This window comes from Chenopodium quinoa, unplaced genomic scaffold, assembly GCF_001683475.1.
Source record: "Chenopodium quinoa cultivar QQ74 unplaced genomic scaffold, ASM168347v1, whole genome shotgun sequence".
In the NCBI taxonomy this organism is placed as follows: Eukaryota; Viridiplantae; Streptophyta; class Magnoliopsida; order Caryophyllales; family Amaranthaceae; genus Chenopodium; species Chenopodium quinoa.
The window spans coordinates 3,743,199-3,813,683 of record NW_018743919.1 but is presented as its reverse complement, the minus strand read 5'-3'; the positions used below and the strand labels follow the sequence as shown (position 1 = coordinate 3,813,683).

Sequence of the window (70,485 nt, the reverse complement as noted above, 5' to 3'; positions counted from 1 at the left end):
GAATAATAACATGTTCTAGGTTAAAGATGACTCGGACATAGCCTCAAGGATTCAAGGGTATCCAGGTATCATGCACATGAAACAAAAGCCATATGGTATTCAGGTATTGGAGTTTAAATGAGTTTTAGTGTATAACAACTTTGGAGGGAAGAAAGATAGGAGAGAAGAAAAAAAATACTCTCTTGTAGGAATAAAACAAAGGAAACGACAAATGAAGATGGTACTCGTATCTTTTTTGCTTTTTCCTACCAAAAGTTACGAAATTGGAAACATTTGAACTTATAACCAATAATAGGGGGCATAAAATGGATTACTCTACCCTATTATCTCACTCTCCCCTAATCAAACCTGATTTTTATTCAAACAAGCAAAACAGAATACTTTGCTCACACAGTCACACCTCCCTTCTCATAAAATCCCCTTACTAATCATACAATAAGATAACCAACCCTCTAATGTAGTTCATGAATGTTGAGGTCTTTCAGCAAAAGGCGGACAAAAAACCTGTGTAGTACACCTATTGGGCCAACTTAAGAGAAGGAGCTACCCAACCACCACAGAGCCAATAATTTCTTGTTCTCAAGAATTTGCCATACATAGACCCTTACTATCTTCATCAGAAAAGGCATACCTTTGATGGGTCAAAGCCAAATCCACCCATTTGCATCATGCGTTGCGTATCATCCATAGCTAAATATAAATATAAAAAATGTATAAATATTAGTAGATACAAATTATTAAAAGGGCAAAAGTCTCGTTTATACAAATAGGTTGCTTTAAATATTTAATGATCCAATCAAGCTGAACAAAATTGTGACAGTAATAAAAATTTACCATTTTCCTCTCCTAGAATCAAGCTGAAAAAACCACGTAGTCCAAACAAGTTGAGGAAATACCTGAAAGAAAAGAAAATTTAAAATCAATTAACATGGGAAATGAACAACTCAAAAATCAAACATGAAAGCATGCACATTCTCCTAAAAATCCAGCTTCCACAAGAAAAAATCAGCTAGTATATTCCAAATGAACAAATTACCATGATCGGCTGCTGACATAGCTCACATCAACAGTGCTCAAGTCTATACCATTCTGGAGCATTGACCTGAACCTCTGGGTCAGAGGGAATGGGATTTTGGCTGAAAAATCAGCAAAAAGGTGTTAATAGTAAAAAAAAAAAAAAAAAAAAAAAAAAAAAAACTAAATTAAATTAAATAAATAAAAACTCTTATGATGAAATTACAGATGAAATGGACCATAGATATGTTATTCAAAAAAAAAAAAAAAATCTATTTCAGAGTGCATAAAGTGACACTTCCAAGTCAAGGAAAACCTTCAGAATTTCATGTAATCTCTAGAACTAGGGTCAAAAATTGAGAGAAAAGATAACAACAGATGAAAGTTAGAACTCATCATGAGATGAAAGAGCTAAGAAATTAAACATGCACAGGAAACAACAAGAAAGACACCAGGTAACTTTAAACATCAAACACAGAGAAGAGAGATTTCTTTAGAATAAACAGAAGAAAAAGAGCAGACCTGCCACAAATCCAGAGAAGAAAAAGTTCACGAAAGCAAAAGTGAGAGTCTGGAAATAGAAATAGAAGGATTAATATAATAAGTACACAAAAGTAAAGAATCAATTCAATGAGCAAACTAAAGAAACTCCTTTACTTGAGGAATGATCATAGATAAATTTTTCTTCATCATATCCATGGCCATGTTTGGGTCAGAGAACATTTGGGCTTGAGCTTGTGGAGCTTGACCTTTGGGTACATGTAGAAGTCCATTCTCCTGCATTTTTGAAGTGAACTCAGTCAACTTCCTATTTGGCAAATAGTTATGCATAATAGACATGTCAGCTTCATTGTATGGGGTTTCCCTTGAAAAGAGGAGGAAGCGGAACATAAAGTGGAAAACAAATGGGAGAAATCAAAAGGAAAAAAACACACATTCGAAATTTTGCTAAATCAAACTGCTAAAATGCACTCTAGAATAGACAAAAACCATTGGAACTAAACACAATCAGAGTTCTGAAGAACATAAACAGGGCATGGAAAGGGGTGCCTAGCTCAATATATCAATGAAGATGACGTACCTAAATGGCTGCAATATATACCTCCAATAAACCCAAAGAACAAGGATATTGAGGAAATTAAAATTTAAGGAAAGGAAATATGTGAGCAGTCCCCCAGTCTCTTAATAGACTAAATTCATTGTTGGAGACACTGCAATCTATAGTGTTGAAAAGCAACCACTGAACTATAAACAAAGAAAATAAGATATTATTAAAGTTTTCAGCATAAAAGATAAACAACCTATGCCGCACCCTCTTCTTGGACACCCTTTAACCAGAATCCTCATATTGTGCGTGGTGTATAAAACTGAAATTTTGGCACATTTCTCAACCTCACATCTCATTTTGTCAAAAACTGACAAACCATTACCTCACAAATCAAAGAAAATTAGTAGATTGAAGTAGCCACTATGGAGCAGTCCCTTAAAGGACTGAATATATTGCCACTTAGCCAGAGACACTGCAATCTATGCTATTGAAAACAATGGCAGAACTAGAAACAAAGAAAACAATCTTTCATGAAAGCTTACATCATCAAAGATATACAGCCTCTCCCACCCCTTCTCATTGGAAAACCTTCAGCCAGATCCTAAGATCATGTGTACTTGTGTTGCGTATAAAAATGATGATTCAGTTTTTCCAAAAAATGGACAAACCCTTATCAAGCATATCAAAGCAAATGTGTAGATATATAATATTTAAGGAAAGGAACTACTATGTGCCCTTAAAAGACTGAATTCATTGCGAGAGACACTGTAACTTATAATATTGAAAGGCAAAAGCAGAACTAGAAACAAAGAAAATAAGCTTTCATGAAAGCTTGCATCATCGAAGATAACCAACTTTCCTGCCCCACCAAACCTACTCTCTCTCTCTCTCTCTCTCTCTCTCTCTCTCTCTCTCGTGACACTCTTTAGATGGAATCGTTATATTAGATCAAACAAAGTTAACTTAATACTTTGGATAAAAGGATATAGAGAGACGGGACAGAAGGGGAAAGGAAAGAGAGGGGAACTTTAGATAGAATCGTTATATTAAATCATACAAAGTTAACTTAATACTTTGGAAAAAAGGATATGGAAAGAAAGGGAGAGTAGGGGAAAGGAGAGAGAGGGGAAAAACTTCGTTTATTTGGTAAGGGCTTAGGGAAAGAAGAAAGAAAGGGAGGGGAACAAGTTCTCTTATTTGGACAAAAAGGGTTACTAATTAGGGAAGGAAAGAAAGGGAGGGAAAGGGAGGGAAACAAGTTCCCTTGTTTGAGTAAGGGGTTAAGGGAAGGAAGAGGATGAAGAGGGAGAGCCCAAGAGGTCCTTCTTCCTTGATAAACAACATCCTTCAAAATTTGGGAGATTGCATTATGTTTGGATAAGAATATTTGAAGGGAAAGGGAGGGAAGAGAAAATGAAGGATATAATTTCCCTTATTTGGATAAGACATAGGGCGAGTAAAAGGAAAGGAATGGGAGGGACCCATTTTCCCTTCCCTTTTGATAAACCAAATTCCTACATTGTTGGAGAGATTTTGGAAAGAAAATGGAAGTACAATCTCTCCCTCCTCTCCATTTCCTTTTACTGTTATCCAAACATAGTGTTGAAGAGAAAGTAGAGCTCCATTTTATCCATCGTTCTTTTTCCCTCCCCTTCCTCCTTTTTGCCTCCTCTTCCTCCCCTTCAATCATGTTTCCAAGCAAAGTATAGGTACTCCCTCTATTTCGTAATAATCGCAATAGTAGATGTGGCACATAGTTTTAGGAAAAATATAGGGTGTGGGCCAAGAGGAGTTTAATAATATAAAGTATAGTTGGTAGGGATATATTTAATCGTTAATAGGAGAGAGAATCAATAAAAAAGTAGTGTAAGTAGGGTAAACAGGAGAGAAAAATAATAAAATAATAGTTGGTCCTTACCAAATAAGAAAGTGTTGCAATTATGATGAAACAGATGTAAAAGAAAAGTGTTGCAATTATTATGAAACGGAGAGAATACTTGAAAGATAATGATGCAGCCCATGCAGATAGCTAGCAAGAATATATAGACCATTCAAATTTAGTATGAGATCATTGATGAGAAAAATAAACAAGGAGCCACAATTTGCATACAAAGATGTTGATTTTTCAACACATTCCTAAACCTCACATCTCATTCTAAAATGGACAAAACCCTTGTCACACATATCAAAGCATATGTGAGAAATTCTCAAAGTGCAACCTCTTAGTTCACTACATTGTACTTCCTCCGTTTCAAATTAGTTGACACATATTCCTTTAAGGGAAGTTTCTTTATAATTGACATGTTTCTAATTTAGGCAACTTTTATGCGGAAAAATGTTTGTTTTACTCTCATATCACTTCTTTTCTCTTTCCCTCCTCCATAACGAACCCACTTCACTTCTCTCTCCTCCCTTACCCACTATACTCTATCTCCTCTCTCATAGTAGGACCACCCCATTTTCTCTCTCCTCCCTAGCTGCCAGCTTCCTCTCCCCTTTCCACCCTGTCATTCCCAACACCTGTATGAGTACTCAAAACTATTTTCTCATATATCACGAAGGAAACGCATTTGAAGTTTTCCTAAATGACCAGTCACCACACTTCAGTTCCCACTCCATCATCCCACTAAGTAATGACATAAAACCTAATAAAATCCCTAAAATCAAGAATATGCTTCAGATGTTGATACCAGATATATATATACTTGGAAACCTCAAGTGCAAATGAAATCCCGAATATGGCTGAATCCATCCTCTTAGTCTTAAATGCTCCTTAAGTTTGTCCAACTATCCCGTCCACATGGCTATAATCCTTTAAAGTTTCAACAGAATTCATTTTCTTTATTTTCTATTTACATAATTCATCGCCATTACTGTGCAAGTGTGCATCGGATTCCTAAATGCGTTTATATGGTGACTAAATCCTCAATTCACCTATGGCGAGTATTAATAGAACAAGAACTTCAAGGGATGAATTAAGCTTCAACACTCTTCACTTAAAGGTCATTAAGAAAAACAATCAACCAAGATTCACAAGTAAAAAAAAAAAAAAAAAAAAAAAAAAAAACAGCCCTAGAAGGCCAAAATCATAATAGCTCGTATCTCTACTATTGCTAATGCAGCATAATCCTTCTCTCAAATTTAAAATCAATCGCCTTAAGATCTCATATTTTGTTCAACTAATCAACAACAAGCTTAAACTACTGCACATAGCAAGCTACCTATCAAAGTGAGCCACACCCACAACACCATAGTTTAACAAGTGAAAATCAAGCTATCAAAAATGCCGAAACCCCCAGAAAAAAAAGGGGGCGAAATAACAAATTCACCGGTTTACAGCTGAAAGGTAAACAAGTTTCCTCCAAATTCCAATTCAAAAGCTAAATTTTACAAAAATCAAGAGAGAGAAAGAGAGACCTCATTGCTGTAATAGGTACGACGTGCACGAAACGATTTAAGAGGGATAAAATCAGCAGATGACCTCAAATTCCTTGCCCTAATTATCACTTGCCTGCAAATTCAACTCCGAATCAAATTACAACCCAGAAAAATTAACCCAATAAAACGCAATTAAATTCATCCCCAAAATCAAATTAGTAACAAAATCGTAATAGATAGAAAGAGAATTACCCTTCTTTGACGATCTTGCCATCAGGGATTTGGAAGGTGCGCATAAGCTTAGAGACGAAGTAACGAAGAACACCAATGAGAACCATCACAACTGATAAGGGTATTAAAACCCAGTCTCTAATTGCTGTGTCCAATACTAGATCTTCCGCCATGATTCTGCTTTCTCTCTCCTCTTTTCTGCAAAATTTGTAGTTTTCTCAGGAAGAAGAAGACTGAGATGTTGTTCTGGGGTTTTTTAGATTGATTTCAGCAATTAGAAGACTTCTTGATCGAGTGATAGATTTTTGATACGGAGTCGTTTACCCAAGTGAGATTTGAGAGGCCTGTTTTTTTCTTCAACCAAACCGGACCCAATAATTGATTGTTAACTTATATCGAGTATTCGGGTCGGGTTAAACTATCATAAACGGCATGTTTGATGATCATCACTAGTATAAATAGCATAATGAAAATATATATGATTTGGGTAAAACCATGTGGACCAATCAGGACGTGACACGTGTCACTACAAACTTGCCCAAAGCGGGCCAATCAGGATAAGACACGTGGCACGCTGATATTAATATTGAAGGAAAATGACAGCCCTTAAGGGCCCAATTCCCGAAGCATCGTAAAACGGCGCAGCCCACCAAATCTAGGTCTAAGTGACCTACGTAAGGGCACTATTCTCAATGCCCTATAAATAGGGACATTTATCCCATTTTGGGGACACGTTCATTTATTATATCATAAACTATTCTCTTACAACAGAGAAACCTGATCTCGGGATCCGAGAAGATTCACTTTACTTTCCGCATTTCACTCAACTTCGACTCTTACTAACTTGATTGTCGAAGGCAGAACTCTGTACAACCAGAGCTTCCGTTTGCTTTTAGGTACAGGCAAAGAGGATCCAGTCTTCGTAACGTAACTCTCCCGCAGGACACATAAAAACCCTCGAAACATTTGGCGCCGTCTGTGGGGAGAGTACCTCTAAGATGGCTTCTCAAGAACCTGTACCGCCTTCTAAGGACAAACGTCCAGATGCAGAGGTCCATTCGGACCATGATACTGAGTCGGATCTAGAGGTCGAAGTATATACGACCAAAGATGGTTCCCTCATCTCAAAGCGCATCCGCCAGAAAGAAAGAAAGGAAGGAAGGAGCGGAATGCCAACCAAGCCGATGCGAGCACGTCAGCCGGCCAGCCTCAGGCTGAAGGGCTGACTGCTCACATCACCCGTTCAGAGTTCTTGAAGTTTATGACAAACTTCAAGGGCCAACTTTAGAGTCAGATCATGCCCTTAGTGTCGTTCTTCGAAATGCAGAACTCTGGTACTCAACGGTTGAGAAATTTAGCCTCGCCCTGTTCATGGCAGTCAAGAAGTTGAAACCATACTTCTTAGCACATCCAATGGTAGTCTATACAGATCAACCACTCAAGCGGCCAATGACAACCTTAGAGTCATCTGGATGAATGCTCAAATGGGCTGTCGAAATGTAGGGCCTTGAAATCACTTTCGAACCAAGGAAGTCAGTGAAAGGTCAGGCGTCCGCCGACTTCATTGTTGAAATGACACGTTCGGTAGAGCCGAAAAATTTGGATCAGGTTTGGAAAGTGTATGTAGACGGGAGCTCTATTATGAACGGTTGTGGTGCAGGGATTATATGTCAGTCTCCTGAAGGGGACAAATATGAATATGCACTACGGTTCAAGTTTCAAGCTTCAAACAACGAGGCTGAGTATGAAGCCTTGTTAGCCGGCATCCGCATGTGTAAGGCGGCAGGGACAAAGAAAATTGGCTTGGACTCACAGGTGGTCGTTAGCCAATATAACGGTGACTATTATTTTCAAGCCACCCATCCGGCTATGATCAAATATTTGCAGGCGGTCAAGACAGAGGTTGGGACGCTTGATGAATTTCACCTAAGTCAAGTTCCCCAGTCAGAGAACAATCAGGCGGATGCTATGTCAAAACTGGCATCATCCGCCTCCTGTGATACACCTTGGTCTGCCTTTTGGGAAGTGATGGAAAAACGAAGTATCGAAGAAGATCCCATTAGCGTTCTAGACCAAAGTTCGACCTGGATGGACGGCATCCAGGCTTACCTGCTAGATGGCACTCTGCCGAATCATAACCAGAAATGGTTGCAATGAAAAAGCGTGCGGCCAATTTTGAAATTCGCAATGGAGAACTATTCAAGAAGGGTTTTCTATTGCCACTTTTGAAATGCATCACCCCAGAAAGGGGGCATGAGATTCTGGAGGATTTACACTCGGGCTATTGCGCCTCACACATAGGCAGTAGAGCTCTAGCAGGTAGGGCCAGGCGGCAGGGCTATTTTTGGCCGACTTTAGAGGCAGACGCCATGAAAATGGTGAAGAAGTATGACAAATGCCAAAAGTTTGGCAAGCTCGTACACTGTCCGGCAACTGATCTGACGGCAATTCATAGCCCAATACCATCCGCCAAATGGGGCATGGATATCTTGGGTCCGTATACACCTGCGTTAGGCCAGAGGCGGTATATTCTAGTGGTTGTTGACTACTTCACCAAATGGGTTGAGGCAGAGGCGGTCAGAGGCATAAAGACAAAGGATGTCATCTATTTCATCTGGAAGAACATCATCACCCGGTATGGGGTTCCTATGTCTATGGTCTTTGACAATGACCCTCAATTTGAGATGCCTACCCTCAAGAATTGCCTGGGAGACCAAGGGATCTTTCATTGTTTTGCATCAATCGGCCGACCCCAAGCAAACGGCCAGGTTGAAGCCTTCAACAAACTAATCTCAGACAGCATTAAGAAGAAAATAGAAAGAGCTGGCGGTCTGTGGGCTGAAGAGCTAATTCATGTGCTCTGGTCCATCAGAACAACAGCAAAAGGGGCAACCGGCGAAACCCCATTCTTCATGGTATATGGTGCTCAGGTCGTCTTACCCATCGAGTACTATGAGCCGACTTTTCGAGTTATGTTGTACGATGAAGAGGCTAACTGGGAAGCCATGCAACTAGCATTAGACTCCCTGCCAGAACGTCGGGGCAATGCCGCCCTACGCCATGAAATCTACCGTCTGATAATGACAAGAGCCTACAACAAAATAGTACACAAATGGCCCTTGAAAGTGGGAGACTTTGTGTTGCGCAAAATAGAGGCAACCGGTAGGGCCAATGAGCAAGGAAAATTGACACCCAATTGGGAAGGTCCCTATCGGATTCACGAAGAAGTCAGAGGCGGCACCTACCGCCTGGAAACACCAGACGGCAAGAAGCTAGCCAGAACTTGGAATGTAGACAACTGAAAAAGTATTACTTCTAAGACTTGTAAATTTTTGTAAACAAAAGGCTTAGTAATGAGAATTGCCTTTTGTTTTAACATGATTTTTATATTTTATATTCAACTGAACCGTCTATGCTATGTACAAACGGCCAACAAATTAGAAACGACTCCGAACGGGAGAAGTACCATCTGTGCTATGTACAAACGACCAACAAATTAGATACGACTCCGAACGGGAGAAGTATTGTCTGTGCTATGTACAGACGACAAATCTAATCCATCTGTCCACTCTGATAAAGTGAGACATTCGGCTACATCCATCCGGGTGACTTCGCTTACAGAGAGCATCTCCCATTTGGATGGCACATTGCTCTATAAACTAATTTCGCAAATGACTGCCATAAAATGGAACAGTAGATGAACGTTTGTAAATACCAACACCAGTCGACAAGGTAAAGTGAGTCGTCAGCCCTATGGGATATCAGGCGGCCTCTTACCATTAGTACGACAGAATTTACGATTAATTTGACTTAGTTGATTTCACAATTAATTGAACCAACTTAGCCAAGCATCCTTCTCGATGAGAAGACTCACTTCAAAAGAACCTATAAGCACAGACAAACGGGATCATACCGCCTGCCTTTTGTGGAAGAAGTGGCCTAAATCGTTTGTACCTATAGGCATCCTGATCAATTGATCTTACACTCCTAAAGACTAAGTTTAAACTTAGCAATAATTATTAATCGTACAATGTTAACTAAGACAACGATTGTTTGAATCTATCAGAAGCACGCCCGTCCTATCGAATGGATGCGGCCGATGACTGTCTGATATCTAAAAATGTACCGTTTGCTCGATGGGAGACTGACCACTTGGTTTGGGGCAATCACCATAGTGATTGATTGACTTTGAAATTAGTCATACTCCTTCAAGTATAAAAAATTTCTAAGTCAATCAACCCATCTTTTAAACCAAGTGTAATACAGTCGTCCAGGGGTAAGAACAACTGGTATATATATATGTAACATAAAGATTGCATGCATAGAATTAGGCAAGTTAAATACTTAGTCAAATTCATGCATAGAAAACAAATCCAAGAACTTGAAAATTTTGAAAGAATGCAAAGTAGTGAAATAAAACCGACCACACAGTCGGCTGATTCATAAATATTAACACCGACCCCACGGTCGATCAAAGTTGAAATTGTTAACCGGTATACCAACCGGAAGAAAGAGAAACATCATTGTTTAACCCGTCTCCACAGTCGTTAAAAGAGACATAATTACTCGGCACGCGGGCCGGAAAAGCACAATACTAGGCCATCCGGCCAGAGGAAAGACATAAAAGCTTAACTATCAGGGGGGAACTCCTCATCATTGGCAGCCGCCATATCAACATCCTTGGCCGGCTGCAGCTCTTGCTCCTCCTCAAGCTCAAGCTCCTCCTCATGCGTTGAATCGGCCTCCTCCTCTAACCCTTGCCTGCATCTGGCAAAATCATTCTATTAATAACAGTCGACATATAAGTTAGAGAAAATCTACCAACTCAAATCAGTCTACCTCAGCAAGAAGAGTGAGGATGACATCGAAATTAAGGGTTCCAACCCCCTCCACAGACTCCCTTTCAGTTGGGGAGACGACCGTCAACATATTTTTTGCCATCTACAGCACATCCGGCCCTTGGCTGCCATCTGCACATTCAACACTTCGTAAGTACTTGATATAAGCTTAACTTCTAGACGGGAACTCTTCAGAGCTGCTGGGCAACTATTGATAGGACTATACCCTACAAGGGTAGGGCAAAGGATTAGTGATTGTAATACCTTTGGGGAGGTCTACCTCTCTTTACTTCAAGCGCCTATCCCTGAGCCCGCTTGCAGCTGCTGAGCCGGTAGCAGCGGTGAGTGGCAGAAAATTAGATTGATCTTAAAAATCTCAATATTCATACCGAAATTAGATTGATCTTAAAAATCTCAGTATTCATATATATTACATTATTTACTATTCTCTTACAATAGAGAAATCACCTTATATCGGGATCCGAGAAAATTCACTTTACTTTCCGCATTTCACTCAACTTCGACTCTTACTAACTTGTTCGTCGGAGGCGGAACTCTGTACAACCAGAGCTTTCGTTTGCTTGTAGGTACAGGCGAAGAGGATCCAATCTTGGTGACGTAACTCTCCCGCAGGACACATAAAAACCCCCCGAAACAATATACATTATATCAAATCTTCACACTAATGTCCATTACAACCCAACATCAAACCAAACTATTAGGTGGTATTCGATAGTAATGAAAATTTGTGTAGAAAAAGAGATATTTTGAGTGACCTATTATTACTAATTTACCATGGTAATGGACATTGATTTATCTCATAGTTATAAACCAAATTAAAATCCACACTATTATTTATAACCACTTGTCAAATGGATAATCTAATTGGGTTTTGCAATTGGAGTAGTTGTTAAATGCCACAATAGTTGTATCTGCATACAAAATTACAAAATGCTCCACTTTTCATTTTACAGTATTAGATTATCTATTTAAAATTACTTTATTTTCCGTATTAGTAACATAAAGTAAAGAGAAGTTCAAAGCTCATTACATTCTTTAGAGAAATCTAACTATACATACTAAGTGTATAAAGATTTTATTAGACAAAATACATGTGAAGAGGGATGAGTATATATGATATCCTTTGTAACAACACTTTATAATTATTGAAAACTAACTAATTAATACCTATATTTAAGAACTCGTTAAAGTTTCACACATTGATTCAAGGCATCAATTTCTTTGTAATTTTTTTTTTTTTTGCAACATTTACTTATTAAACACGTCTTTCATAAAGTGAATTATGATCTTTGCTTGATGTGTTATGTGTTTTGTGCCTTGGACTTGACTAGATTCGGTCTATGTGCCCACTAACTATCATCCCATAATATTCAAAAGGGCGACTTAGATCTGACCTAAGTCCACGTATCGACGTATCGCAATGCTATTTATGCATGCACTATAATTAATATATTAGCACGCTTTGTCGTGTCGTGTTATGTCTTGTAATACTTTTTCAAAAAGTGTGACCCACAACTGACCCACAATTCGACAAACACAATAACACACATACCATGCCATGAGCCAACCCGATCAAGTGTCACCTTTACATGGTTACATTCACAATCGAATTGGATCACTCGCTCACTCAACACCAAGATAGACCTAAAGTATAGCACAACTGCACAAGAACCAGATCCAGAAGCCCCATGAAGCTAGGACTCACCCACCCACTTGAACCAGAAATCCTACAAAGTCAGTATTGTCCAAAGTGGGAGAAATGAAAGGAAAGCCAAAATGACCCAACTTCTAAACCTTAGCCTTCTTCCCAGCAAAACCCCAGCTTTATCTTCTCTAATTTCCTCATCTCGCCATCAAAATTTTGCTGCTTTGAGTCTCCAATTGCGCTGTAATGGCAGATTTTCTTGCCTTTTCTCAGATAATCGAAAGCAGGTTAACTATATTTTCTTCCCCCTTTTTTTGCTGTTGATTTTGAGTTGTTATGAGATATTATTGTCTGGGCATATTGTTGAATCTATATGTTATGTTGAAAATAATTGTTATACCTTGATATTCTCAATATAGTGGTTGTAACTTGAAATGGGATATTGCTATACCTTGATATGATGATAGAATTTGGCTGATTTTCTTGCACTTGGATTTCCGGGGTCAATAATTTTTCTGAATTTTCTGGGAGATAATTACGAAGTACAATATGTGTTTTCCTTCGATATTTAAGAGTTTAAGTTATTCACTTATTTATATGATTTTGCTCTATGATGCTTAATTGATAATATTATGATATTGAACTGACTTGCAGTAGCATATAGTGAATTTGCAAGCTCCACTAATCAATGTCTATAGAAACCCTACTTAATAGATTGATGTAAATACATAATTACTACCTGGTTGAAATGATGTGGCCGAAAGGTGAAAACTTGTTTTCGTCTAAGGTTGTAACTGCCTTTGTCCTATGTACTAAAATTGTGATAGCTACTTTAACTGTGTAAGTGAAGGGATGCTGTGAGCCTGTACTAGCGCGCTATCCATTTGCACAGATGATTTGTTTGAGGGAGGTAGTTTGATTGAAATCTCCCTCATGAATACCCGTGGTTCACTCGAGTATGCATTTTTCATGATCAAATTTCAATTTGGCTTATTAACCAACTTAGGTGTGTGTATGAGTGAAAATTAATTAACAAAATGATAGATATATTTGATAGTGGAAGTGGGAGAGTTTGGATGAAAGTACACACCAACTCTTTATCGGTACCTTAATATATAACCTATCCAACTAGCTGGCGGTGATGACCATCACAGAAGTGTAGCCTTTATTCATTACCTATATGTACTTCGGATACCAAAGAACTGGATTTGGTGGCTGAATTCCTCCTAGCTAATGATTTTTTTTTTAATAGTATCTGTAATGCTTGGCTACTTCTTTGACTTAATATTTCACACAAATTGTAAGAGAATATAAATCAGAAAGAACAATTAGAAAATTGAGAGAGGTTCGGCTGCTTCTTGATTGATAAAGTTGAGAACTTTCTTACAAACGGAGGCTTGAGGTCACCACTCTCCTAGGTGGCTTCAGGCCACTACCCTCCAGAATAAGATTGCCACAAAATACCTAACTAAGCCAATCCCTACTCCCCCTTTAAGCATACGTACACAGCTCATTACAATCAGCAAAAAAGGCCAGCTAGGCTAGCACAAAAGGCCAAGGACTGGCACAGGCATATCCCATATCTGACCCCTGCAGCAGTCATTTGTTGTTGAGTGACTGCCCACTGAAATTGGTGTGCTGCTGCTGATCCAAACCTCTTGCCCCAACGGTCTGCAGTCCTTTCTTGTGCTTCCTTTCATAGGTGATGATACCTTGGGGCTGCACCATATGGGTCGTTACAGTATCCTTTTCCCCTTCTTCCCCTCCTGTCAAACGGAATTGGATCAGTACTTAGAAGCTCTTAAACTGCTGATTTCTAGAGCCTAGTCTGTAGATGTGCAGCATACTGTGAAAACTTCCATTGATGTGGTCCCATGTGGAATAAGAAAAGCATGGAGAAAATCCCTCAATAAGCTTTAGCGATGATAGTTAATTTTCTTACTATTTATACTAAATTTAAGGCAGTGTCGAAGTGCATTTCACACGGAAACATTGCCCCACATTTCCTCCAGGGCTCCAACCTACATTAGGTGTTGCCCATATTGGGTTGAATCGCAATTGCAACAAGGGCTATCTGTTGGTAATTTCTAAGGAACATACACCTTTTTAGAATGAATTATAGTACATATATGAGAGGCTTTCTAAAAGTGACCTGTTTCAGCATTCTCAGGCATGCATCTCATAATTGATTCATCATTATTACATCTTTATATGTTCAGATTGTTCATATTCTTTTTACTTGTTGGTTGTTTGACACTCCGCTCTGGGCTGTCTACTACTACGTATTACTCGTATATATATATATATATATATATATATATATATATATATATATATATATATATATATATATATATATATATATATATATATATATATATATATATGTACAAAGTAGCCGTTAGTTGATCTCATTGTTGTTGCTTAAGCTCATTTTCTCTACATATGAGAAGTATACTAATAAATTTAACCAAAATCACCATGGGCTAAGGTTTTGAGCTGTCTGATTGGAAAGGTTACAAAAAAAAAGACATAATTTGTAATGTAGTTTCCTGATTAGAAGTCAGCTTCCCTCCTTTATGTGTACTTGGTTTTTTTCCACTGATAATGTATTCTATTTTCTTATAAAAGCTACATAAAGAAAACTTCTAGTTATCTGTAGTATGGAACTTTATAGGGTGGTCTTACAGTAGAGTACTGTCCTTTCATGGCAAAACATCTTTCGGCATATGCTCTTGGAGGATCCAATCTCTCCCTGCAGTATATATGGCATCTATCAAATTTTACATTTTTATGCCTATCAAGATTCTAGTGCCATTCCCTGCATCTTTTGAATATTTGTGATTGTGTATGCTGGCAATCTAGTAGCATTGACTTGGCTTTTTGCAGGAGCAAGCTAGGAAAGCCTTAGAAAGTGCACTTGGTGGAAACAAGGAAAAATTTGAAAAATGGGACCAAGAAATTAAGAAGAGAGAAGAAGTTGGCGGAGGAGGAGGTAATGCTGGTGGTGGAGGGTGGTTTGGTTGGGGTGGGCGATTTGGCTGGTCTAATGATGATAACTTTTGGCAAGAAGCACAACAAGCTTGTCTTGCTATATTGGGTCTTCTTGTTTTGGTATGAAATTTATTTTTCCTTGAGTACAGTTCAATCATCTCTCCTCGTGTTCTTCCTTTCTTATGTTTTTCCACCTTTGTGGATTGCATTGTACAGTACCTTGTAGCTGCCAAAGGAGACCTGCTGCTGGCTGTAATCATCAATCCCCTTCTGTTTGCCTTGCGAAGTACAAAAAACGGCTTCACTTACGTTACATCAATGATAACTGGAAAATCATTTACGGGCAATGATGCACAGTTTGAAGAAATGAAACTGGAGGCAGCCCAAAGTAGTGCTAAAGAGAGAATTATGAAGAAATGGGGATCTGATTAACAATTCTAATATTCAATTGGAGAGCAAGTAGATGTGTAGAGCCATTTCGGTGCGTAATCTTGCTTGACATGAAGTGTCTGTATTGCATATATGCATGACATTTTTGGTTATAGCCCTTATAGGATATTTTGGACCCTTCATTTTATTGAAACAATTCTAATACAGGGATAATGCCAAATTGTTTGAGATATACTCTATTCATTATGCTCGAGTCGTAAGAACTGATTTTCCTACTCTAAGAACTGATTTAATTTTGGCACGCTCTTGTGAGAATGTTAATCTAACTAGTGCGTTGACCAAGTTTTTTTCCGATCAGGTTAGAGAATCGTGATTGATATAAGATTATATTTCCTTTTAGGTACAACAGGAGAAATAAATAAGTATGAAGTTATACTTCTATTTTCCTTTCACAAATCATCATAATGATCTGTATGTTGTTAGTTGTGCATTGATTAGGTCTGTGGGGTTCTCTTAATTGTTCATGGGGGAATAAAGGCTTGTTTGCCGTACATACCGCTCACTTGAGGGGATATGCCACCAACCTCCGGTTATCTTGTTATTAATCATTGCAAATTATTAAGTCAACCATTAAGCTTAATGAGCTGCAACGATAGAGGTACAAATTCTTGTATAAGACGAGTGTATACAAATAATGACTGTCAAAGTGTTTAGTCATCTAACACGAAGCACCAAAATAAAACTGTTACGGAGTCAAATCAATTTTTGCTATTATAGGTATTCCTTCTCTAAACCTTTATTCTCGGCAATTTTTTTAACAGTTTTGTTACTGTTGGTTATAAGGAGCAATGATAAGTTCATCTCCGATATTAGTAAAAAACTTACCTTTAATTCTCGACATATCTCACTATCTCACTGGCGTTTTAGATTTTTCGAATTAGGAAAAGATTACACAGTACATTAAAATTGGAAACCTTGAAGATTTGATCATAATTTTTTTTTGGAAGACTTGAAGATTGGACTTTAGGAGCAACATGTAAAGTGAATAGAGTTGTTAAGATAAAAAAAAAAAGAATTGTCCTGCTTTAAAAGTGCACTGCATGATCTTCTCCTGCACTATCTTCTCTCATATTTATTCCTGATTTTCGGATCACCACATGACTAATTCCAACCTTTTTTGCACTTTCTAACTTTCTCTCTCCTCTGTTTTTCATTCCTTTCTTGGTGTCTCTACTTTCCCCTAGGCTTATCCTTCTTGGGTTTTTCTCCATTTTTGTTATTTTGCAATTTGCTGCATCTTTTTCTAGGATTCTTTGACCTTGGTCACACTCTTTCTGTGTTTATTTAATATTACCATTAAAAACCCAAGTAAAATATGTTTAAAAAATATTTACTTTGATTTAGATTTGGTGATTTTTCGGCTCCCTTATTTGTCACACATACCCTCCATTTTATTGGGTTCCTTTCAATTGTAGGGGTTGGTAGGGGGAGCCTTAAAATTCAAAAAAAGTTTGTTTTTTTTTTTTTCCAAGGTTTTCTCTTGTATTTAAATTTGGTTTTCTGAGAATTTTGGTTGTTTTGAAACTCTAAAAACCATGGGTTTTGATGAAAATAAGCAAGAAATTTCTGGTGATTCAACTGATGTTCTGAATGTCAAAGAAAAGGAAGAGGGTGTTAGTGTTAATGAGCCTAACAAGGAAAAACTAACTAGGAAATTAAGTGAAGATTCTGTTCTTAGTATTGAGGATGATGAAGATGATGATGATGCTGAGAGTAAGATTGATTTGGGTCCACAATGCTCATTGAAAGATCAGTTGGAGAAAGACAAGGTTTTTCCTGTTTTCAGTTTAGTCTTTCCTAAGGCCCGTCGGAATTAGTTGTCACGTTGACAGTGTAATCTAAACTAGTATCGCGACAATAAATTATGACCAAGGTAGTAGCAACAAAGTTTTATTGTTTGTGTGCTTATTTTGTATCTGTCTTGTGCTCATGGCTTTAGGATGATGAAAGTTTGAGGAAATGGAAGGAGCAACTTCTTGGCAGTGTGGACATTAATGCAATTGGAGGTAATGAATTTGAAATCATTTTTACCTTTTATATATGTGTTTCATATGAGTCTCTAGATTGTTATGTTAAGAGTTAAACCTTAGTTAATTCTATACAAAAAAAACTTTAGTTTGGGATCTAAGTATGTAATTCTTTGATTCAACTTTTTCACATTTTGCCACTCGCAATCATGTTCTTCCACTACGTTACTCAACTTCTACATAATTTCCTTGTATGTCTCGTTACTAGGGTAATTGCACATGCTCATGAGTCATGATCTTTGGAACCTTCAAAATCCTAAGGAGTTCTTTTTGTCTCTGTAGAACATGGGCCTATCTAAATCATGAACACCTACTAGAGTTCATCTATGTTGAACATATACATTGATACATTTTCGATGTGAGAATAGTTCCATAATATTGATTTAATGTAAATTTTGTTGGTGAAATACATAGATACAACTCTGTTGAAATAAGCTGTTTAATTTGTATTTTGGTTGCAAGCTCTGCCTGTAGTTATAATCATCATTTTTATATTGCTGATTTTGTAGCTGTAGCCTTTATAGGAGTACGATGTACTATATTCCTGCGTAGTTTGAGCCTAGTAATCTGTTTTTTCAGTATAATCCATATAACGAGTTAGGTTTTCTTTCCATGTCAAAAGAAAAGGGAGTATGATGTAGTTTAAAGTTTACTATTTTCCTTGGTAGAAACTGGCTGTTTTTCTTACATGTTGCTCCATCTGATTTCTTGACGATCACTTAATATTGCAGAAACTCTTAACCCAGATGTAAAAATTTTGAGCCTCGCGATTAAATCTCCTGGTAGAGATGATATTTTGCTTCAGATTCCAGAAAATGGAAAGGTGAAAGGAAACTGGTTTACACTGAAAGAAGGTAGCCGCTACAGCCTCCAGTTTGCTTTTCAGGTCAACCATAACATAGTTTCAGGCCTCAAGTACACCAATACTGTTTGGAAAACTGGAGTTAAAGGTAGATACATTAACTTTTTGGTGTTAACATAGTGGATGAAATCCTAGATTCTTTGGTCCTTTTTCCTGAAACTGTGCTTTTTTTTCAACAGTTGATAGCACGAAAGAAATGCTCGGAACATTTAGCCCTCAAGCAGAGCCATATAAGCATGAAATGCCAGAGGAGACCACCCCATCAGGAATTTTTGCTAGAGGATCATATACAGCTAGGACAAGGGTGAGTATCAAACATCCCCCTCTTAGGCTGTTATTTAACTACACAACTTAATGCGAGTATATCCTTATCTCATTTAATAGTAGAATCATCTGTAGGCTGAGTTGGTTAGAGATTAGGGGATGGCCAACGTGACAGAGATCGTACTTGGTTAAATACACTATTTAAACTTGGTTATTAGATTCATTTTAAGCCAAAATCTTTACCATGAATCCATGGTTCATAGCATAGAAGTCAATGAAGTAGACAGGATTCCCAATGTCTTGACTCTCTTGAGTGACCATTAGAAACCATTCCAGCTAATCAGCAAACAATTTCTACTTCATCCATCCACCAACTTTTTCTTTGAATCTTTTTACTAGCCTTGACCTAAGTGCCCTCAAGCAATGTTAACATAGCTTTGGAACGGAGGGTATACATGATTCGGCCAATTTGATGTTGCCTCGTTCATGGAAACTCCTTGATAATTCATTTCCAGGCATCAATCTAAATGGAAGTTTTCTCCGTCTTTTGTTTGAGGGTGATAGGTTATAACGGTCATTTTTTGTTACTACCAAGTTATGGGTACATCATACTTAATTGCATATCTTATATTAGGCCAAAAATAATGTTGTGAAACCATTGAACTCGTGTGTTAATTCAGATATGCAGTTGCTATTCTTTTCTGTCGGACCACATCTGCAACCTGGACCCTGTGTATTAAACTGACGGATCATGGAATTTAGTTTTGGCTGACATTTTCTTCAAAAGCATGCAAAAGTGTCATAGTTGTCAATTACTGCAGCTTGTTACTCTTATGTTTTTCATTTCAAATTTCAAAAATGCCATACCATACTGATCTTGCACTTGTTCAAAAAATCTTGAGCATGAGTGTATGATTATTAAAATATTTTATTTCATTTTCTTGACAGTTTGTTGATGATGACAACAAATGCTATTTGGAGATCAACTACACATTTGACATCCGAAAGGATTGGTAAAACCCTTGATACTGCCCATTGGTTCTCGATGGTTGGTGATCTTGAAGGTTATCGAGTATGTTACTCAAGCAGTTGGAAAGAAGAGATCAACTAAAAGGCAGCTTTAAATCAACAACCTTTCCTGATCACTTGACCTAGACTTTGCTCCACTTTTAATTTCTTTTTTCTTCAGCAATGTCTCCATGTGTGGAACTTACAGTGTAAAGGTTCACATTGTGTTGACATTGTTAGCTAAACTGTCAATTGACATTTCTGTTGTTTTCGGAGCATTTTTAATAACTATATGTTGAGAGGTTTGAAAAGTTCCGTCTTTACATATTTTAACTCGAAACTACCCTTCTATGCAGTCTGAACAATCCCAGATTCCTGTAATTCCGATCTATGTACGATCTTTTTAGTCTACTTAAAGTTATCAGCCTCAGAATTGTTTGAGCATTGCTTTACTATGTTTGTACCAAGGGCTGTTATAAGCTACTTAAAGCAATTCAGCAAATGTGCACTTATGTTAACTTTTGTTTTTAGAAGCATTCTTTTCTTATGATTGTCTATTTCTTGCTGCTTATTATTGGTGCCTCTTTTTGTTGTTGGTCGTTATAACTACCATGTCTTCCAAACATTTTTCAAAAGGGTGCCCTATTCTAATAATGTCATGGAATCCTATGCATTATTCTACTAAGTTCAGTATAAAGCTAAGCTTTGGCATGTAGGAATTACTCTCCATATTCCACATGTAGAAGTCACTTTCTATAATGGCATATTGTCTTGGAAGGGACCAAGAGTAATAGGTGTAAAGACCTGGCAAATGGGTCATTCGGGTCAGCTAACATTTGGGTCGGGTCAGGTCGATTTTCGGGTCAACTTTGGGTCAGGTATCGGGTCAAGTTCGGGTTGGGTATGTTTGGGTCAGGTATCGGGTTGGGTATGTTTGGGTCAGGTATCGGGTCAAGTTCGGGTTGGGTATGTTTGGGTCAGGTATCGGGTCAAGTTCGGGTTGGGTATGTTCGGGTCATATTCGGGTCAGGTCAAAATCTGGTCGGGTCATGTTCGGGTTGTTTCATTTGTGAAGCAAGCTCAAATGAATAATTTTATACGGAGTATATATTTTGTTATTGTTATAATAAAAACTATCAATTCAGTTTATGAGCTTAGCTATGGTTGAAAATGAACAATTTGAGTTACTTTTGGTACAAGACATTTTAAGTTCAATTATAAGGTAATTTTAGTTCGGGACATTTCGGGTATCGGGTCTGTTCGGGTCAATTTTGGGTATCGAGTATGTTCGGGTCAAACACTTCGGGCCAATTTTGGGTCGGGTCAGTACGGGTGTCGGGTCAACTCCATTTTCAGGTCGGGTATGGATTGGGTCGAGTCAATTTCGGGTTTCGGATCATTTTCGGATCCATGTTTTTGAGTTAATTTCGGGTCATGGGTCGGGTCATTCGGATCGGATCATCGGGTCTGGGTTAGGATTGCCAAATCTAGGTGTAATACGGTGTGTGGATCAAAAGTCCATTTTCTGAAGTATGAAGTATATTATTATGGTCGTTAAAAAAAAGTATGTTATTATGGGATGTGATGAGGTTTTCTGTAATCACATATAATCTGATTGAGGAATCACAACACTTCATTCGTATAGTGTATATTTGAATTTAAATATTAATTGGATGATTTTTTTTTTTTTTGAAAAGGTAAGATACACGGAAAAAATTAAGAATGTCTTCTCAAAAGACCGTATACTAATTTTTCTTGGAAAAGGAAATAAAATTTTTTACTATCAATGTAAGGGTCGATATCTTGAAGATAATTGTAAGAATATATGAAACATGATGGAACTATGGTTAAAAAATGAATGTTATATTCTTAGTAAAAAATGATATACACAAAGTTTAAATAGTTAATCACAAATCTCAATTACATCAAATATTGAATGTTTTTAATTCATAAATCAAACTCGCACAATTAAACAATTGAAAACCTTTCAACCACAAACATTTTTAATTTTACGATTGACCGTCTTTTCCGATAAATCTTTTATGGACTATGGACGATCGTTTCGGGGCTTAAGAATACTATGAACCCTTGGGTTATGACCCTATGATTGGACCATAGCCAAAAACTTAATTTGGGTTAAAGGAGATTGGATTACTATAATTAGCAATCCAAATTTCGTTATTTTTTGGGCTATTATCTTCTAATTCGTATTTGGGTGACCTTCAAGTTTTATTCGGTCAGTCTAAATTCTTGTTGTACTAACTTAGCTCTGGAAATTGGAATCCAAATCAAAGTACAACCGAAAACTTCCTATCAATTTCACAGGTATTTTCCAGAATTTCAAGCTCTTGTAAAATTATTATTATTATATTTTTTTAATTTTGCCCTCATTGAAGTATTTTCTGTAATTTCCAATAATTTTTGTATTTTTATGTAAAGATCCTGTTGATTAACTGTTAAATGCTTTTCTTTCTGGAACTTTAATTTATCAATTTGTTTATCTTTAGCTGAAATTTTCTGGGTTTATTCTATATTTTTGCTTTGTTTTCTTCTATTGTGGAAAATTAGGGTTCTAAGAAGCTAATTTTGGGTGTATAAATTGCACATATAGGTTTGAAGATTACCCAAATTATCGTTGATTTGAGAACCCAGTATTGAGAATTGACAATGGGAAGTAAGAGAGAGAGAGAAGAGGTGAAGGATAGTGAGGTAAAGAGGCAGAAGATGGAAGAAGAAGAAGATGAAGAAGAGGGAGGTTCGCCGAAAACTCATGCTTTCGAGAACCCGCTACTTCCATTAGCTTCATACAATGATGATGATGAGGAAGAGGACGAGAGGAGGAGGGATGCGATTCGGAGGCGTGTTAGTGAGGGGAATGGCAAGCAGGAAGCAGAGGTTAATGGCAGTGTGAATGGGGTTGTTGCTGATGATGTTGAGGATGATGAAGATGAGGAGGATTTAGGTTTTCATCAAGCCAAGCGCAATCGGGCCGTTGAGGTTAGGAGGGATTGCCCTTACCTTGATACTGTTAACAGACAGGTACTCTATTACTTGAATTTGATACAAATTTTTGTTTATTGGTTGTTTGCTATGTTATTTGAAGCTTTTGTTATTTGATACTGTTGCTGTTTATTGGAATCTGTAGTAAGGAGTTATAATGTGGTTAGCATGATTCTCGATTGAGGTATTGGTAATTGATTACTTGTAAAGTTGTAATTGCATGCTGAATTAGAAGGCGGAGTGAATTTGGAAAGATGGCCTCTTTTCGGATTTAGATGCTTCTGTACGATAATAATGAGCATACGTAAGTTCGGGTAGGGTGGGGTTGATCCACCCTGGGTAATGGGATAGATGGTTGGTCTTGGGAGACACTGGGTGTTCTGCTTTGTTAAATCTCAAGTGTTATTTAAACTTCTCCAACAATTGTGCTATAAGTGGGTCACAATATGTGTAGATTACTAGATTCTGTAGAATTTTGATGTAAGGATGGCTGTGTGATATATAAACTTGTACTCCCTCCATCTATAAATAATTCTCCGTATTGACATGACTCACGTTTACTAATTTGGGATGTCGATCAAAAGTTTTCTGAAACTTACTGTTGGATACACTTACTTAACCTTGCTTAAGTAGAGAGATGTTCAGAGTGTGAGAATGGCCAATTATTATAAAGGAGCGTTATAGTGAAATTGTGTCATATTCTTAATCATGAGGGTTTCAAACAATGTGACATATTGTGCTGCTGAAATATTGGTAGTGGAAGAGGGAGCTAGCCCTTTGGTGTGAACCTTGTAAAGAACTGTATTTACTTTTATATCTTCGTCTGTTGGGGTTGTTCTCTGGATGATTTAAAAACATCTGTTCATTAAACAGTTTGTGTTGAGTTATTGTGACCATTTGTAGATATGTAGTCTGTAAACCTTGATATTAGCACCAAGAAAAAATTGGAAATTACTTATTGATATTTTAAAGTACTTTTCATTTGTATTTTATGGAGACCTGATTTAGTACATTGCTTCCTTGCAGGCTTTAGATTTTGATTTTGAAAAATTCTGCTCAATCTCTTTAACAAACTTGAATGTATATGCATGTCTGGTGTGCGGTAAGTATTACCAAGGAAGAGGCCCCAAGTCTCATGCATATACTCATAGCCTGGAGGCAGGACATCATATCTTCATAAATTTAAAGACTGAGAAGGTCTTTTGCCTACCTGATGGATATGAGATCAATGACCCATCTTTAGATGACATCCGTCATGTTCTAAACCCCAGGTTTGTTTCATTTTTATCTTCTACGTACATCTTTACATCAATATATGCTGTATGCCTAAACCGTTATGCTGTTACGGACTTACGGTGTTACCTGTAATGGTTTTATGTCTAAAATTTATAGAGTTAAGATCACCTCAAAGGTGTGATGTACAGAAGATAACAACTTTTGGCTGATCTTTCTGGTATCTAGGTTTGCTAGGGAACAAGTTGAGCAGCTAGATAGAAGCAAGCTGTGGGCAAGAGCTCTTGATGGCTCCGATTACCTGCCTGGACTGGTATATCCTCTGTCATGACTGACTAAAATAAAATCTTTTCCTTCTTGTTCTTCATCTATATGTTAAGTGGAAATATTATGTTTCGTCATGCTGCGTTACAGCAGATTGGATGACCATTTGAAATTATTTTGTTTTCAGGTAGGACTTAATAACATTAAGGAGACTGATTTTGTTAATGTTACAATTCAAGCGCTTATGCGAGTTACACCCTTGAGGAATTTTTTCCTGATTCCAGAGAACTACCAACATTGCAGATCTCCCCTGGTTCATCGTTTTGGGGAGCTCACTCGTAAAATCTGGCATGCAAGAAATTTCAAGGGACAGGTATAAACATGGTTATGTTTGACTTCAGTTGCAAATGGAATATTTCACCAGTGTATAGAGTATTAAATTTGATTCAATCATTGAAGGTGAGCCCCCATGAATTTTTGCAAGCTGTGATGAAAGCAAGTAACAAAAAGTTTCGAATAGGTGCACAATCTGACCCACTTGATTTCGTGACTTGGCTCCTTAATACCCTTCACAAAGATCTCAAAAAAAGCTCAAAGAAAAACACGAGTATCATTCATCAGTGCTTCCAGGTAACGTCTCCATCTATGTACATATTGGGTATCATTACATGTTAGTGATCGTGTCTCATTGAAATTTATTTGCACTACAGGGAGAACTGGAGGTTGTGAAAGAAATGCAGAGTAAAGGTACTGAGAGAAGAGAAGGTGGCGACAATCAAAATGGTGGATCCGAAAACCCTAATGTTGTCAGAGAAACTTCCAAAATGCCATTTCTAATGCTTAGCCTTGATTTGCCTCCTCCGCCACTTTTTAAAGATGTTATGGAAAAAAATATTATTCCTCAGGTATTTAATGCTTGATTGCTCTTTCATTTTCCAATTGCTGAATGTTTTTGGATTCTGAATTTATCATTTTATTCACCCATTAAGGTAGTGCAGCAGTATTTAGGTATTGGGAAACCGAGAGTGAGTGGCTATCTGCTTGTTGCAATGAGTATAATTTCAAATATTTGCTTGCCTTTGAACATTGTGTGTTAGGACCTTTCGTTTCAATTGTATGCATTGTCGTGTAGAAACCACTCATAACATAAGGATGTTGCTTTCCTGAAAAGAGTCTAAGTAACCATACATAATTTCTTCCTGTTAGCTGAAAAAGGAACCTCATTGTGGAGGTAGATGTTGCATCAATGCCATTAATGCCTGTATAAATGGTACTACTCTCTGCCAATTTTCTTAAAATTTGTATTCCCTAGATTGTGTCCTTTGATTCTTCTGGGGCTGTTATTGCAGCAGCTACCAAAGGGAGAAAACATTTGATTTAAGGCAAGAAGAATACATTGGTTTTCCAATGCACTTTTCCCATTCTGCTAATCCTTTTGCTTGCTGGTGACAAAATCTGTAGTCTTGGTTGAATTCTGAGGGCTTTTTCAGTATCCTTTACATTTTTTTTTAGATAAAGACTAAACTATATACACAAATTTTTATATGTGGATGGCCACACCGTGTGGCCGTAAGTAACCCCTGAATAAGTAACTCCTGAGGGCCCTGACTGACTGATAACCCCTAAATAAGTAACCCCTGACCGATTGAGTAACCCCTGACTGACTGAGTAACCTCCGAATAAGTAACCCCGACCACACAGAAAAAACATTGAACTATATAATAATTCAAATCAAATTTCCAATTTAAAACAAAATCTAAATACTGTAATTTTTTCACACTTTTGCAACTGTCTTCCATAATTTTATTAGTTCATCATTAATTATTACAAAATCTGTCATCAACCGCCCCCTTGATCCACCTCAAATGAACACCCAAGCTTGTAAAAATCATATTAGCTCATCATTTTTGTGAAGTAACAATTAAGATTGAGAATGGGGAAGGGGAATACAGAACAACAGCACTCCTTGTCTGATTGTTGTTGTCAACGCTGCCTACTTGATCTCATTGGTCTTCAATTTAAGTAGAGCACCTGTCCATCTAGCCCTTGGCAGTCTTGCTGGCGAGTCACCTCTAGTCCTCTGCCTATACCAAGTGAGGACAATGAGAGGCAGATAGAGGCAAATCATAATACAGATTAGTGAGAAAAGGAGAGGACTCAGGAGTCAAGATTACAGATGAGAGAGATGAAGTAATGTGTTTTGTGAAAGTGTAAAACAAAACTTTTCCCTAAATCACTTTTATTGTTTTTCTCTTTTCCACTTTAACTTTACAAGTTTGCCCTTATTTTTATTTTATTTTATTTATTTTTTTTTTAAGGAAAAAATGGAAAATAACAAACCTACGACAGTGCCAAACAAGCCCTAAGGTTTTAACTTTTAATAGATAAATCTGGGAGAGAGTTTTGCTTGTTTGATGTGTCTGGTCACACCTCTAGCATTTGAATATGCTTGATGGTTATTTGATGGGCAGAGAATTATGGCTTAGTTAGCAGTTGCATCTATGCCGTTCCGTGAAGCTATCTCCTCATTACTGAATTGTATCTAAGCACAAATCACAATCTACAGATAATTTGAATGTGCTCGTCAATATTTACACCTTGATTTTCCAAAAAACGTAACTTTGAAAATTCTGTACGACGAGATTTGGGGAGGGGGGTATTTTCTAGTTGAGCATCCATCATGCATGTCTTCTGGTTTCACCATCTTTGTTAATATATACTTCGCATATTTTTTTAATCTTCCTCCTTTATTTTGTATGGTAATCTGATGGACTTGGCTTAACTGTGTTCTTTCTTAGGTTCCACTTTTCAACATATTGAAAAAGTTTGATGGTGAGACCATAACAGAAGTTGTGCGTCCTCAAATCGCTAGGATGAGATATCGTGTAACCAAACTGCCACCTTACATCATTATGCACATGCGGCGATTCACGAAAAACAACTTTTTTGTTGAGAAGAATCCCACCCTTGGTAAGTATCGTGCTTCGTGGCTATAATTTTTGTGTGCATCAGTGCATGATAGGACTAGTTGTCATTACAAGGTGGGTTTTGCTAATTTTCTTCATCGTCCTTTTTGTGCTGCTTCAATTTACCTTATGTTCAACTGAAGCAGTATTTTGTCAACCTTACGCTTCTGCCATATGTTGGTTGATTAAAACAAATTTACTTCTACTTGGCAAGTGCACTCGCCTTTTTTCTGAATGGTATATTTTTCCATAGTTTAGCTACTAGAAATCTACTATGGATTTATCGCCATCAGATTACGGTAGTGTTCTCTTTACCTGAGTTTCACTTTATCAGCCCTTATCTTATCTGAACTTATTAAACGTAAAATAAGTGTGAAAGAATGAGGAAAACAGAGACTACAGTTTACCACGTCCAATTGATTTGCTTGCTACAGCAAAGGAAATTGTTCGAACTACGGAAGCTGATGGACTATCCTATTAATAAAGCTGAAGCTAGACTAGCAGCCTCGCCCTTCCACACCACTGATTGCTTAATTCCCTGGCCTTCCACATCAGCATGTTTAGAGTTTTTTAATACCCATGCCCATTTGCAGTGTGTTTATCATGTGTATACTTGCAACACGTGCCTCACTTCTCTTATTAAGTGATATATATGACTCAGTACCCTAATTTTACAGCACAAATGTTTCTTTGCAGTTAATTTTCCTGTGAAGAACCTCGAGCTGAAGGATTATATCCCTCTGCCCACACCAAAAGATGACGAGAAATTGCGTTCAAAATACGATTTAATTGCAAACATTGTTCATGATGGCAAGCCTAGTGAAGGGTCGTACAGAGTCTTTGTTCAAAGGAAGTCAGAGGAACAATGGTAATTACTAATTTATAAGCTTGGTGCCTCTTAACTTATACATGCTTTTGTTATATTGGGACAAGTTTATAATCGTTAAGTGGCATTGTTTTAGAAATAATTAACTCATTGTCTTAATCTCTCATAAGTCCTAAGCAAGGTTAAGAATTCACCATTATCTTATGGAAATAAGTCGCATAATTTATAGTAAATTCAATTCCATGAGTGATTGAGGGTGTGTCTGGTATTTCAATAATATTCTCTCTAAGTTACATAAAATGTGACTCTTTTTTTGGGATATATCAATATAGCATAGGTTACTGGCTTACTAGTTAATCCCCACTTATGGGATTAAGGCTTTGATTGATTGGTTGGTTGATTGATTACTGGCTTACTAGTTACTATTATATCCAGTTCTACGGAGTATATTCTTCCTCCAATATTTGACCTTTCTGCCTTGTTTCTTTTGCTTAGTTTTTTATTTATTTTTTTATTTTTTATTTTTTATTTTTTTTTTCATTTATCAATTGAACAGTTGAAAATACTCTCATGTTTTCCGGCTCACTCTAGTGCCATTTTGGATCTGTGAATACCCCCAGGTATGAGGTGCAGGACTTGCATGTATCAGAAACACTACCTCAGATGGTTGCTCTTTCAGAGGCGTACATTCAGGTGTATGAGCTACAGCAGCAACATTGAAAGCCTCTTTTTTTTTTTTTTTTTTTTTTTTTTTTTTTTTCCTCTTTAAAATGTCACCATTAGTTCTCAAGCTGAACAACAAAGTCACCATCTGTCAAACTTGGAAATGTTGCCATCAAATTTGGTGTTTATTCTGGTTGAACAGAGTAGGATGATATACTTCCCAGAATTTAGTTCGTATTTACGTCACATACTTCCAGAAATTGAAAAAGAGTAGCTGCAACATTTTACCAGGAAAGAAGTTTGTATGTAGTTTTTCTACCTTCATTCATAGTTTTAGCTTTCAGAGGAAGAGTTAATTTTGTATTGCTCATCCTGGAATAGTAGAATCCTATAATCAGAATTAAAGCTTTTTGCTTCTAAGAAACAGGGAATGCAATTATAAAGAAAAAAGGAGTGTGAATCGCTACTTCACAACGATAATTGGACCATTCCTGTTTACGGGTGTCAACTTTTTTTTTTTTTTTTTAGAATAAGCCAATCAACGCTTAAGTAACAATTAGCATCAACAAACATGTGATAATCAAATACGTACCAATAAAGGATTTTCAACATCTTAATGAGACTCTAGGATAAGAAGTTAGAGATTAGAACCAATTTTTTTGGCTCTTAATTATTATAACCATAATTTTCTAAATTGATTATGTTATTAAATGAAACTTATTCTCTAGGCTTTAGAAACAGATTGGTAGTCTCTTATGGTTGAGTTTTATGACCCATGACCCCTTAAGACACCTTTCCGCCCCCTTTACTTTTGAAAAAAATTCACAAATTTGATCTAAAGTCATGTATTTTGGCTTTTAACAAAGATTTGGCTTTTCAAAATCAAAGAGCAGAAGATAAGATGTTTCCTATGGGTCCCCATGAGACCGCAATAGTCCAATTGGGTGATTGCAATTATTTATTTTGCCTCTTAACTATGTAATATCAATTTAGTTGGTCACACTTGTTATTGATATAAGTTCATCACGAGTCTTTATCTAATATGATTCCAAATTTTCAAACATTTTTTATGACTTAAGGATGCATCTCCATCATTATTTGAGTTTTTTTTTTTATTCCGAGTCTTAAAATCTTCAAAAATAGTTTGATTTCGTGTATTTTCTTGATAATATTTTCTTGATTCGACAAGGTTATGTATTTAGATGCTTTAAAAAGTTTGAGTTGAATATTTAAATGGGGTTTGTTGGGGAATTGAAAAATATAAAAAAAGTGAAAGTGAATTAAAACTATAGGCATTAAAAAAGTACTCTCTATTTTTTTTTAATGTTTTTCATATTTTCTTTTTGCACAGTTTTCAGTGCAATATCGTAATTAATACTTCAAGTTTTGCATAACCAATTTCACGGAAATTAAGAAAAAAGAGGGAGTAGAGAAATATTCTATGGGAAAGATAAAAAGTACTCCGTTTTTTTTATTAAGTGCCTCATTGGGGATTTTGGCACTATTCACTAAACATACTTTGATCGATGTTTGTGAATTATACATAAGAAAAAACATAATCTTGTGGGTACTTGTTAGAATCGTCTCAATGAGTAGATAATTAATATTCAATTGTTATAATTTATAGTTAATAATAATTAAAGATATTATTAGTCAAAGTTTTGTATCGGCATGCGTGTCATGTCAGTATGTAACTATGGGGCACTTAAAAAAAAAGGAGTAAAAAATATTTACGGAAATACAGAGTAATAAAAAGTAGAGACTATTTTTAAAAATAGGCATATCATTTTGGGACGCCCTATTAGAAAAAGGAAAATTTTTAAATTACCATCCAAAAATGACACCTTTTTCAAAATAACCACCCGTTCAATTTTTATTTTTTTTAAAAATTTTTTACCACCCCTTAAATTAAAAAATTATTCAGATTCCCACCTTTTTCAAAATTCCGGTGACTTTTCCTTGTGTGTGCCCCACCTAACTTATTTCCCTCCTTTTTTTTCTTCACTTCTCTCGATTTCACCCTCTAACTATTCAATTGAACTCAACCAAACCCTTCCCTCATTCAATCTCTTCATTAAATCTCTGAAAAATCAACTCTCTTCTCCCTCTTTCTTCATAACTTCTCTGCTAAATGTTCAACCACTCTCCAAATTATTAAACTAAAACCCTAAGTTTATGTTTTTTCTGCAAAATGGTTACTGCTGTGTAATTGCATGTACTGGAGAAGGTGAATCAAGTGCAAAAAGTCGCCATCTTTGGCTGCTATTTGGGGACCAGTAGCGTAGGTAAATTTCCTTACATTGCTCAGGGCAATGGCATTGAAAGAGGTAAGCAATTTTGTACCTTTGAATTTAATTTTAAAATTTGTTGGTTGTTGATGGTATAATTGCAATTATGTGTAAAGTTAGGGTTCATTGTGTACCTGATTCAATTACTTTATCGTGGCCAATTATTATGTAATTATTATTTAATGGAAAAACTAAGGATGTTGTTAGCACAGTCAATTGGAGGAATTGTTTAATTAAGCTATTTGGAACACATTGTAGAATCTTTATTTTAGGGTTTAGTAAATAATCGAGTGTTGTGTAAATGAATTAATATTGCTTTATTATATGCACAGATGGCTGCTGATGTTGAATTTGTAGATGTTAAGGTTAGATTAGGTGGTGTGTTTGTGACAAAAAAAAATGGGTAAGACTGTGTGTGTGTATGAGGATGGCTTGGAATATTGGAGGTACAGTTGCAAAGTGAGTGAGATGTCAGTCCACTTGCTTAGAGAAGCTTACATTTGGGGGTTTGTGAAGTTAGATTTGCATGTGCCAAGCTTGTGGAATATTTGGTATAAAAAAAAGGGAAGGACTTGGTCAAGTGGTTAAAGGGAAATTGTGAATGATGATGAAGTGAAGGGCTTTTTGGAGACAAAGAATAAGGATGGGTTTGTAGCAGTTTATTGTACTAGCCAAGAAGACTTTAGGGCTATTAGTGAAGAACCCATTACTGTTGAACCTACCCAAAATAGTCAACTCACCGAAGTTAGAAGAAGCCCCAGGTTTAGAGATGGAAATGGGTCGGATTAGGATCGGATTATGCAAAATTCAACTCTGACCCTACAAGATGTCGGATTTTTAATCTGCCTCCGCCTCCGACTCCGACGCCCGACTCCGACCCGACTTAAATTTCTAACCTCCGACTCCGACTTTAAATTTAATTTTGACCCAGTTATCAATAGCAACCCATATATAATCAACTTCAAAGACCTATGAATACATGAATTGAATAATAAAATATATATAAGTACATAGAAAAGTCGGAGTCGGATCAGATAAGTCGGATTCTAAGTAGACTCCAACTTCGACCTTCTTCCGACTCGGAGTTGGATTTTTTAAACGAAATCGGATGCGGATTATTATTTCTCGGATTCGGTTTGCATTTTTTCCTTCGGATCGGATTGGACTAGGGGCGGATTCGGACTAGATTTCCATCCCTACCAAGGTTAAAGCAGCAATTGGAAAATAAAGACAAAGAGAAAGCTTGACTTGGAATCAGATTCTGGATCTGGTTCATCAAGCTTTGAGTTTAATGACACTGACATAGAATGGGGAGTAGGGGAAGAGGAGGGGGAAGATGAGGGAGTTGATGATGACTTAGATCGAGACAATACTGTCAACAACTTAATACAAGAAGTGAATTCTAGTCTAAAGGATGTGCAAGATAAGAGTGAACATGAGGTACAAAATAATGAGTTGATGCTACAAAGTGAACTGTTGAACAAAGAGGTTACTCTACAGAGAGAGTTCACTTCTGAATCTGAGGAGTTGGATAGTCCTAGAAGTTCTGTTGATGAATAAGACAATAGTCCATGGTTTCATGCTTCAACAGACTTACAAAACCCCACTCAGTTGCTAAAATATTAGAAGTTCCTCAATAACACATTGCTTAGGAAAGCTCTTAGGGTTCATGCAATTGAAAACAGGTATGAATATTGGTATTTGCACAATGATAGCAACAAGGATAACCATCCAATGCAGAAGGAGGTGTTAATGCAAATGGAATGCAAAAAAGTGTAGGTTGCCTCTTTGTACTTGTGTTGGGTGTAAGAGATGTCATTTTAGGGTGGTTGCTAGGAGGTCTGTAAACCAAGATTTTTAGCAGATTAAGAACTTAAATTTAAAGCACAAGTGTGTAAGGGTAAGAAGCAATCAGAACTTAACTGCTTAATACTTAGCTGAGAAGTACATTGAGGATTGGAGAAATGAACTAGGGTGGAAGATTAAAAGTTTTAGAAGGAGAGTTTTAGGTGACCTTGGGATTGAAATAACCTACAGTAAAGCTTGGATGGCAAGGGCAAGGGCTAAGCTCATGATTTATGGATCAGTAGCAGAACAACATGTAAGAGTCTGGGACTATGGAAGGCTCTTATGAAGCACAACCCTAGTTTTGGTTGTTGTGTTGTAGTTGATGGAGTAGAGGGCCCTAAACCCCCATTATTCATGAGAATGTACATTTTCCTTGCACCATTGGCAAAAGGCTTTCTCTCTGGTTGCAGACCATTGATTAGGGTGGATAGATGCCATCTCAAAGGTCCATATCTAGAGCAAATACTAGTAGCAGTTGGTAAGGATGGAAATAATAACATTTACCCAATTGCCTGGGCTACAGTTGAAATAGAGAACAAAGAGACATGGGTTTGGTTCCTTGAGAGGCTGATGAATAACCTTAAGGATGATAATCAAGGTCTTGGGTATACCTTTATGTCAGATAGGCAGAAGGTAATCATAATCTCCCTGTCTACTTATGTATGAATGTTGTTTCCATGTTATTTACGTCACTAATTGACTTTTTGTTTTTGTGGTATTTGAACAAGGCTTGCTAGAAGCTTTATAGATTGTTGTGCCTTATGTAGACACTAGGTACTGTGTCAGGCATATATGGGCCAACTTTAAATTGCAATTTAGTGGATCAACTTTCAAGGAACTGTTCTGGTCAGCTGCTAGAGCTACAACTTTGGTATGTTTTGATGTATGATCATGGTTATGTGAACTGTTTTGTTAAGTTGAATGTCTGATTTGGTGTGTATTGTCTGAATAGGTGTTCTTGGCATTTGAATTGGTGTGTATTTGGCTTTTTGTGTGTTTAGTGATGTGGTCTTTATTTGGCTTTTCTTTTCTTTTTGTTTTTTAGTTTGACTTTGAAGTAGCAATGGAGTCAATAAAGGTTTTGTCTGAGGAAGCTTGTGAGTACCTTGCTGACATCCCAGCTATGCACTGGTCTAGACATGCATTTAGCTCATTCCCTAAATCAAACATGCTGTTAAATAACATTTGTGAAACATTTAATGCTGTAATAAGGGAAGCTAGGCGTACGCCTATTTTGACACAAATGGAGTGGCTAAGGAGGTATATGATGAAAAGAAACAATGATAAATGAGAGTGTTATCAGAAAATGGAAGGAAAAGTTGTTCCTTATGTGAAGAAGACATTTTAGAGGATTGAACCAGTTGCTAGGCATTGTATTGTGCAAGTGTCTAGGGATGACACTTATGAGGTTGAGCTGAACTCTAACCTAGTCAAAGTTGATCTTAGCAAAGGGACATGCACTTGCTACCATTGAGACCTTATTAATATTCTTTGTGTCCATGCATATGCATGCATCATGGACAAAAGGGCAGACCCAGAAGACTATGTGGATAGTGCATACCTTGTATAGCACCTACCACTAGGCATATAGGGAACCTGTAGCTACTATGCCTGGTCCACATCATTGGGAAAAAGGTTAAGCTAAGGCAACCTCTATCACCAGCCTACAAAGTATAGCCTGGGAGACCTAAGTCTAAGAAGAGAAATTGGAGCAGGGAGAACAAGGTGGCCAAAACTAGCAACAGTAGCAGTAACCTATAAAAAGGAGAAGCACCTGTAAGAATTGTGACCAGCTTGGACACTATGCTAAGACTTGCAAAAACCCTTCTGTCACACCAGTTGTTGTATCTTCACCAAAGAAGGATGGTGGAAGACCATATTTGTACACTGACTGGGTGAATGACTAGAGAAAGAAGAAAGCAGAAAGAGCACTAAAAAAGGTAAACATATTGGTGTTTGTTGTATATGGATATGCAATGACAATTTGGGAAAATTTGACACAAAACCTAACTACTGTTTGTTTGTTGTTTTGGTTGACAGAGTGCAGTTGGTGGTACTCCTAGACCTAATAGTATTGCCAACAAGAAGTTCCCTCAAGAAGAGCACCAGAATCAGCAGCAGCAGACCAAGCAAAGTCAAGCTTCAACCAAAAACAGCTGCCATTACCTCTGCACCACCACCAAGACCACCAAGGGCCAAGTTACAACCTACTAGACTTAGAGACTAGATTATTTTACTGAATTCCGGTATTTTATACAGAGGATGTTGGGTGGCTAAATTATTTTGACAAGTTGAACACAGTTAGTTATGAATTAATTTAGTTTGGGTGGCTATGTTATTATGCATTTAGCTGTAACTTTTGGGATATGTTTTACAGTTGACAATAGCACTTGTTGAATGAAATATCAGTATTATTGCCTTCACATATGTTTGCTGTCTTTTTTAAAAAAATAATTTGCTGTTGTTGTATCAATATGCTGGAATTATGAAAGTCAAAGCAATCACAAATTTGGACAAAATAGATGTAGCAAAATAACTTGTTTATTCATTAACAACTAACTACTTAGTTTAGCATTATAATCAGCGATGCCTTCACTCCACCTCCCCATTAAACCAGTTTATTGAGTACAAGACAGCCTAAAACCAAAAGAACAGAACACAAAACAACTAAAAAAACCATGAGCTTGCTGTGAGAATTGCCATTGCTGTTGATCATCTTCTTCCTGTCACCACTTAGAGCCTTGCATTTCAGTTTCAAAGTGTCAACCTCATTAGCCAGACATCTTCTTTGGCCAGTCAAGTCATCCACCTCCCTTTTCAATGAGTTCACTTCAGCTATCATCAACTTCTTGTCAAGCAACAATTGATTGATCACATCTCTCTGCCAGTCACTTCCATCATCTATGTCAACCCATTCAAAACACTTGCAGCCCCTAGTTTCAGTGTTAGGGTCATAGAATTTGCAAGCCCTAAATTTCCTCCTTGGGTTGTCCCTGGTCCAAGATGTCAACCTTGCAAGAGGCAATCCACAATTACATTTCTTCTGGTATGTGGGAGATGAGTTATTCTAGGACATCTTCCGACCTGCAATTAGCATAAAATATGTCAATTCAACTAACCACTTCCAATGAACAAGCTGTTATACACATCAAACTCAAGCACACCTAGTCACTGTGGTGGTTGGCCTCCATAATGAGGATAACCAGGTGGTGGCCATGTCCCATTTTGTTTCATCCTATACTCCAAGATTAAGTCATTCAAGAAACCAGGCTCATCAGTGGTGCCAACATGTATGGTAAACATGTCCTGATTAGGAAACCTCCTAAACATCTTGAGCAAGTCACCTTCACCTTCTAAAGTCCAATATTTCCCTTGTAAACATACTGAAATGTGGGGTATAAGAGGTCTACTGATCCTTCTACTGGATCTTCCATTTCATGAAGTCGATCTTCAAATTCTATTGCAGTATCCATCAAGCTACTTTTTCCTACTTCTACTTCAATGTCAACAACAAAACACAAGTACTTAAATCTCAAAACCACCTTATCCTCATCCATTTCTGCGAGAAGAATTCCAACAACAAAAAGCAGAACTAGCTTACAACATGATCCAATCAATCATAACAGTACATAAATAAACGATTTTTAAACACAATTACACAAATGTTAACTCAAATTATCCAAATTTTTAGAAACCCCAATTCATTAGTAGCAGGTACCCTAATTGTGGGAATACCCCAAATAATTTGTGCAAAAACAAGAATCCTAATTCAAAAATTCCCCAATTTTCCTCAATTATAATGTACGAAGAACCCTAATTTTCAAAGAGAATTGAGCATACCTGATTGTGAATTCATCTTCTGCAGTTCTTGGGGATTCGTCTTCAAATACAAACTAGCTAATTCTGTGGAATTTTGGGGGAAATTGCAGTAGAAACGCCTAATTGATTTTGAGGAAGTGTTTTATAGGATAATATGGAAGGGGAAACTATTAGAAAGCTAGATATAGCCGTTAATAGCCGTTAGGTGGGGCCCACTGAAGGAAAAGCCATCGGAATTTTGAAAAAGGTGGGAATCTGAGTAATTTTTTAATTTAAGGGGTGGTAAAATAAAAATAAAAATTAAAAGGGTGGTTATTTTGAAAAAGGTGTCATTTTTGGGTGGTAATTTAAAAATTTTCCTTAGAAAAATAGACCCATCAATACGAACAGAGGGAGTACCGTATTTGAAAAAGTATTGAATTCTAGTGTCCCAACTGTGGTCCCACGTCAAATCTAGATCAATAGCATAAAGCCATAAACTTTCTTGCTCGACTGTTGGCCAGACAAATTTCTATATTAAAACCACAAACCAAATAAAATAACCACCATAAAATCCACTCTTGTTGGCTCGTTACTTTGTCCTTGTTCAATTCTTTTAATAAGGAATAAAAATTGCAACAAACGACGAAGACCATGATACACTTGGCTACTCCTTTAATTATACGGAATAGCGCACAAAAACGTGGTTGCTATTCTATTTCCTAGCACCTTCTAATCACTTTGGCCTAACAATTTTAGTCCCTAGTCTAACTTCTACATTATCAAACACCAATTACCAGCACAAATTTCGCCAATTCCATTAAAAATCTACACTTCCAAAAATCTTCAAGAGGCTTCGAATCGAGTCCAATCGACTCGATCCGATCAAAGAACACAATAAGACAACAACAACAATCCGGGATCAATCGATACAATACAAGAAAGGGAAAAAAAATGATGGAACTAGCACAAGATGAGCTGAAAAACTTTGGAAAGGTATGGCTATCAATATTTGTGTCATTAAACTATTGTTATGTTATAGGCAAGATTACACCAAAGGGTATTACAAGATTAGCAGCAATAATCCCAATAATCACACTTTTTCTAATGCTACCATTAAATCTTACTTCTATTCATTTGTGTGGATTAACTGCTTTTTTCATAGCTTGGCTTGCAAATTTTAAGCTCTTGCTTTTTGCTTTTGATAAACCTCCACTTTCTTTTGATCCTCCCATTTCTTATCCTCTTTTTCTTGCTGTTTCTTGCTTACCCATCAAAGTTCAACCTCCCAAAAACTCACTAAAACAAGAAAATAACCAAAACCCAGATCATAAATCACAATCTCATAAAAAATCCCAAAATCCACAAAAATCACAAAATATTACTCAAGAAAAATCCCAAAACCCACAAAAATCACCATGGAATTACTTCTCAAAATTTGTTCTTTTGGTTCTAATAATCAAAATTTATGACTATAGTGATCAAATAATGCAAATTCATCCCAAAATCTTATGGCTACTATATTTTTTCCACATTTATTTTGCATTAGAAATATTTTTCGCAGTTGTTGCAAAGTCAGCAAATTATTTCCTAGGATTAGATTTTGAACCCCAATTCAATGAACCCCTTTTATCAACTTCTCTCCAAGATTTTTGGGGCAAAAGATGGAATCTCATGGTAACCAGCATTCTTAGGCCTACAGTGTACCTACCCACACGGAATCTCTTCACCCGAATCCTCAGCCGTGATTTGGCAACACTTACAGCTGTGATGGCCACTTTTATTGTATCCGCGTTAATGCACGAGATAATATACTATTATATTGGGCGCGTGGGTCCCAGTTTTGAGGCCACGTGGTTCTTTCTGATTCATGGATTTTGTCTTTGCGTTGAGATCACGGTGAAAAAGTATGGAAGAGAGAGAAAATGGTGGGTCCCACCAAGGTGGTTGTCCGGCGGTTTAACGGCGGCGTTTGTGGTGGGGAGCGGGTTTTGGTTGTTCTTGCCGCCATTGTTGAATGCTGGGTTGGATTCGAAGGGGCTTGAGGAGTACGCGGTTGTTGGCGCGTATGTTAAGCGAGTTATGGGTTTAGATCTTTAATGGTGCCACATTGTATGGAAATTAATTGAGATTTGGTGATTTGTGGATTTGTTTTTCAACTATAGATTTAACTAGTACAATTTTGATTTTTTTTTAGTGGGAAGTAGTAGGAATTTATTATCAATGTTTATAAGATTGCAAGAAAGTTAGAGAGTTTCACTTTTTGTGAAGTTGATTTACATATATAAAACTATTGATGTGGAATTGATCTAAACATTTTATACTTTTATGTCTAATGTCAAGTTGTCAACTTATCTTGATTGATTTGGTTTGAATCTTAAAGTTTTGGGAAATTTTTTAATTAATTAGAATGATACGTGTCATTACTAGTTTTGCTTTTAATATATAATTATTGATTAATTTAAATAATTAATAATTAATTATTACTTATTAATCCACCATACAAATTTAAGCGATGCTAAAAATTGGGCTGCACAAGTTTATAGCTAAACTAGTGGGTAAGTGGGTTTTGGCAATTGGCGCAACAAACTTTAAAAAGCTATTGGTGAATTCGTATGAATTAAATCTAATTTATTCTATCATCATTGGATGAATTTAGACAATAAGATAGAGCATTGGTTTTACTATAACTTTTTTTTTTTCTTTTCTTTTCATGTTGCAAGTCTTTTTACTATAAACCCACCTACATACTCAATATATAAGAGGGGTATAACATATAGTCAAAGATTCGATCCATTGTCATCCCCAAAAAAATACCAAATACGAAGTATATGGGAATCGAATGACAGTGAAATTAATTCAATTCACTACCTGGCTACATCGATCATTCCATGTGGTTGACAATGTTGTCTTCAGTCTCTTCGAACTCTGGCTCTTCCAACGCTTCAACATCTAAATCTTTAAAGCGATAAAAGCATACCACCAAAATGTAGATAACAAGATTTATTGCACTTAGTGCAGCTAATACCCAATAATACTTATCTAAACGGCTCTTGTTCAATGTGCTTTGGAACCAATTTATCCCACTAACCTTCCTGCTAACCCTTCCAACAACATAAACAGAAACAGCACTCTCTATATACCCGGTTCCGATTATACTAAGGCTGATGAAGTTAAACAACCCGAGCATAGAGCGAGGAGCTTGACCAACTACTAAATTCGGAACACTCCATTCGCGAATTCCATCTAAGGCACCAAGCAACGCGAATTGTGGTAAAAGCCAAAACATGATCATAGGTACTCTTTCATCTGGTTTATAAATTAATCCATGACTTTTTACAATTTCAAGCCTTCTTGCCTCAACTTTTGCTGCAGCAATGCAGCATAGTATCGAAAACACCATTGACACGGCAACTCCTACAGGAGAAACGTAGCGTACGCGTGATAGTTTACGCCCAACAATTTTCGTAGCTATCATAACAAAGTACTTAGAGAAGAGGCTCTTAGCTTGGTCGTAGAATCCCAAGAATTAGACAAGAGGGACTTTGATGCGTCCTAATTTCGGGTTCAATGTCGTTGCCTGTTCGAGGAAGTATGTGTCGCCGATAGCCGATATCACTCCGCCAATTAGTAAGGTAACCTACAAGGGAATCGAACGTACGAGAGTCTTGGTTGCCTCCACTTCTGTTACCCCGCAAAGCCTCCATCTATGTTGTTCTTGTTGCTCTAGATTTGGTTGTGGTAGAATTATTGCAGCATTGTCTAGACACCTACATTAAAAGAATCTTGTACATTACATTTATTAAGATAAATGAGTACTATAATACTTCCTCCGTTTCTTTTTAGTTGACATGTTTCTTTAGCTACGTTTGCCAATATACAAATTCAACAATTAATATCTTTAATTATCGATAAGTAAAAATTATGAAAAGTTGATATTTTGAAAATATATATCGTGAATCTAACAAGATCCCACACAACTATATTTTTTATTACATATAAAGCACGAAATACAGTCAAAGGGGAGTGTGTAAATAGTGCTAAAATCAAAATGTGTCAACTTTAAAAAAAACAAAACGGAGGTAGTATGTATGTACAAAAGTTTCAATTTAGTGATTTAATCATTATAACCTAATTAATTTTTCATAATCATTTGTGATCTTGTTGTATGTCATAATTTTAAAATTGTTTCAAGCTAAATCAAATTTGGGTTACACACTGTATAATCATGTACGAAATTCATTATTTTTATACGAGCCAAATTTTGAGTTAAGTCAATTTTGAACATCTGTCAGATCATTTATTATAACTTCACGAGTCATTTAATAAAACTATGTACTTAGGTACGGTTATTCTTGCATGATATAACATAATATAGACCGTATAAGGATAAATAAATACGGGATAAGGCTAAAGCACAATACCTGAGAGCCTTGGTATGAGGCATCAAAGCAACATTTTCATCGACATCACGTATCTCATAAACCTCATTCTCATCTTGTGGCCTCCTACAAGCGATCTTAGACAAGGCAGCAATAAACACCCGAAAGACAGTAGTTAGGGGGCTTCCTCTTGGTCCAACATACTTGTACAAGCAAACGCCGCTCAAGAAAACAAGAAGTGAGGCCAATGCAAATAAGGCACACACGCCAAACTGAACTCCCCATGACTTGACGAGGGAGACAGCAATAATGAGTCCGATAATCAGAATCTAAACGCCCATGAAACCGCCTAGTATGGGACAACACATAGAGCCTGGTGCACTTGAAAGGATCCTAGAGAGGCTAAATGACCAGCGATTCCAGCAGCTATTAGGACCAATGCTGCGTAAAATAGTTGCTTTTTGTTGCTCTCCTATGCATTCAGGCTTGTATTCTGTGCAATTATTGCTTGATTTTGCTAGGACTGCTGGGGTTGACATCCATAACAGCCCAAGTCCCTACATTATGATTGAATCAATGAATAATTAATTATATGATCACCATGCATTTCTCTCTTTAAATTATAAACTAGGGGACATCTCAATAGTTGCCTCGTATTTTTGCCTTTTATATATCATTGGTAATCATTTACCAATGATAAAAGTTAAAAATGCACCGAGCTAATATTGAAAATTTCCCTATAAACTATTTCAATGAGACAAACATAAAATGACAAGAGGTGTGTGAAGTATTTCTCAACCAAAGTTGAAAATTAACGGATATCAAATTAATTCCTTTTATGAATTGATATAAGCTTCTGTAGTTTTGTGCACACGTTTTACTGAAAAGTAGCTAGGACATGAGGACAAATATTTCATTACTTAATCATATTTTCTTACATTAATGTGTGCAAAAATAGTAAATTTTTTTATTAATTTTCTTACATTAATGTCTGAATTTTATATATTCAAATAATATAATTTTCAGACAAAAAATGATGAATTAAACAAAGCCTAAGAAAGAAACTTAAAACTTACAATTGAGTAGGAAAGACTGGTAAGGAGTACGATACAAAAGTTGCCAAGAAAAGCTTCGGCAAGATAGACAAATACAAGAGGCAATACCAAAGCTGAGCCTCTCCATATATTGATAATTGCAGCAGCATGTCTGAAATCAAGCTTCCAAACATCGGTCAAGTATATCATCATCATCATCCATAGTACATAGTATGCGAAGAAATCCGCCCACAATATACCTGCATTCATCATAAAACATAGACATTTCAACAATATTGTACGTGATGAAAATATTCTTATATACATCATCAGGTGAGCCAAAGTTTTCAAAGTTTGATCAAATGAATAGTTAAGTACGAAGCAGAACATCTATATATGGGACGGAAAAATAGACAAGAGTAAGATGCATGATAGATAGTGGGTATGAAACTATTACCTGTCATCCGGAAAATTGATGCCATGAATTTGAAATATATCAACGATTATTGTTTCTACTGAAAAATATGCAACATTATGATATGCACATTAAGCATAATTCAAAAAACTTGAAAGATCCCGTCCAAAAAAAAAAAAATAAAAAAAAACTTAGGAAGATATATGGAATTGATCCAAAAACATAATTACAAAGTGTTGAGCCTTTTGGTTTTGATGGACACATTGACAAACTCGACTAATGAATGTTTTGAGTCTTTGGTGAATAAAGGGTTCAAGCAAAGTTCGTTCCGGAGTAGGAACTTGGATGCGGAGTAGCATTCTCTAAAAAGCCTCATGCAAATCTCACGTTCTAGTTTTAATTGTGAGCACTCAATAATATAAAGTCGGAAAGGAACTCAATGACTTATGTTATTAAAAAGACTACTGGAATAAAAGTTAGTTTTAAAAGATAATTTCTTAAAGAAAAGATAATTTATAAAAGTTTTATTTAGTCATCTATTTTCGAATAAAGATAATTATCGAAGATAATTATCTAGTTGTTTTAATATAAATAATTAATTTATCTTTTCAAATAAAATCTTTTTAAACAAACTTTTGATAATCTTTTTAAACAAACTTCTCATAAAGTTAGCAAGCAGTTTTGTGTGTGAAAATCTCTGATTATACGGCTAATGTTTATCAAGTTGTGGAGATAGTGGATTAGTGAGATAAGGCTAGGAAACCTCTTCATGATCACCATCTGTCAAGATAACTCCACAAGTTGTTAGTGGGGTGTTGGCATGTGGACGTGATTATAGTGGAGGTTAATGACTAAGCCTTCTCTATAAATACTCATGCAAACTATCTCAGCAAAACATAACTCTTAAGCATAAAAATTCCAGTAGCCATCTAATAACATAAAGAGAGTTATTTTCCTTCATATATTCTTGAGTGCAATAGGTATTTGTAATCACAGATTGTATTCAAGTACTTTGGGGTTTGGGATTGTGAGTTTTTGTAAAGTGAGGTCAAGGAAGCTTCGCTGCTGAATGCTTCTGTGAGAGTTGGGAACAAGTTCCTAATTTGTGGAACTTGTTAACGGGTTTGAATCTTCACTTGTAAAGAGTTTGATTACATAGTGGAAATTTAGAAAAGCCTATATCTTCTCTCGTCATTATTTCATTTAGTTAAATTCCGCAAAAAGTTTTTAGATTTCACCTCAAATACAATTCACCCCCCCTCTTGTATTAGCCGGTTAGACTTTCAGTTGGTATCAGAGCGGGAACTCAGAGCACACAGGCAACCCTGTTGAGTGAGTTCCTGGGAAAATGGCTTACACAGAGGAAAAGGAATTCGGGAGTACATCCATTCAAAGGCCTCCATACTTCAACGGCAAATATTATCCTTATTGGAAGGATAAGATGGAAATCTTTATCCAAGCAGAGAACTATCAGGTATGGCGGATTATACAAGTAGGAGATTACGAAATTACAAAAACGAATGCTAACAATGAGGTAATCCCTAAACCTATGGATGAATATGAAAAAACTGATTTTGAAAAACTAGAAATGAATGCTACTGCCAAAAAGTTTCTAATTTGGGGACTTGGACCCGATGAACATACTCGTGTCAAATGGTGCAAATCCGCAAAGGAAATTTGGGATCTTCTGGAAGTTACACATGAAGGAACGTCAGATGTTAAACGTTCCAAAATAGACATTCTTTTGTCTCAGTATGAGCGCTTTGAAATGGGAAACAAAGAATCCATTAAAGACATGTTTACTCGATTTAAAAGTATTATTAACGAACTAACGTGTCTTGGTAAGATAATTCCTATAGATGAGCAGGTCAGAAAGGTCTTAAGAAGTCTTCCAGACAATGACAGATGGAGAGCAAAGGTTGCAGCTGTGCAGGAATCAAAAGACTTCACCAAGTTCAATCTGGAACAGCTTGCGGGTTCCTTCATTACCCACGAGATCCAGTCGAACAATCGGACTCAGGAGACTGTCAAAAGTCAAGGGCTAGCACTAAGAGCTAATGAAGAATCCGAAGAGAAGTCTGACATTGATGAAGAAGAAGCTGCAATATTGGTGAGAAGGCTGAAAAAATTCTACCGTAACAACAAGTTTTTAGACAAGAAGAAAGGATACAGTAAAAGAAATCAGGAATCCAAAGCCAAGTCTTCTTGTCACAAATGTGGAAGCACCAACCACTTCATCAAAGAGTGTCCATTATGGGAATCTGAGAAAGGCAAGGGAAAAGAAGCTGATCAAAACAGAAACTCCAAGCCTAACTTTTCTAAAACAAATTTCAGGAAAGCAATGATTTCCACGTGGGGAGAATCAAGTTCCGAAGAAGAGGAACAGGAACACACAGACGATGAAGTAGCCAATCTCTGTCTAATGGCAAAGCATGATGATGAGGTACTCATTCAACCTAGTTATTTGAAATCTCTCTCAAAGGATAAGTTAATCTCTTTATTGTTAGAAACCTTAGATGAATATAAAGAATTATGTGCAAAACTAAGGCAAGCCGAAAAGGCAACTGAAATTTGTAGAGATCATGTTAAGTATCTGAGTAGCTTAAGAAATGATGTTCAAGGCAGATTCTTTGAATTGTTAGATAAAAATATTATGCTAAAAGAATCCCTTGAAAGAGTCAAGAGTGAGAATATCATGCTGAATATTGAATTGACTCAATATAAAATGCTGTGTACTAACATTGATTCTTGCAGGTCTACTGAAGTTCCTTTAATCATGTTTAATAATGAACTAGAACATGTTAAGAAAGAGATAAAGGATACTAATGATAAAAATGAAAAACTAGAAAAGGACCTAGAAATTGCAAGAAAAAGTAAAAATACAGCAAGCACGGGTGTTCCTAAGTGGGTAAAGGAAGCTCAAACAAAAAGAACAGAAGGTCTAGGCTATGTTCATAAGAAGAAGTTTACCGGAAAGAAAAAGAAGTATGTGGACTTTCCTAGTGAGACTGTTTGTTCATTTTGTGGTAAACAAGAACATCGCAATGAAGAATGTACTAAGAAAGCAAAACAGTACAATAAGAATGTGAACTATGTTTGGCAGAAGAAAATTGATTCAAATGTGTCAACACAGGAACCCATGAATGAAAGGGTTCCTGCAACTAACCCTTAATTTCTTTTGCAGGTCGCAGTGAGGGGGAACAACCAGTGGTACCTCGATAGCGGTTGTTCTAAGCACATGACAGGAGATGAATCCAGATTTCTCTCACTGACGGCCTATACAGGGGGAACAGTGACCTTTGGAGACAATAAGAAAGGCAACATTGTTGCTGTTGGCAAAGTAGGAAGGTCAAGTTCCCATGCAATTGACAATGTATTTTTAGTCGAGGGTTTGAAGCATAATCTACTCAGTATTTCTCAGTTTTGTGATAAAGGAAACTCTGTAAGCTTTTCGTCTGAAAAATGCAAAATCATCAACAATAACACTGGAAAAATCGTTTTGGAAGGAACTCGTAAATGGAACATGTATACCGTGGACCTTAACAAAGTTCCAAAATACAATCTATCTTGTTTAAGTGTTATTGAGGATGATCCACTTCTATGGCATAAACGTTTTGGACATGCTAGTCTTTCATTGCTTGACAAATTAAGGTCAAAGGACTTGGTAATCGGACTACCTTCTATCAAGTTCCTAAATGAAAAAATTTGTGAAGCCTGCATCAAAAGAAAGCATGTTCGATCATCGTTTAAATCAAAGAAAATGGTAAGCACCACAAAACCATTGGAACTCATTCATATGGATTTGTGTGGCCCCGTTAGAATTCAAAGTAGAAGTGGAAAAAGATATGTCTTAGTTCTTGTGGATGATTATTCTAGATTTACATGGGTCATATTCTTACATAGTAAAGATGAAACTTTTGATATGTTTATGACTTTCTTGAAAAAGGGCTTAATTAAGCTAGATTTTATTTCTACTGAATGTCAAATTGCTGATATATTAACTAAGCCTTTAAGCAGAGACAAGTTTGAAAAGATGCGTGTGGAATTGGGGATGCTACAGCTAAAGTAATTTTTGTTTGGAACCCCTAAGGTAAAATCGGATGTAACTAACAATGCTATGCTCAATCTTGTGTGCATAACACAGCTGAAATTACCCAGGGGAAAGATTTGTGAAGTATTGAAAAGTCACTTATACATACTTTTAATATGTTAAAAATATTGAGCCATGTTGTTTCAAGTTCCCTTTTCATCATTCTTTATTCTCTGTATTATGATCACGTAAATTATCATCATAATTTACGATCAATTTGCACTTATCTATCTTTTTAATTTTTTTATCTGTTTTCCTTCTTGTTATTATTTTTTCTCCTTATTTTTTATTCTTATCCTTTTGTCTGAGGAAGCTTGTGAGTACCTTGCTGACATCCCAGCTATGCACTGGTCTAGACATGCATTTAGCTCATTCCCTAAATCAAACATGCTGTTAAATAACATTTGTGAAACATTTAATGCTGTAATAAGGGAAGCTAGGCGTACGCCTATTTTGACACAAATGGAGTGGCTAAGGAGGTATATGATGAAAAGAAACAATGATAAATGAGAGTGTTATCAGAAAATGGAAGGAAAAGTTGTTCCTTATGTGAAGAAGACATTTTAGAGGATTGAACCAGTTGCTAGGCATTGTATTGTGCAAGTGTCTAGGGATGACACTTATGAGGTTGAGCTGAACTCTAACCTAGTCAAAGTTGATCTTAGCAAAGGGACATGCACTTGCTACCATTGAGACCTTATTAATATTCTTTGTGTCCATGCATATGCATGCATCATGGACAAAAGGGCAGACCCAGAAGACTATGTGGATAGTGCATACCTTGTATAGCACCTACCACTAGGCATATAGGGAACCTGTAGCTACTATGCCTGGTCCACATCATTGGGAAAAAGGTTAAGCTAAGGCAACCTCTATCACCAGCCTACAAAGTATAGCCTGGGAGACCTAAGTCTAAGAAGAGAAATTGGAGCAGGGAGAACAAGGTGGCCAAAACTAGCAACAGTAGCAGTAACCTATAAAAAGGAGAAGCACCTGTAAGAATTGTGACCAGCTTGGACACTATGCTAAGACTTGCAAAAACCCTTCTGTCACACCAGTTGTTGTATCTTCACCAAAGAAGGATGGTGGAAGACCATATTTGTACACTGACTGGGTGAATGACTAGAGAAAGAAGAAAGCAGAAAGAGCACTAAAAAAGGTAAACATATTGGTGTTTGTTGTATATGGATATGCAATGACAATTTGGGAAAATTTGACACAAAACCTAACTACTGTTTGTTTGTTGTTTTGGTTGACAGAGTGCAGTTGGTGGTACTCCTAGACCTAATAGTATTGCCAACAAGAAGTTCCCTCAAGAAGAGCACCAGAATCAGCAGCAGCAGACCAAGCAAAGTCAAGCTTCAACCAAAAACAGCTGCCATTACCTCTGCACCACCACCAAGACCACCAAGGGCCAAGTTACAACCTACTAGACTTAGAGACTAGATTATTTTACTGAATTCCGGTATTTTATACAGAGGATGTTGGGTGGCTAAATTATTTTGACAAGTTGAACACAGTTAGTTATGAATTAATTTAGTTTGGGTGGCTATGTTATTATGCATTTAGCTGTAACTTTTGGGATATGTTTTACAGTTGACAATAGCACTTGTTGAATGAAATATCAGTATTATTGCCTTCACATATGTTTGCTGTCTTTTTTAAAAAAATAATTTGCTGTTGTTGTATCAATATGCTGGAATTATGAAAGTCAAAGCAATCACAAATTTGGACAAAATAGATGTAGCAAAATAACTTGTTTATTCATTAACAACTAACTACTTAGTTTAGCATTATAATCAGCGATGCCTTCACTCCACCTCCCCATTAAACCAGTTTATTGAGTACAAGACAGCCTAAAACCAAAAGAACAGAACACAAAACAACTAAAAAAACCATGAGCTTGCTGTGAGAATTGCCATTGCTGTTGATCATCTTCTTCCTGTCACCACTTAGAGCCTTGCATTTCAGTTTCAAAGTGTCAACCTCATTAGCCAGACATCTTCTTTGGCCAGTCAAGTCATCCACCTCCCTTTTCAATGAGTTCACTTCAGCTATCATCAACTTCTTGTCAAGCAACAATTGATTGATCACATCTCTCTGCCAGTCACTTCCATCATCTATGTCAACCCATTCAAAACACTTGCAGCCCCTAGTTTCAGTGTTAGGGTCATAGAATTTGCAAGCCCTAAATTTCCTCCTTGGGTTGTCCCTGGTCCAAGATGTCAACCTTGCAAGAGGCAATCCACAATTACATTTCTTCTGGTATGTGGGAGATGAGTTATTCTAGGACATCTTCCGACCTGCAATTAGCATAAAATATGTCAATTCAACTAACCACTTCCAATGAACAAGCTGTTATACACATCAAACTCAAGCACACCTAGTCACTGTGGTGGTTGGCCTCCATAATGAGGATAACCAGGTGGTGGCCATGTCCCATTTTGTTTCATCCTATACTCCAAGATTAAGTCATTCAAGAAACCAGGCTCATCAGTGGTGCCAACATGTATGGTAAACATGTCCTGATTAGGAAACCTCCTAAACATCTTGAGCAAGTCACCTTCACCTTCTAAAGTCCAATATTTCCCTTGTAAACATACTGAAATGTGGGGTATAAGAGGTCTACTGATCCTTCTACTGGATCTTCCATTTCATGAAGTCGATCTTCAAATTCTATTGCAGTATCCATCAAGCTACTTTTTCCTACTTCTACTTCAATGTCAACAACAAAACACAAGTACTTAAATCTCAAAACCACCTTATCCTCATCCATTTCTGCGAGAAGAATTCCAACAACAAAAAGCAGAACTAGCTTACAACATGATCCAATCAATCATAACAGTACATAAATAAACGATTTTTAAACACAATTACACAAATGTTAACTCAAATTATCCAAATTTTTAGAAACCCCAATTCATTAGTAGCAGGTACCCTAATTGTGGGAATACCCCAAATAATTTGTGCAAAAACAAGAATCCTAATTCAAAAATTCCCCAATTTTCCTCAATTATAATGTACGAAGAACCCTAATTTTCAAAGAGAATTGAGCATACCTGATTGTGAATTCATCTTCTGCAGTTCTTGGGGATTCGTCTTCAAATACAAACTAGCTAATTCTGTGGAATTTTGGGGGAAATTGCAGTAGAAACGCCTAATTGATTTTGAGGAAGTGTTTTATAGGATAATATGGAAGGGGAAACTATTAGAAAGCTAGATATAGCCGTTAATAGCCGTTAGGTGGGGCCCACTGAAGGAAAAGCCATCGGAATTTTGAAAAAGGTGGGAATCTGAGTAATTTTTTAATTTAAGGGGTGGTAAAATAAAAATAAAAATTAAAAGGGTGGTTATTTTGAAAAAGGTGTCATTTTTGGGTGGTAATTTAAAAATTTTCCTTAGAAAAATAGACCCATCAATACGAACAGAGGGAGTACCGTATTTGAAAAAGTATTGAATTCTAGTGTCCCAACTGTGGTCCCACGTCAAATCTAGATCAATAGCATAAAGCCATAAACTTTCTTGCTCGACTGTTGGCCAGACAAATTTCTATATTAAAACCACAAACCAAATAAAATAACCACCATAAAATCCACTCTTGTTGGCTCGTTACTTTGTCCTTGTTCAATTCTTTTAATAAGGAATAAAAATTGCAACAAACGACGAAGACCATGATACACTTGGCTACTCCTTTAATTATACGGAATAGCGCACAAAAACGTGGTTGCTATTCTATTTCCTAGCACCTTCTAATCACTTTGGCCTAACAATTTTAGTCCCTAGTCTAACTTCTACATTATCAAACACCAATTACCAGTACAAATTTCGCCAATTCCATTAAAAATCTACACTTCCAAAAATCTTCAAGAGGCTTCGAATCGAGTCCAATCGACTCGATCCGATCAAAGAACACAATAAGACAACAACAACAATCCGGGATCAATCGATACAATACAAGAAAGGGAAAAAAAATGATGGAACTAGCACAAGATGAGCTGAAAAACTTTGGAAAGGTATGGCTATCAATATTTGTGTCATTAAACTATTGTTATGTTATAGGCAAGATTACACCAAAGGGTATTACAAGATTAGCAGCAATAATCCCAATAATCACACTTTTTCTAATGCTACCATTAAATCTTACTTCTATTCATTTGTGTGGATTAACTGCTTTTTTCATAGCTTGGCTTGCAAATTTTAAGCTCTTGCTTTTTGCTTTTGATAAACCTCCACTTTCTTTTGATCCTCCCATTTCTTATCCTCTTTTTCTTGCTGTTTCTTGCTTACCCATCAAAGTTCAACCTCCCAAAAACTCACTAAAACAAGAAAATAACCAAAACCCAGATCATAAATCACAATCTCATAAAAAATCCCAAAATCCACAAAAATCACAAAATATTACTCAAGAAAAATCCCAAAACCCACAAAAATCACCATGGAATTACTTCTCAAAATTTGTTCTTTTGGTTCTAATAATCAAAATTTATGACTATAGTGATCAAATAATGCAAATTCATCCCAAAATCTTATGGCTACTATATTTTTTCCACATTTATTTTGCATTAGAAATATTTTTCGCAGTTGTTGCAAAGTCAGCAAATTATTTCCTAGGATTAGATTTTGAACCCCAATTCAATGAACCCCTTTTATCAACTTCTCTCCAAGATTTTTGGGGCAAAAGATGGAATCTCATGGTAACCAGCATTCTTAGGCCTACAGTGTACCTACCCACACGGAATCTCTTCACCCGAATCCTCAGCCGTGATTTGGCAACACTTACAGCTGTGATGGCCACTTTTATTGTATCCGCGTTAATGCACGAGATAATATACTATTATATTGGGCGCGTGGGTCCCAGTTTTGAGGCCACGTGGTTCTTTCTGATTCATGGATTTTGTCTTTGCGTTGAGATCACGGTGAAAAAGTATGGAAGAGAGAGAAAATGGTGGGTCCCACCAAGGTGGTTGTCCGGCGGTTTAACGGCGGCGTTTGTGGTGGGGAGCGGGTTTTGGTTGTTCTTGCCGCCATTGTTGAATGCTGGGTTGGATTCGAAGGGGCTTGAGGAGTACGCGGTTGTTGGCGCGTATGTTAAGCGAGTTATGGGTTTAGATCTTTAATGGTGCCACATTGTATGGAAATTAATTGAGATTTGGTGATTTGTGGATTTGTTTTTCAACTATAGATTTAACTAGTACAATTTTGATTTTTTTTTAGTGGGAAGTAGTAGGAATTTATTATCAATGTTTATAAGATTGCAAGAAAGTTAGAGAGTTTCACTTTTTGTGAAGTTGATTTACATATATAAAACTATTGATGTGGAATTGATCTAAACATTTTATACTTTTATGTCTAATGTCAAGTTGTCAACTTATCTTGATTGATTTGGTTTGAATCTTAAAGTTTTGGGAAATTTTTTAATTAATTAGAATGATACGTGTCATTACTAGTTTTGCTTTTAATATATAATTATTGATTAATTTAAATAATTAATAATTAATTATTACTTATTAATCCACCATACAAATTTAAGCGATGCTAAAAATTGGGCTGCACAAGTTTATAGCTAAACTAGTGGGTAAGTGGGTTTTGGCAATTGGCGCAACAAACTTTAAAAAGCTATTGGTGAATTCGTATGAATTAAATCTAATTTATTCTATCATCATTGGATGAATTTAGACAATAAGATAGAGCATTGGTTTTACTATAACTTTTTTTTTTCTTTTCTTTTCATGTTGCAAGTCTTTTTACTATAAACCCACCTACATACTCAATATATAAGAGGGGTATAACATATAGTCAAAGATTCGATCCATTGTCATCCCCAAAAAAATACCAAATACGAAGTATATGGGAATCGAATGACAGTGAAATTAATTCAATTCACTACCTGGCTACATCGATCATTCCATGTGGTTGACAATGTTGTCTTCAGTCTCTTCGAACTCTGGCTCTTCCAACGCTTCAACATCTAAATCTTTAAAGCGATAAAAGCATACCACCAAAATGTAGATAACAAGATTTATTGCACTTAGTGCAGCTAATACCCAATAATACTTATCTAAACGGCTCTTGTTCAATGTGCTTTGGAACCAATTTATCCCACTAACCTTCCTGCTAACCCTTCCAACAACATAAACAGAAACAGCACTCTCTATATACCCGGTTCCGATTATACTAAGGCTGATGAAGTTAAACAACCCGAGCATAGAGCGAGGAGCTTGACCAACTACTAAATTCGGAACACTCCATTCGCGAATTCCATCTAAGGCACCAAGCAACGCGAATTGTGGTAAAAGCCAAAACATGATCATAGGTACTCTTTCATCTGGTTTATAAATTAATCCATGACTTTTTACAATTTCAAGCCTTCTTGCCTCAACTTTTGCTGCAGCAATGCAGCATAGTATCGAAAACACCATTGACACGGCAACTCCTACAGGAGAAACGTAGCGTACGCGTGATAGTTTACGCCCAACAATTTTCGTAGCTATCATAACAAAGTACTTAGAGAAGAGGCTCTTAGCTTGGTCGTAGAATCCCAAGAATTAGACAAGAGGGACTTTGATGCGTCCTAATTTCGGGTTCAATGTCGTTGCCTGTTCGAGGAAGTATGTGTCGCCGATAGCCGATATCACTCCGCCAATTAGTAAGGTAACCTACAAGGGAATCGAACGTACGAGAGTCTTGGTTGCCTCCACTTCTGTTACCCCGCAAAGCCTCCATCTATGTTGTTCTTGTTGCTCTAGATTTGGTTGTGGTAGAATTATTGCAGCATTGTCTAGACACCTACATTAAAAGAATCTTGTACATTACATTTATTAAGATAAATGAGTACTATAATACTTCCTCCGTTTCTTTTTAGTTGACATGTTTCTTTAGCTACGTTTGCCAATATACAAATTCAACAATTAATATCTTTAATTATCGATAAGTAAAAATTATGAAAAGTTGATATTTTGAAAATATATATCGTGAATCTAACAAGATCCCACACAACTATATTTTTTATTACATATAAAGCACGAAATACAGTCAAAGGGGAGTGTGTAAATAGTGCTAAAATCAAAATGTGTCAACTTTAAAAAAAACAAAACGGAGGTAGTATGTATGTACAAAAGTTTCAATTTAGTGATTTAATCATTATAACCTAATTAATTTTTCATAATCATTTGTGATCTTGTTGTATGTCATAATTTTAAAATTGTTTCAAGCTAAATCAAATTTGGGTTACACACTGTATAATCATGTACGAAATTCATTATTTTTATACGAGCCAAATTTTGAGTTAAGTCAATTTTGAACATCTGTCAGATCATTTATTATAACTTCACGAGTCATTTAATAAAACTATGTACTTAGGTACGGTTATTCTTGCATGATATAACATAATATAGACCGTATAAGGATAAATAAATACGGGATAAGGCTAAAGCACAATACCTGAGAGCCTTGGTATGAGGCATCAAAGCAACATTTTCATCGACATCACGTATCTCATAAACCTCATTCTCATCTTGTGGCCTCCTACAAGCGATCTTAGACAAGGCAGCAATAAACACCCGAAAGACAGTAGTTAGGGGGCTTCCTCTTGGTCCAACATACTTGTACAAGCAAACGCCGCTCAAGAAAACAAGAAGTGAGGCCAATGCAAATAAGGCACACACGCCAAACTGAACTCCCCATGACTTGACGAGGGAGACAGCAATAATGAGTCCGATAATCAGAATCTAAACGCCCATGAAACCGCCTAGTATGGGACAACACATAGAGCCTGGTGCACTTGAAAGGATCCTAGAGAGGCTAAATGACCAGCGATTCCAGCAGCTATTAGGACCAATGCTGCGTAAAATAGTTGCTTTTTGTTGCTCTCCTATGCATTCAGGCTTGTATTCTGTGCAATTATTGCTTGATTTTGCTAGGACTGCTGGGGTTGACATCCATAACAGCCCAAGTCCCTACATTATGATTGAATCAATGAATAATTAATTATATGATCACCATGCATTTCTCTCTTTAAATTATAAACTAGGGGACATCTCAATAGTTGCCTCGTATTTTTGCCTTTTATATATCATTGGTAATCATTTACCAATGATAAAAGTTAAAAATGCACCGAGCTAATATTGAAAATTTCCCTATAAACTATTTCAATGAGACAAACATAAAATGACAAGAGGTGTGTGAAGTATTTCTCAACCAAAGTTGAAAATTAACGGATATCAAATTAATTCCTTTTATGAATTGATATAAGCTTCTGTAGTTTTGTGCACACGTTTTACTGAAAAGTAGCTAGGACATGAGGACAAATATTTCATTACTTAATCATATTTTCTTACATTAATGTGTGCAAAAATAGTAAATTTTTTTATTAATTTTCTTACATTAATGTCTGAATTTTATATATTCAAATAATATAATTTTCAGACAAAAAATGATGAATTAAACAAAGCCTAAGAAAGAAACTTAAAACTTACAATTGAGTAGGAAAGACTGGTAAGGAGTACGATACAAAAGTTGCCAAGAAAAGCTTCGGCAAGATAGACAAATACAAGAGGCAATACCAAAGCTGAGCCTCTCCATATATTGATAATTGCAGCAGCATGTCTGAAATCAAGCTTCCAAACATCGGTCAAGTATATCATCATCATCATCCATAGTACATAGTATGCGAAGAAATCCGCCCACAATATACCTGCATTCATCATAAAACATAGACATTTCAACAATATTGTACGTGATGAAAATATTCTTATATACATCATCAGGTGAGCCAAAGTTTTCAAAGTTTGATCAAATGAATAGTTAAGTACGAAGCAGAACATCTATATATGGGACGGAAAAATAGACAAGAGTAAGATGCATGATAGATAGTGGGTATGAAACTATTACCTGTCATCCGGAAAATTGATGCCATGAATTTGAAATATATCAACGATTATTGTTTCTACTGAAAAATATGCAACATTATGATATGCACATTAAGCATAATTCAAAAAACTTGAAAGATCCCGTCCAAAAAAAAAATAATAAAAAAAAACTTAGGAAGATATATGGAATTGATCCAAAAACATAATTACAAAGTGTTGAGCCTTTTGGTTTTGATGGACACATTGACAAACTCGACTAATGAATGTTTTGAGTCTTTGGTGAATAAAGGGTTCAAGCAAAGTTCGTTCCGGAGTAGGAACTTGGATGCGGAGTAGCATTCTCTAAAAAGCCTCATGCAAATCTCACGTTCTAGTTTTAATTGTGAGCACTCAATAATATAAAGTCGGAAAGGAACTCAATGACTTATGTTATTAAAAAGACTACTGGAATAAAAGTTAGTTTTAAAAGATAATTTCTTAAAGAAAAGATAATTTATAAAAGTTTTATTTAGTCATCTATTTTCGAATAAAGATAATTATCGAAGATAATTATCTAGTTGTTTTAATATAAATAATTAATTTATCTTTTCAAATAAAATCTTTTTAAACAAACTTTTGATAATCTTTTTAAACAAACTTCTCATAAAGTTAGCAAGCAGTTTTGTGTGTGAAAATCTCTGATTATACGGCTAATGTTTATCAAGTTGTGGAGATAGTGGATTAGTGAGATAAGGCTAGGAAACCTCTTCATGATCACCATCTGTCAAGATAACTCCACAAGTTGTTAGTGGGGTGTTGGCATGTGGACGTGATTATAGTGGAGGTTAATGACTAAGCCTTCTCTATAAATACTCATGCAAACTATCTCAGCAAAACATAACTCTTAAGCATAAAAATTCCAGTAGCCATCTAATAACATAAAGAGAGTTATTTTCCTTCATATATTCTTGAGTGCAATAGGTATTTGTAATCACAGATTGTATTCAAGTACTTTGGGGTTTGGGATTGTGAGTTTTTGTAAAGTGAGGTCAAGGAAGCTTCGCTGCTGAATGCTTCTGTGAGAGTTGGGAACAAGTTCCTAATTTGTGGAACTTGTTAACGGGTTTGAATCTTCACTTGTAAAGAGTTTGATTACATAGTGGAAATTTAGAAAAGCCTATATCTTCTCTCGTCATTATTTCATTTAGTTAAATTCCGCAAAAAGTTTTTAGATTTCACCTCAAATACAATTCACCCCCCCTCTTGTATTAGCCGGTTAGACTTTCAGTTGGTATCAGAGCGGGAACTCAGAGCACACAGGCAACCCTGTTGAGTGAGTTCCTGGGAAAATGGCTTACACAGAGGAAAAGGAATTCGGGAGTACATCCATTCAAAGGCCTCCATACTTCAACGGCAAATATTATCCTTATTGGAAGGATAAGATGGAAATCTTTATCCAAGCAGAGAACTATCAGGTATGGCGGATTATACAAGTAGGAGATTACGAAATTACAAAAACGAATGCTAACAATGAGGTAATCCCTAAACCTATGGATGAATATGAAAAAACTGATTTTGAAAAACTAGAAATGAATGCTACTGCCAAAAAGTTTCTAATTTGGGGACTTGGACCCGATGAACATACTCGTGTCAAATGGTGCAAATCCGCAAAGGAAATTTGGGATCTTCTGGAAGTTACACATGAAGGAACGTCAGATGTTAAACGTTCCAAAATAGACATTCTTTTGTCTCAGTATGAGCGCTTTGAAATGGGAAACAAAGAATCCATTAAAGACATGTTTACTCGATTTAAAAGTATTATTAACGAACTAACGTGTCTTGGTAAGATAATTCCTATAGATGAGCAGGTCAGAAAGGTCTTAAGAAGTCTTCCAGACAATGACAGATGGAGAGCAAAGGTTGCAGCTGTGCAGGAATCAAAAGACTTCACCAAGTTCAATCTGGAACAGCTTGCGGGTTCCTTCATTACCCACGAGATCCAGTCGAACAATCGGACTCAGGAGACTGTCAAAAGTCAAGGGCTAGCACTAAGAGCTAATGAAGAATCCGAAGAGAAGTCTGACATTGATGAAGAAGAAGCTGCAATATTGGTGAGAAGGCTGAAAAAATTCTACCGTAACAACAAGTTTTTAGACAAGAAGAAAGGATACAGTAAAAGAAATCAGGAATCCAAAGCCAAGTCTTCTTGTCACAAATGTGGAAGCACCAACCACTTCATCAAAGAGTGTCCATTATGGGAATCTGAGAAAGGCAAGGGAAAAGAAGCTGATCAAAACAGAAACTCCAAGCCTAACTTTTCTAAAACAAATTTCAGGAAAGCAATGATTTCCACGTGGGGAGAATCAAGTTCCGAAGAAGAGGAACAGGAACACACAGACGATGAAGTAGCCAATCTCTGTCTAATGGCAAAGCATGATGATGAGGTACTCATTCAACCTAGTTATTTGAAATCTCTCTCAAAGGATAAGTTAATCTCTTTATTGTTAGAAACCTTAGATGAATATAAAGAATTATGTGCAAAACTAAGGCAAGCCGAAAAGGCAACTGAAATTTGTAGAGATCATGTTAAGTATCTGAGTAGCTTAAGAAATGATGTTCAAGGCAGATTCTTTGAATTGTTAGATAAAAATATTATGCTAAAAGAATCCCTTGAAAGAGTCAAGAGTGAGAATATCATGCTGAATATTGAATTGACTCAATATAAAATGCTGTGTACTAACATTGATTCTTGCAGGTCTACTGAAGTTCCTTTAATCATGTTTAATAATGAACTAGAACATGTTAAGAAAGAGATAAAGGATACTAATGATAAAAATGAAAAACTAGAAAAGGACCTAGAAATTGCAAGAAAAAGTAAAAATACAGCAAGCACGGGTGTTCCTAAGTGGGTAAAGGAAGCTCAAACAAAAAGAACAGAAGGTCTAGGCTATGTTCATAAGAAGAAGTTTACCGGAAAGAAAAAGAAGTATGTGGACTTTCCTAGTGAGACTGTTTGTTCATTTTGTGGTAAACAAGAACATCGCAATGAAGAATGTACTAAGAAAGCAAAACAGTACAATAAGAATGTGAACTATGTTTGGCAGAAGAAAATTGATTCAAATGTGTCAACACAGGAACCCATGAATGAAAGGGTTCCTGCAACTAACCCTTAATTTCTTTTGCAGGTCGCAGTGAGGGGGAACAACCAGTGGTACCTCGATAGCGGTTGTTCTAAGCACATGACAGGAGATGAATCCAGATTTCTCTCACTGACGGCCTATACAGGGGGAACAGTGACCTTTGGAGACAATAAGAAAGGCAACATTGTTGCTGTTGGCAAAGTAGGAAGGTCAAGTTCCCATGCAATTGACAATGTATTTTTAGTCGAGGGTTTGAAGCATAATCTACTCAGTATTTCTCAGTTTTGTGATAAAGGAAACTCTGTAAGCTTTTCGTCTGAAAAATGCAAAATCATCAACAATAACACTGGAAAAATCGTTTTGGAAGGAACTCGTAAATGGAACATGTATACCGTGGACCTTAACAAAGTTCCAAAATACAATCTATCTTGTTTAAGTGTTATTGAGGATGATCCACTTCTATGGCATAAACGTTTTGGACATGCTAGTCTTTCATTGCTTGACAAATTAAGGTCAAAGGACTTGGTAATCGGACTACCTTCTATCAAGTTCCTAAATGAAAAAATTTGTGAAGCCTGCATCAAAAGAAAGCATGTTCGATCATCGTTTAAATCAAAGAAAATGGTAAGCACCACAAAACCATTGGAACTCATTCATATGGATTTGTGTGGCCCCGTTAGAATTCAAAGTAGAAGTGGAAAAAGATATGTCTTAGTTCTTGTGGATGATTATTCTAGATTTACATGGGTCATATTCTTACATAGTAAAGATGAAACTTTTGATATGTTTATGACTTTCTTGAAAAAGGGCTTAATTAAGCTAGATTTTATTTCTACTGAATGTCAAATTGCTGATATATTAACTAAGCCTTTAAGCAGAGACAAGTTTGAAAAGATGCGTGTGGAATTGGGGATGCTACAGCTAAAGTAATTTTTGTTTGGAACCCCTAAGGTAAAATCGGATGTAACTAACAATGCTATGCTCAATCTTGTGTGCATAACACAGCTGAAATTACCCAGGGGAAAGATTTGTGAAGTATTGAAAAGTCACTTATACATACTTTTAATATGTTAAAAATATTGAGCCATGTTGTTTCAAGTTCCCTTTTCATCATTCTTTATTCTCTGTATTATGATCACGTAAATTATCATCATAATTTACGATCAATTTGCACTTATCTATCTTTTTAATTTTTTTATCTGTTTTCCTTCTTGTTATTATTTTTTCTCCTTATTTTTTATTCTTATCTTTTTCCTTCCTTATTTTTTTTTCTATGTTCAATTCTTTTTCTATTCCTCATATAATTCAAAAATACAAAAAGATTTTTTTTCTCGTAAGATAAGGAGCTAGTATATTCACTACTCCTTACTTTCCGTATATTTCTTAGCTTTTAAACGTTTATCTTTTATTGTGATAAGTTTGAAAGTTGCAATTAATTCACCCTATTAAAATCCTACTACCCCTAAAACTACTCTACTACCTCACCATATAAACCGTCACTTTTTCTCACCCTTCCCAATTAAACTCTTTTTCTTTAACACTCCACCCTCATCAATCACATCAAATTAACTTCTCCATACACCCTCATAAAAACCGGCCTCACTCTCTCTCCTTCCTATTCACACTATTCATCTTCTCCTTCCTTTCAACTCACCTTCATAACCATGAAAACCAACCTAAACTCAACACCGAAACCACCAAAAACCCGGAAACCTTCCTCTGCTGGTGGCTCCCCTGAACCAGTCCCACTTGCCGTCGTTCACCCTCAAGCTTCGACAAAGAGAAAGGCTACAACCGTGAAAGGAGGTGACAGAAAAAGGCGACGCTCTCAAAAGTCTCCATCTTGGAACTACACTCACGGCTATCACATCAATTATGACTGGTGTATGGCAAGTAAGTTCTCCGAATTCATCTCCTTAATTGATTATCAAGAATGGGTGCATTTGTTCCAAAATTTCTCTCACTACCCAATTTACCCTAAGCTTTTGTTTGAATTCAAAAATACTTTCAAACACAACAATGGTGTATGCACGGCTACAGTCAAAGATACTCACATTCATTTTGATGTTGCATATTTAGGGAACTTGTTTCAAGTCCCCACCTCTGGCTATAGTTCGTACCTAAAACACAAACAAATTGTGCAAATTGGGCATTATGATGAGAATAGAATAATCAAATTTATAGGTGGAAACCCGAAAAGCAAGACTTCACATCATAACATACTCACTCCTCTTCACAAATTATTGTTCAATTTCACATGGAGAGGCATTGTTCCTCGTTTTCAAAAACGAAGCACAGTATCTCTACTAGATGCAACCATCATCTTTTGTCTTGCTCGGAAAATAAAAATAAACTTTCCAAAACTGATGATTGAACATTTGGTTTTCTATGCTACTAAAACTACTATTCCATATGGATCTCTTCTTACTGTGTTGTTTAAGTCTTTCGGGATTGATGTTGAAAGTGAGTCACCTACTTATATTAAACCTGAGAACATTCTCTCGGAGCAATCTCTGCTTCGCCTGAGCCTTAAACTTGAGAGTGGGATAATTACTTTCTTGACTAGAGGAGGAGAGGAGAAAAATAGTGGAAACGGGAAAACACAGGTTGTAGAGGGAGATACAAGTGAGTCAGAAGAGGAGGAAAGTGAATCTGAAAAAGAAGAAAGTAAAGAAAAACGAGAGGAAGACAAAGAGGAGGAAGAAATTTCTGAGGGGGAACCACATGAGGCAGAATCTGAGAAAGAAGAGGAGACTCAGAGTGAGGGGGAATCTAGCTCAGAAAGTGAGAGTCTTGATCTCCCTTATAAAGGGGAACTCAGGAGGAGTAAGAGGAAAATTGTCAAACCTGCTACTTCTACTCTAAAGCCTGTGATTATTGAAGACATTAGTTCTTCAGATCACTCTGACCCTGATTTTACCCCTACACAAGTTCCTTTTGCTTCCGAGCCATCTTCTGTTCATGACTCTCCCCCAAAACAAGCTACACCCTCTTCCACTCCTGTTTCACCTCCAAAACAGATTTCTCCCTCTCCCACCCCAGCTTTTCCTACATCACAGCCTACAGGCTTTGCTGCCTTCTCTGGAACAAATGCTTCTGTTTTTGATATTCAACAGGTGAAAGCAGAAATGGAGCAGCTGATAAAGATGGTGTGCACAAAGCTGGAGGACATGGCAAAGCAGCTGGCTTCTCTTCAACGCCAAGTGCAGGCTGTGGCAGATGCTCAGGAAACCAGTTTTACTAGGATGGAGAACAAAGTTGATGTTGCTGAGAAGAACATACTGCACAACACTCAGGAGATATTGGAGACGATTAACAGGGTGGCTTTTGAAGAAGTGGAGGAAGCTTCTAATGACCCCATAACCCCAGCTGATGAACCTACCTATTCCCCATAATTGCAATTTAGAACTTGTCACTTTTAATTTCTTTTGCTTTTGCTTGTTTCATTTGGATTTCAGTTTGTAATTCTTAACTCTTGCTACTCTTTCCTGCTTTTGATTTTCGTCTATGGGAACTTGGCTCGTATTTTTCATATGATTGTGTGTGTTTGCTGATAATTTAGTACCTAACTAATTTTTGCCTTGCATTATTTGAGCTCACTATTCCCTACGTAGTCTAGTGGGAGTATAGCAAAATGTTTTTTTTCAATCTTTTGATAATGCCAAAAGGGGGAAAAGACAAACTTCATGGCGGCTAAGGTGTTTACCAAGGAACTCACACATCGAAGGTACAAACTTTTGCTAAGTTCAGTTAACTCAATAAAGTCCTAGTAATCTAAGTCTTTAAAGTCTTTGTTAATTTTTCTTTTGCTCAGTCTTTTTAAAATAAATACTTTTTAGTATTTTTCTAAGTTCTTTAATTACTCTGTTTTTTTTGTTTTCATGTCTTGCTTTAAATTTTTGTTGCATGACTGGATGATTTTATTTACCTAAGTTTGTCAATGTTTGTCATCATCAAAAAGGGGGAATTTGTTGAGCCTTTTGGTTTTGATGGACAAATTGACAAACTCGACTAATGAATGTTTTGAGTCTTTGGTGAATAAAGGGTTCAAGCAAAGTTCGTTCCGGAGTAGGAACTTGGATGCGGAGTAGCATTCTCTAAAAAGCCTCATGCAAATCTCACGTTCTAGTTTTAATTGTGAGCACTCAATAATATAAAGTCGGAAAGGAACTCAATGACTTATGTTATTAAAAAGACTACTGGAATAAAAGTTAGTTTTAAAAGATAATTTCTTAAAGAAAAGATAATTTATAAAAGTTTTATTTAGTCATCTATTTTCGAATAAAGATAGATAATTATCTAGTTGTTTTAATATAAATAATTAATTTATCTTTTCAAATAAAATCTTTTTAAACAAACTTTTGATAATCTTTTTAAACAAACTTCTGATAAAGTTAGCAAGCAGTTTTGTGTGTGAAAATCTCTGATTATACGGCTAATGTTTATCAAGTTGTTGAGATAGTGGATTAGTGAGATAAGGCTAGGAAACCTCTTCATGATCACCATCTGTCAAGATAACTCCACAAGTTGTTAGTGGGGTGTTGGCATGTGGACGTGATTATAGTGGAGGTTAATGACTAAGCCTTCTCTATAAATACTCATGCAAACTATCTCAGCAAAACATAACTCTTAAGCATAAAAATTCCAGTAGCCATCTAATAACATAAAGAGAGTTATTTTCCTTCATATATTCTTGAGTGCAATAGGTATTTGTAATCACAGATTGTATTCAAGTACTTTGAGGTTTGGGATTGTGAGTTTTTGTAAAGTGAGGTCAAGGAAGCTTCGCTGCTGAATGCTTCTGTGAGAGTTGGGAACAAGTTCCTAATTTGTGGAACTTGTCAACGGGTTTGAATCTTTACTTGTAAAGAGTTTGATTACATAGTGGAAATTTAGAAAAGCCTATATCTTCTCTCGTCATTATTTCATTTAGTTAAATTCCGCAAAAAGTTTTTAGATTTCACCTCAAATACAATTCACCCCCCCTCTTGTATTAGCCGGTTAGACTTTCACAAAGAAAGCTTAACGTTAAAGAAAATTGAGATAGTGGCATACTTACTATATCTAGACACGGTTGATATAACGCACAATATAACAATTAACGAAGGTTTTCTAGGGAAGTATATATAAAATTAAATTTTTACTTATATACTAAGTAGCTTTTATTTATTTATTTATTTTCGACCTACAAACTTTATATCGTGTTTCATGCAATTATACCCATGTTCATATGCAGTGCATAATTCACCTTCAGGTTGACTTTGCAGCTTGTTAGCCGTTTGAAGTCGTCGTCAAGTCAGGAATTACAGCACTGTTTTGACTATTCAAATACGTACAACATGGAATTTTTTTTCCTTTTCTTTTTTGCAAAGTTTTAAACTATCCAATCATGAACTTGTTCAAAAATTATTTAGCTAACAAAGATGTCCACTAGACGTGGAAAAAAAAAAAAATCCAACCCTATTTTAATTTGGTCCTTTTATTGGACGAAGGACAACCTTTGTGTTGACTTTGTAATAAAATTGGAATAAGCTGCATCTTTCCAGAAGGAGATGCCGACATGGAGTTGGAACAACTTAATTTCACATAGGAGGTTTAATTTCCATCTATCATCGTCTTATATTCGATCAATTGAAATAGATCAAATACAATCATCTACTAGAGCTCATGTTTCGATGTCCTATAGGGCCATAATAATGCGAATGAAATGACATAGAGAATGAAGAAGATTTGCAACAATTAAGGAAACTAGGCCAGACTTTAATTAAAACCTTTTTGAGATCTCGTAAACAACCCATATGTAAACGATATTGTACATATTATCTTACTATAGAAATTGGGAGAAAATTTTACCACTTTAAAAGTTGATCTTGAGAGTTACTCGATCTTTTTAATTTTTTATTAGACTCTATTTTGGTAGAAAACAATTTCATGGAGAATCATTTTCCTTCATTCTCCATTGTGCTTTGTTTTGTTTTGTTAAATGGTAAAAAAAAAAAAAAAAAAAAATAAAAAAATAAAAAAAAAATCAACATGTGAAAAGTTAATTTTTAGAGAAGGAAAATCATTTTCGCTTTGTAAAGAAGGCATGTCACATCTCATTTTCCTATTTGGTCTTCACTACCTCTCTATTTTCTCTAGCTCCGCCATCCTTCCCCTCCCTTTTACTTCCATTTTTGCATATGAGTGGCATAAGAGGGTATTATTTAAAAAGGACCCATCTATATGATGTAATAGAGATACAAAGAAAAAATAAAAAGGACCCATCTATCTAATGTAATAGAGATAGAGAGCATTTATTATTTAAAAAAGAAAGTAATGCATGCATTTAGAATGGATTTTTTATTTATAAAAAGTGGTTCATCTAAAAAACAGAGGAAGCAACAATAATGGGTCAATTAGTTGCCCCATGACTTCAAAGCATTTTTTTCTCATTGATATAAGTACAACCACCAGACGAATACAACCTGGAACATATGTAGTAGAAGGATACATAAAACTATAAATTAGTTTCATGTACGAGTACAACCAGTATATATATCGAGACATTCAGCATTTTTCTTTAGTTAGCCCAATACATTCCATTTCGTTACAGATCATCTTTTCAGAAAAATAACCAAAGGCTAGGTCCTGGCGTGCTCTCGCTTGCTCATCTTCTTCTTAGGACAATCCAATACTAAGCCAGTCAAGTAGTCGATTTCAATGTACATTGTTTTCTGTATTATTGATCAATTTTGACGAACCAGAAAAAAGAAGTGCTATGGCGGAGTATATCAACAACTTGAGTAAGTATATATATATATATATATATATATATATGATGTCTTATTATTTGTCCGTAACATATATTTATGTTTGATATGTCCATAATTCAAGTATATGGTTGTTTTATATCATGTCTAACTAGATGTGCTAACTAGATTTTATTTCCTTTGAAAAATGCAGTACAATTGCAAAAATGGGTCAATTTGTTCGCCGGCTATATATTGTGGCTAATGATGGTATACTTAACCGATGTATGGGAGCTTGAATTAATTCATGCGGCCGCGATTATTAATATATGGATGGGGTTGAGCAAAGTCTTGCCCATTGTCTTTGCTCATCTTGCTGATTCTTTCCTCGGAAACTTTTTCGTCGTCCTCTTTAGCAGCTTTTCCTCCATGATTGTAAGTAATCATATTTTGCTTTAAACATCAACGATACAATTTTTTTTAGGGAGAATATTACCGTAATATTCTGAAAATTTTGTAATGTTCATTTGAAATATGGTTACCATTATATTTTAATGATTATGCGCACAACTTATGGGGTTTAATCATCAATAGAAACTTGATTTTATTTTATTTATCTATATATTTTATACATAAGCTAAGGTCAACTTATGTAACATATCTTGTAAAGTTGTAATCAACATTATTGGAAAATAATTGTAGGGACTTGGTCTAATATGGATGTCAACGCCACCTGTGTTGGGCAAGTCAAACGGAAATTGCACCCAATACAAGCCTGAATGCATCGGCGAGCAGCAGAAACAACTCTTATACGCGGGGCTGGCCTTTACTGCAGTGGGAATCGCGGCTCATACTGCTAGCTATGCACCCTATTCACGGGAGCATTTAGAGGTGATTGATGATAGTTGTGATTGTGAATGTGTGTGTTGTTGTGTGGGTTGTCGCACTCACTTGGTTGCTCTAGCCGCGCTCCTAGTAGCTGCTTTTGTCAAGCCATGGGCTACCTTATTTGGGATATGCGCCATACTTGGTGTGGTTTCTTTTCTTGCTTGCTTGATTTTGAGGGTTACCAAAGGGTGCAATGATAATAACCCTGTTCTTAGGCCACAAGGGAGCCCCCTGACTACAATTTTTCGGGTTTTTTTTGCTGCTTCCTCTAAGAGCTTCTGTCGAAGACCTCATGATGCGAACGAGCTATATGAAAAACCTGACCCTAACCAAGAATTATTGCCCCATTCGAAGAGCCTTAGGTAAATAAACTCCCCTGCTTAATCAATTATATTGCTTCTATTACTAATTCTGTTTCTTTAAGTTCCTTACAATTGTTTTTACATAAGTTGACTTAAAATCTAAGAAACATTTCATGGAACTATTGTACTACTATGTATCTAAAAACTAATTTACAAAAATTATTTAGCTCAATTTACCGTATGCTGTCACATGCTCTATTTATCAAGGTACAAATGGTTGTATACAGTGGATGAGTTAATCTTACTCTTATAAGGTAAGTGAAATTATTTGTTCTACTCATTTTTTTAGTTGGAGTATAGTTAAAAACCACCAATGTAATTTCCCCTCATTTTGTGGTAAATTTAAGTGGTATATATATATATATATATATATATATATATATATATATATATATATATATATATATATATATATATATATATATATATATATCAAGAGTTTATTAATTATATTTAACTAGTATTGTAATTTTTTACACATTGCAGTGGTCTTGATAAGGCAGCTGTAATCAAAGCAGAGCCAGCATTAGAGCAACAAGAACAAAAAAGATGGAGCCTTTGCAAAGTAACAGAAGTTGAGGAAACCAAGATATTTATACGCACAATTCCCATTTGGATGACCTTCATTGTTTGCGGTGTTGTATCATCCTTGGGGGCTACCTACTTTCTCGAGCAAGCGAAATGCTTAGATCCTAGAGTAGGGAAAGCAAAGGCCCCTCTTATACTCTTCTTGTGGTTTTATGACCAGTTTCGAAGAAGCTTTACCACTAGCTTCCTTGGGACATTTGCCTTAAGCGGCCGTTATGCACCTAGGATTGGAATCGTAGTTGCAATGATGTACGCTACACTTTCTTGCATCGCAGCAGCGAAGGTTGAGACAAGAAGGCTCGGAGTTGTCAAGAATCATGACTTAATTGATAAGCCAGACGAAAGAGTACCTATGACTATATTTTGGCTCTTGCCACAATTCGTGTTACTTGGTGGCCTTGATGGCATTCAAAGGCTATGTGCTTATAGCTTTTCCGTCGATCAAGCTCCTAGCTCCATGATTAAGTACTTCAATCTTTTCGCAAGGGGGTTCTTCGGACTTGGGGTCATGGGAAGTGTTGTTTCAGTTTACATTGTGGGGATGATTAGCGAGGCAAAAACAGGAACAAATTGGTTTCAAAACACATTGAACACAAGCCGATTGGACAACTATTATTGGGTGTTAGCTACATTAGCCGCGGTAAATCTTGTTGTCTATATTTTGGTGGCATGCTTATTTCGCTATAGGGAATCCAGATTAGAGCAGATGGTGCAAGGAGCATTCAACTTCATGGATGATGATTTTTGATCGACTTGTTGCATTATGCATTTGATCATTTACAATATGTCATGTTGTTTATTGTTGTGTTAGTGTTTTAAACCATCTAGCTTGGATTGTATTCTCAATCTTCTCTATGGATGTTATAACTCCTCGACCCCCTTCCCAATTTGAAATTTTATACAACTTGTTCGATCTATTTGAAATGATAAGTTGCGATCACATTGTCTTAATGACTTATAAATTAAAATTTCACTTGATAAAAGGAAATTAATCATCGGAGTATTATAGTTGTGATATTTTTATCATTTGCCCGGGCACATGTTTTCTGTAATATATCGAGAATTCAAAATCATTAGTAAATGCAACTTACCAATGAAGTCCACCCTAAGAAAAAAAAATACGAAGTACAAAAAGGAAAATGTTATATCGGAAAAATCAAATTATATTTCATATATAGTCCCTCTATTCCACAATGATGTTGCTGTTTGGAATATTTTGACTTTTAAAAATAAAAGAGAATCTTCTAAATTTCTCTCAATCTATAAGAACAAATATAGTCATATGTAATCTTGTTTGATTTGTCTTAGTGAGTACATTATAAATATCTAACTTTATGCTACGATGAGATTAAAGATATTTACAGTCAAAGATTTGTAAAAATTTGCATCGATTTACGTAAACAGGAGCATTATTCTGAAACGGAGAGAGTACCCTTTTAGACCAAAGAGCACGATATATACAAGCCCCTTTAGCCAAGCCCATTCTATTTGTAAAACACTTGAAAGAACGGTCCATCAATTTTATTTTATCTACAGAAATGGACTGTAATGAAGTCTACCAAAAAAAAAAATCAGAAAAAAAAAAATGAAGAAGAAGAAGAATAAAGGTTGGTACGACCGTACGAATTTGGCACATGTTATAATTGTTACAACAACAATGTTTAGTGTATAAAATGACCATAAAGGTTGGATAATTAAGTTGGGTCTATATATATATATATATATATATGTTATTTTTTTGTTTTTTGTGGTAGCAAGGTGGCAACTCACGTAATAAGATGATTACGATTTCATTAGCAATAACATATAATCTATAATAGTTAATAATACTTTCATTAAAGCTACTTGCATTGCAAGTAGTTCTTTGATTACATTTTCTTTTATTACGTAGTATAAGGTTGGTTAGCAGCCTCCTTATTCTATACATATATTTATCTTAGGAGAAATTATGTGTTAACTGATTTAAGGTACCTATATACTTGTATATATAATACCCTCCTTTGCTAAATTTTCTGTACACTAATCAACTGATATAGGTAATTACTAATTAATAAGTTTTCAGCTTGTTATCATCTTCTTTAATTTGTCTCTTTTCTTTTTTCGTTTTTCTTTTCGTTTTTGCTATGATCATATTCTTTTTAGTTTCTTGTTCTAACTATATTCTAAAACTAAATTTTAGACAAGTTATTTTTATTTATATTAATATCCAGATATATATTTGATATTTGGTGATTTTGCTTTATTCTAGCCAATTAATTACAAATAACTATGTGTTTTATCTAGGTGAAAAGGGGCAATTTGAAGGCTAGATCATTGTCTTCAGCTCAAACCACCTTGGCAGGACTACTAAAGATTGGAGCTATGGAGTATATTGGCATATTGAGTATGTACATCTAATAATTTGTTAATTTTAATCATATACTTCTTCATATAACTTAAATTTAAGTATTATATTACAATACTTTGTTATTAAAGGCATTAACATTAACTTGTGCATCGAACTACTCATTTCATTATGCTTATGGGTGATAAGAGTCTCTCCCCACATCCAATTATTGAGAGGGTAGAACCACCGTAGGGAGGACTATTAACTCTCAACTCGATACTTAAATATTGGAAGAATAATCTAAATTAAAGATTCATGAATAAGCTTGAATATATAATATACAAGTATTACCTTATAAGTCTTTATGGATTACTTAAGTACTCCGTACGTTATTTATATATTTTTAAGTATTTGAATAATATACATAATCTACCTTCTAAGGTTTTCTTAATTAGAAATTGTGACTTGGGTTGAGTAATACTCCGTAATAAGCATTGTCAAGCAAGCTTGTTCCTTTTGAGTTCAACAAGCTCGAGCTTGGCTCGTTAACACCTCTGACTAAGCTAGCCGAGTTTGTTTTTTTTTTTTTTTTTTTTTTTTTTTTTTTTGAGTGAATAAAAGCGCTAGGCAAGATAATTTTAATTAAGGAAAAGATAAGATTTTTTTTTTTTTTCTCTAAATTTGTTTCGAATGTTGTGACACTTTTAGTTTGTTCGTTCTTGATCATAGGACATCTAACTTTCATTAACTAACTCCATTATTTCATTCCTTTGAATATGTATGCAGTACGTTTGCAGAAATGGGTGAATTTGTTTTCCGGGTATATATTGTGGCTAATGATGGTGTACTTAACCGATGTATGGGAGCTTAAATTAATTCATGCAGCTGCAATTATCAATATCTGGATGGGATTCATCAAAATTCTGCCTATTGTCTTCGCTTACCTCGCCGATGCTTTCCTAGGCAACTCTTTCGTCGTCCTCTTTAGCAGCTTCTCCTCCATGATTGTAAGGAATC

The 70,485-nt window shown here is 36.1% G+C and overlaps 10 protein-coding genes across 11 annotated transcripts in view; 7 read left to right on the top strand and 3 right to left on the bottom strand.

Annotated features, from left to right (window-relative positions):
* The window catches only part of LOC110687444 (ER membrane protein complex subunit 3-like), a 6,664-nt gene extending 661 nt beyond the window's left edge, over positions 1-6,003 (bottom strand). The window contains exons 1-7 of the mRNA XM_021864094.1: positions 5,693-6,003; positions 5,480-5,573; positions 1,672-1,791; positions 1,537-1,585; positions 1,037-1,136; positions 835-896; positions 632-690 (exon numbers count right to left, since the gene is read on the bottom strand). Of these exons, the coding sequence (XP_021719786.1) occupies positions 632-690; positions 835-896; positions 1,037-1,136; positions 1,537-1,585; positions 1,672-1,791; positions 5,480-5,573; positions 5,693-5,844 (636 nt within the window). The 5' untranslated portion in view covers positions 5,845-6,003. The remainder of the gene's footprint in view (positions 1-631; positions 691-834; positions 897-1,036; positions 1,137-1,536; positions 1,586-1,671; positions 1,792-5,479; positions 5,574-5,692) is intronic.
* A 6,251-nt stretch (positions 6,004-12,254) lies between these two features.
* On the top strand, positions 12,255-15,860 carry LOC110687443. Its single transcript, XM_021864093.1, has 3 exons — positions 12,255-12,462; positions 15,065-15,289; positions 15,386-15,860. The coding sequence occupies exons 1-3, from the start codon at positions 12,307-12,309 to the stop codon at positions 15,599-15,601; spliced, it is 597 nt and encodes a 198-aa protein (XP_021719785.1). The 5' UTR covers positions 12,255-12,306; the 3' UTR covers positions 15,602-15,860.
* Positions 15,861-16,537: 677 nt separating this feature from the next.
* On the top strand, positions 16,538-20,298 carry LOC110687441 (rho GDP-dissociation inhibitor 1-like). The gene is made up of 5 exons (XM_021864092.1): positions 16,538-17,388; positions 17,559-17,625; positions 18,378-18,596; positions 18,688-18,812; positions 19,721-20,298. Exons 1-5 carry the CDS (start codon positions 17,155-17,157, stop codon positions 19,787-19,789), a joined length of 714 nt encoding a protein of 237 aa, XP_021719784.1. The 5' UTR covers positions 16,538-17,154; the 3' UTR covers positions 19,790-20,298.
* A 1,564-nt stretch (positions 20,299-21,862) lies between these two features.
* Positions 21,863-29,209, top strand: LOC110687440 (U4/U6.U5 tri-snRNP-associated protein 2-like). Of its 2 annotated transcripts, none has more exons than XM_021864091.1 (10): positions 21,863-22,105; positions 22,392-22,819; positions 23,807-24,051; positions 24,242-24,326; positions 24,465-24,650; positions 24,737-24,907; positions 24,988-25,182; positions 27,076-27,247; positions 27,940-28,111; positions 28,626-28,748. In XM_021864091.1, the coding sequence occupies exons 2-10, from the start codon at positions 22,448-22,450 to the stop codon at positions 28,627-28,629; spliced, it is 1,602 nt and encodes a 533-aa protein (XP_021719783.1). In that variant the 5' UTR covers positions 21,863-22,105; positions 22,392-22,447; the 3' UTR covers positions 28,630-28,748. The 2 variants fall into 2 exon arrangements, with proteins under 2 accessions (XP_021719783.1, XP_021719782.1); XM_021864090.1 differs by having other exon boundaries at positions 21,867-22,105; positions 28,690-29,209.
* Positions 29,210-38,340: 9,131 nt separating this feature from the next.
* On the top strand, positions 38,341-38,766 carry LOC110687541 (acyl-CoA--sterol O-acyltransferase 1-like). Its single transcript, XM_021864200.1, has one exon. It carries the CDS (start codon positions 38,341-38,343, stop codon positions 38,764-38,766), a length of 426 nt encoding a protein of 141 aa, XP_021719892.1.
* Positions 38,767-39,550: 784 nt separating this feature from the next.
* Positions 39,551-40,144, bottom strand: LOC110687540 (protein NRT1/ PTR FAMILY 5.5-like). Its single transcript, XM_021864199.1, has one exon. It carries the CDS (start codon positions 40,142-40,144, stop codon positions 39,551-39,553), a length of 594 nt encoding a protein of 197 aa, XP_021719891.1.
* An 11,134-nt stretch (positions 40,145-51,278) lies between these two features.
* LOC110687539 (acyl-CoA--sterol O-acyltransferase 1-like) lies at positions 51,279-51,704 on the top strand. Its single transcript, XM_021864198.1, has one exon. It carries the CDS (start codon positions 51,279-51,281, stop codon positions 51,702-51,704), a length of 426 nt encoding a protein of 141 aa, XP_021719890.1.
* A 783-nt stretch (positions 51,705-52,487) lies between these two features.
* On the bottom strand, positions 52,488-53,081 carry LOC110687538 (protein NRT1/ PTR FAMILY 5.5-like). Its single transcript, XM_021864197.1, has one exon. The coding sequence runs from the start codon at positions 53,079-53,081 to the stop codon at positions 52,488-52,490; it is 594 nt and encodes a 197-aa protein (XP_021719889.1).
* An 11,965-nt stretch (positions 53,082-65,046) lies between these two features.
* Positions 65,047-68,320, top strand: LOC110687102 (protein NRT1/ PTR FAMILY 5.5-like). The gene is made up of 4 exons (XM_021863723.1): positions 65,047-65,358; positions 65,519-65,739; positions 66,007-66,554; positions 67,041-68,320. Exons 1-4 carry the CDS (start codon positions 65,334-65,336, stop codon positions 67,888-67,890), a joined length of 1,644 nt encoding a protein of 547 aa, XP_021719415.1. The 5' UTR covers positions 65,047-65,333; the 3' UTR covers positions 67,891-68,320.
* Positions 68,321-69,066: 746 nt separating this feature from the next.
* LOC110687439 (protein NRT1/ PTR FAMILY 5.5-like) overlaps positions 69,067-70,485 on the top strand; it is a 4,541-nt gene continuing 3,122 nt past the window's right edge. Inside the window, exons 1-3 of the mRNA XM_021864089.1 lie at positions 69,067-69,178; positions 69,426-69,525; positions 70,255-70,475. Of these exons, the coding sequence (XP_021719781.1) occupies positions 69,504-69,525; positions 70,255-70,475 (243 nt within the window). The 5' untranslated portion in view covers positions 69,067-69,178; positions 69,426-69,503. The remainder of the gene's footprint in view (positions 69,179-69,425; positions 69,526-70,254; positions 70,476-70,485) is intronic.

Coding starts and splice junctions, on each gene's coding strand:
- LOC110687443 (XM_021864093.1), top strand. CDS start 12,307: ATGACCCAACTTCTAAACCTTAGCCTTCTTCCCAGCAAAACCCCAGCT. Junction 12,463..15,064: donor TCTCAGATAATCGAAAGCAG/GTTAACTATATT, acceptor GGCTTTTTGCAG/GAGCAAGCTAGGAAAGCCTT. Junction 15,290..15,385: donor TATTGGGTCTTCTTGTTTTG/GTATGAAATTTA, acceptor TGCATTGTACAG/TACCTTGTAGCTGCCAAAGG.
- LOC110687441 (XM_021864092.1), top strand. CDS start 17,155: ATGGGTTTTGATGAAAATAAGCAAGAAATTTCTGGTGATTCAACTGAT. Junction 17,389..17,558: donor ATCAGTTGGAGAAAGACAAG/GTTTTTCCTGTT, acceptor TCATGGCTTTAG/GATGATGAAAGTTTGAGGAA. Junction 18,813..19,720: donor CATATACAGCTAGGACAAGG/GTGAGTATCAAA, acceptor TTTTCTTGACAG/TTTGTTGATGATGACAACAA.
- LOC110687440 (XM_021864090.1), top strand. CDS start 22,448: ATGGGAAGTAAGAGAGAGAGAGAAGAGGTGAAGGATAGTGAGGTAAAG. Junction 24,327..24,464: donor CCGATTACCTGCCTGGACTG/GTATATCCTCTG, acceptor TTTTGTTTTCAG/GTAGGACTTAATAACATTAA. Junction 24,651..24,736: donor CAAGAAATTTCAAGGGACAG/GTATAAACATGG, acceptor CAATCATTGAAG/GTGAGCCCCCATGAATTTTT.
- LOC110687541 (XM_021864200.1), top strand. CDS start 38,341: ATGGTAACCAGCATTCTTAGGCCTACAGTGTACCTACCCACACGGAAT.
- LOC110687540 (XM_021864199.1), bottom strand. CDS start 40,144: ATGATAGCTACGAAAATTGTTGGGCGTAAACTATCACGCGTACGCTAC.
- LOC110687539 (XM_021864198.1), top strand. CDS start 51,279: ATGGTAACCAGCATTCTTAGGCCTACAGTGTACCTACCCACACGGAAT.
- LOC110687538 (XM_021864197.1), bottom strand. CDS start 53,081: ATGATAGCTACGAAAATTGTTGGGCGTAAACTATCACGCGTACGCTAC.
- LOC110687102 (XM_021863723.1), top strand. CDS start 65,334: ATGGCGGAGTATATCAACAACTTGA. Junction 65,359..65,518: donor GGAGTATATCAACAACTTGA/GTAAGTATATAT, acceptor TGAAAAATGCAG/TACAATTGCAAAAATGGGTC. Junction 65,740..66,006: donor GCAGCTTTTCCTCCATGATT/GTAAGTAATCAT, acceptor AAATAATTGTAG/GGACTTGGTCTAATATGGAT.